The sequence below is a fragment of the Lonchura striata genome, chromosome 30 (assembly GCF_050655825.1).
Source record: "Lonchura striata isolate lonStrDom1 chromosome 30, ASM5065582v1, whole genome shotgun sequence".
Taxonomy (NCBI): Eukaryota; Metazoa; Chordata; class Aves; order Passeriformes; family Estrildidae; genus Lonchura; species Lonchura striata.
The window spans coordinates 1439834-1510876 of NC_140732.1; the positions used below are offsets into that span (position 1 = coordinate 1439834).

Consider the following 71043-nt stretch of genomic DNA (forward strand, 5'->3'; position numbering starts at 1 on the left):
AAACATGTCAGAATAAAGGAAACTCTCTAACAGTATTTTTTCGTATTAGTATTTAGTATTTATTCTCAGCTGTGATGCATAGTGGAGAACTCCAGCCACATGCACACCATTTTCAAAGCTTTTCCAAACAAAGAAATTTTAGCATTTTTAGCAAAAAAACCAATTAATCTTCATTGGTTCTAAATTACATAGTTTCATCAATTAAGTAATATTCTATCTTCTCTTTGGTATTGATGTCTCCCTTCTCATGGTAATTAATTCACATCTTTCAGTCCATTTATCATAGCTTTTTAGATTTTATCTCAGACAATTTTGCCTACAGAATGAAGCAGTTGCATGGTAGTAGTTGTTTTCGTTAAAAAATGAACTTAGGCTGATGAACATTAAAGCGATTTTTAACCTCCCACAGAATGTCAAACATTCTGTATTAAATTATGAGATCAGGCAAGCAATCCAAATTTTGTTATATCTGATTAACCTCGGATAAACTGCTTCCATTTCACAGCTGCAAAAAATTGCATCTAGAGCTGAGGACAAGAGAAAGGGTTTTCATGCCTGTTGAGAGTGAAAATTCACCTTATGCAGATGAAATTCTTCTTGGAGCTGACTCCAAGATGTGCTTCCTTAGTACCAAATAAATCCCAGCATCAGGTTGTGCCCAAAATTCTTTTATTTTTGTGAACCACTCTCACCTGGATTGTTAGCTGAACAGTGGCCAGTTCAGTTGTACTCAGGCGCTTGATTTCAAGGGAAGCCTGTGCCTATAAATTCCAGCAATTGGGAAAGGATGACTTGCTACTTGAATGCTTGGCTGCGTCAGAGGCCAAGTGAGGGTTGCTCTCTCAGGGCAGTTTTGTAGCCGGCTGCTTGCAGAGGGAGAACTGTGTCAAAGCAGCCCTTTCTAGTGATGTGACAGCAAACCTTTGCAAACACAGCTCTTGTTTAAAACAAAAGGCCTAGTTAATCAGCAGTGATGAAGAGAAGGCTGAAGTTTTCACAGAAAATATCTTTTTCCTTTTAGCCAAATGCCAGCGAGGCATCGCACAATGGAAGTGCGCAGAATGTCAACTTGTATAACCCAGCTGGAGGTATGATTACCTTTCACATTTTGCTCAATGTCTGCAAGATTTTCAACTTGGTAATTAATTTTTGCAGCATATTCTTGGGACAGGGGATCTCTTGTGTTCAGAGATCTCGACTGGAGGTGGTATGCCCTCAGGTCAACCTTGCAGTCTCTTGTCACTGCATTTAGCCACTGGTTTGTTTTCCCCTGAGAAAACCTGCTAGTCCTTCCTTGTTTGCATACTGGTTGATGGGATGCATCCTGGAGCATTGAGGGCAAGGTTTGGACTACTCCATGCACCTAAATTCACTGCCTTGGTAGCTAAGGTTTTGCTTTTGGAGTATCTAGGCACTGTCATTATCCTTTAAATTTAATTGGGAAAACTGATGCAACCTTGAGACAGTTGCATAGAGAATTTCATAAGGTCAGCGTGAGAAACTTTGCTTGATTTAATTTTTTCTCTTGGTCGTAAATAAGTGAGTGTTGCCGCAACACTGTGTTGGGTTCTTTTCAAGGAAATTGAAAGAAAGATATTGATGTCATCTTCCCCACGGATTCCATCATTTCCCACAAAGCACAAGGTGCTTAGGTGATGTCATTTGTTATTAATCTGTTCTCAATGCTGTTTCCCCTAGGAGCCTGGCTCCAGGCAGACTCGAGGTGCACATTCCCCTTACAGGCACTCAGTGGTGCTGCCTGCAGCAGTGAGCTGAGCCAGGTACAGCCAGCTGCCCTGAGAAAAGCAGACTCTCACCTGGCTGTGGCTGCAGTCACCTGCCTGCAGGGACTTCCCTGCCACTGCAAGTGCAGCTCTTGCTCTGCCTTAGCCTACTGCAGAGCATTTTAAACTAGTGCCATGGTGGCATTTTGCAGAGACAAAACTAAACTGCACATTTCTCACTGGGGACATTCTGTTTCTCATGTGAATGATGATTTGTGTGATTCTTGGTGGTGGTCTACACAGATCCTAACGGAATATTTAGCATTCAGTAATTGGGGTGTGAGGACTGGCAGAAGTGAGACAATTGTGGAACTTGGTGCCGCTTTGGCTTTAGGCTGGCACAGAGAAACTCAGGTGAGACAGGTCTGGTTGCTGCTAGGGTACAGGGTGCCTTTGCAACATGCTCTATGCTGTACCAGTTAGGGACTGGGCTTTGTCACAGAATCAGAGAATCAGAATCAGACTTGGAAGGGATCTACAAGGATATGCAAGTGCAGCTCTGTCCCCAAGAATCCCACCAGGTGCCTGTGGAACTTGTCCAAATGTCTTCTGAGCTCTAGTGGACTTGGTACCATGAGCAGTCCTCTGGGGAGCCTGTCCCAATGCCTGATCACCCTCTGGGTGAAGAACTCTTACCTAATTTTCATCTTAATGCTTGCTTATGGCTTCAGGTAATTTTCTTTAGAAGTCATTCAGGGGTATGGTTTTAGGAGGTGTTTTGTTTGAATGCTGTGGGAAGTTTCTCTATCCACATTGGATTGAACTTTTCAAAATATTAGCAGTGTCTTCACTCGACAACTGGCATGTTTACAGTGTTCTAAATAATTGAAGTGTGTGATGTTTGTGCAATTAGGTTTGCAGACAAATATCACAGAGGCATGGTCCAAGGAACGGGAAGTGGAGAAAGGCATTAAAAACTTGACCTACATTGAAAGACTGAAGGAGCGTGTCAAGAAAGGTCAGTCTCCGTGTGTGGGATGGAAGAGACAAAGCTCCCGGATTTATCACCAATATGCATCAAGTCTCCATCAGCCACTAAGCACAGCAACAGTGGCTGCTGTGTCATATCCCCTCCCTTGACGTGCTGGCCACGCTTCACCGGATGCAGCCCAGGACACGGTTCCCTTTCTGGGCTGCCAGCACATGTTGCCGGCTCATGCCCAGCCTCTCATCCACCAGCACCCCCAAGTCCTCCCCACCTTCATCCCAGGCTCCTCATCCCACCCCAGCATCCATGCCCAGCTGGGATAGGGCATGTCCCAACCCCAAAGATGCAGCACTTTGCACTTGGCCTTGTTGAATCTGATGAGGTTCCCAGGGCCCTACTTGCCAAGGTTCTCCATGTCCCTCTGGATGGCATCCCAGGCCTCTGCTGTTGTCAAACTTGCCAAAGAAGCATTTAATACCCCTGTCCATATCATTCTTGACATAGCTTAGTGCTTGAGCTTACAAACTGGAGAATTCATTTGAAAACCACCATGCATAGAAAGAGTTTTTCATCAATACCTCCCCTCCAGTATCACTCCTTCACATGGTATTTTTAATGACTGTTTCTTCCTAATGCTTTACTGTCTGGATTCGTACTGATCTATAAATTCTGAACAAATAGAGTTTCAACAGTCTCGGTACATCCTTTTGCATCAACTACCTTGCTTCCTCCCACTCCCCATTTGACAATTCGTTTTCTCTTTTTTCTTTATTGAAGTGAAAATACCGGAGCTCAGGAGAGCCCCACACAGCTCTCCAGATCTTGTGCTTGAGAGGAAGAGAACGATGCCCATGAACCCTGCAAAATACATCCGGAGACTTTTCAGTACTGTTTCTCAGCGACCCATCAGAGACAGGGTGATTCATTTACTGGCTCTGAAGAATTACAAGAAGTCAGAGCTACTAGCCTGCTTAGAGAGAGAGGGACTTGTGGAACAGGACAAGGAGTCCCTTGGAAAGATCCTTCAGGAGGTGAGATCCTGCAGCTGCTGCCAGCAATGCTAACTTTTAGCAGTCTTACTTCAGGGTTTCAATTAGTAACTAATGAGAAGCTTAGGAAATGCTCTTTGTTTGCATTTTTCCATCAACTTTACCCAGTTTCCAACCAACTGCAAGTCCATGTGACAAAAAGAAAGATATCTTCAAAACTTTGGAGGCCTTGTTGTGGTTTTTCTAGAATAGCTGGCAATGATAAATTCTTTGTAATGTTGTTGCCTCTCATGCCTTATTTTAATCCTCCCTCTTTTCCTTGCACTGGTAAATTGCTTCATGAAGTAACTTCACAGGGTGAAACTCTCAGCTGGGTGAAACACTTAGCTGAGGTCCTTAAAATGCCCTGGGACAAGTTTCAGAGGAGAGAATTTTGGTGGCTGCATGGAGTAGTATTTCATTGGAAGGGACTTGGTGGCCTCTCAATGGTATTTGCTTCTACTGGGCTCTGTGGGGATTGCCTTCCCGGGAAGGGTATTCCAGGCAAATCCTACATAATAAAGATGGTGGCCCAACTTGGAACACAGAGTTTCTTTGCTGTTGTGTGGATTGAGCCTTTGACTTCCTTGGCACTTATTTCTCATAGTTTTCCAGTTGTCCTTTTAGTGCCACTGGTATTTCTTTATTACAGCCATTCATACAATTCACATGGACTGAAGGATGCAGTGGCTGTTTCCTTCCTTTTTCAATATTCCACTCAATGTAGGCTGTTGCTGAATTATGAAAGGATTAATATATCAAGTAGCAATATTTCCTATTTTGCTACGGAAAAAGGTAATGATAAGATTTCAAAGATCAGTTCCTTAGGGGGTAAGAGATGAAAAAAATTTCTCCTTTCTGTTTGTTCTTGTTAATGTTTAAGGAGATTTTGAAGGAGTATTTTCTTGTTTGCAGTGTGAACTGCCTGGAGATAGTGGTTTGCATTCTGAAAGGGCTGTGTGAACAGCACTACATCCTGAAAACTGTTATTCACATTTCTCTTAACTTCATAGGGAGGTGGTGTTATTTTTTGCTATACATGAAAAACCAGTAGGGAGAACTTGCTGATTTCTTCTATTCACAACCTTCCTTCTCTTCCAACACAGCCTTAGTTCTGCTTTTAAAAAGTGAATTCCTGATTCTGGGTATCTTTGTTCCTTTTAAGCTGTTGAAGTGTAGCTCTACGTAGGTTATCTCCTGTAAGTGTTCCATAGAAAGCTGTAGTTTCCTCTGAGCAGACACTTGAGAGAGAAAAGCAGTTCTGTTTGCAGAGACAAATGCGAACATCCTGTGGTGCTTCATGGGATGATGAAAACGTGCCCCGTTACAGGTCCAGGTTGTGTTCTGCCATGGCAATGTAGCTGGGTGAAAAAAAGAGGGCAGCAGGTGTCCTCCTGAGGCTGGAAAAATATGGATTTGCTCATGGAGATAATGTTCTTCATGTCCTCCTCAAAAGAAAAGGACAACAGAAAGGAAAAGCCTGGTCTCTCCATATATTTCAAATGGTGAAGACTGAGAGTTCTGGCATAGTGTACCTTGATTCTCAAAGCTGCGTTACAGACCAAAAAACCAGGATCCCTGGTGCAGGGAGAGCTTTTCATAGCGTCCATTTCCTCCATGCTTGCAGCAGTTTGGCATTTACTTACATCCAAATTTCTACAGCCCAAATGGACCACACCTGTTTAATATTGTTGCCTCTTGCATGACAGCTGCTTTGTTCTTCACATCAAACAAGAGTCCTGGAAAACTTGTGCATGACTTTCTTTTCTGCTTTCCTTTTGCTTGGTACTACCAGTTTTACATCTGTAGTCTGCCTTTAGGTGTAATGAATATTGATGTTTTAAATGTCTGCCCATAGGTAGCCAACCTGGATGCAAATGAGAATTCTTTCAGCCTGAAGGAACATTTCTTCAAAGACATTCAGGTTGATTGGCCTGGTTACAGTGTCCGAGATAGAAAGACATTGGAGGTGACCCTTTTTCAGTAAGTTCAACCAGGACAACAACCATTGCAAAAAAACCCTCTGGAAAATGAAGGTCTGTTTTTGCTGTGAGTAAAGAACAGCGACTGTTGATATTTTTGCCTTGTAACCTGAAATGCTGGACCATCCTTACAGAAAAGCAGCTCCATCTCCAAATGCCACCAGCACCAGCCAGTCACTGTTTCTGGGACCTTCTGATAGAAATACACCCACGGAGAACTGCTCAGGTATTTTGTGAATTTTTCAACATTCTCTACCACATATGATGTTTTATCCCACTTGCTCTTGGTGTCCAAGCTGTGATATGAAGCAGTAGTGTTGTCTGTACATCATATAAACCTGAAGTGTGTACTTCTAATGGGATTCCTGTATACTTTTCAAGATGGTTACAATGTCAAAGCCTGCAACAAGCTTGCACCCATGATTTGTTTGTCATGGTGCATAGGAAACTCTGCTGAGGACAAGATGTGGACATGGTTTTGATGTCTAGCTGTGTCTTTGCAGGTTTCTTGATGATAGGGCAGCTCTAGTACATAAATCAAGCATGGTAATGCCAGTGCCACTGTTTGAAGAGAAATCTTAGGGAAGTCTAGCATAAGGATAAATTCCAGTACTGAGGCATTTGTAGGAAACATGTTTTTCTGTCCTAAGCAGCATTTAGGCTCCCATTTGGATTCAGGCTATCCTATGTGTGAGGAGGGGACTCGGAATCATTAGGGAATACCTTGGACTTGTCAGGCTTAAAAGCAAGAGATGGCTGTTCTGGTTTGAAAGCAAAACCAGTGAGACACTCTAAGTCAGAAATACAATTTATTGGGAAAAAGGGAAAAGGACAAAAAATACATGCAATAATACAAAGGGAAAAACTACTGACAAAGTCAGAATACAACCTGGCCAGCGTGCTGGTAGCAGTCCAAATTGGAGTAGCCGCAGTCCTCTTGGGATGGCAGATGTAGTTGCTGTGTCTTCTCGGAGAACCTGTGAAAAGGCTGCCCTTCTGTCTAGAAATCCTCAGTTTTACCCAGGTGGGAATGCCTAGCTCCTCCTCCCTGGGCAGAGCATCTCACAATGGGTCATTATGAGTCACGAGGTGTGTCCTTAATCACCTGCTCCTGGACAGTGTTATCTCTGAGTCATGGGGCAAGGCATTGATGGGGCTATTAACAGCAGATAAGGAAAACTGCCCCAAGGCAACTCCTACTCAGATGGTAAATAGGAAAACGTTTTTTTTTTTTTTTAATCTTGGACAATGGCCAATACAAGAGGGCAAGGAAAAACTTTTGAAAGAATCTTGGAAAACACTGCATGAAAGGTATATTTTCTATACCTTAAAGAATTCTCTTTAAACAGCCCTGGTTTTCCCTAGCTCTTTTCCCAGCCAGAGCAGGAAGTGCTGCAGGGCCCAGCATCCTCTTATGTCCTACCTCCATGCCTACAGCACTTCTGTCAGCAGGCTGGCACTGAGCTGTGTCTGGCAGTCCTGCTCTGAGCTGCTGATGGTGGGAGCAGTGTGTGCTTGCTAGGGAAGAGGCTGTGATCCAGGGTTTCCTCTGGAGAGCAGCAGGAATGAGACCTGCAGCCAGACTGGGGCTTCTCTCTGTTGTTACCATCTCTGCACTGGACACGCTGTGATCAGCACCGCACCGGCCGCTTCTTGGGGCCGCTTTAGTGAATCGTGTGGCTGTGTGACAGCAAGAGTTGAGTGTGTGCCCGGTGTGTCTAAGCAGAAATAGGGAGCAAGATAAAACCAACCTGAGCTCCTCATTTTGGGGAAGCCTTTAATAGAGGTGCTGAAGGGAATGTCTTTCTCCTGAAAAGCCAGGGAATCTCAGGAAAACAGGAAACTGGACAGGACAAATGCAGATCTGAACCAATGTGGTTAATCAAACATTCTCCCCTTATTCGAGATAAGATAGTATTTTATATAAGCTCCTACATAGTTTACAGTTACAAAGACACTCTGATTGGCACACTAACATTGTTTACCTTTTCCTTAAGGTGTCTAAACTTTTCACACTGCAGCTCTACTCTAATTCATGCTCCGATAGCTGATTACTTTGTAGGTACTTTAACATAATTTCTAACTCTGCCACTACTGAATTCTCACTGCATCAAAGGCTTCGAGGCCCCATCAAGGCCGCTTATCAGGCCTAGTCTGACTGGGTTGCTCAGACCTCATAATTCATGTCCTCTTTCTCTCAAAAATGCTGCAAAACTCCCAAAGCCATTTAGCTACAGAATTGGAGAAGGACTTGCTGAATACTCAGGTGAGAAAATAGGAATGAAATCAAGAACATATTGAGCTGCAGCACCTCCTTGTATGACAGGCCGTTTTAGGTAAGAAAGGTGTATGTTCAACCATTGCCAGGTCAGAAACGCTGCTTTTTCAGAGCAAAACTAATTGGAATCAATTAGTCAGCTGTGTCAGTCTTTCCTTGCAGGAGAGGTGCTGCAGCCCTTGCACATCTCGCTGTCCCTCCTCAGCAGCGGCTGCAGCGTGTCCACGTCCTTGCTGTCCGTGCTGGGAAGAGCCGGACGCGGCCCTGCAGGTGCAGTGTCAGGGCGGGGAGGAGACACGGCCCTGCCTGTGGCTCCAGGAGCAGCACTTGGCGAGTGGCTGCCCGCCCTGCAGAGAGCCGGGCCCTTGTGCCTGCCCTTCTCCCCAGGGCGCCTTTCCCTGCTGCTCGCTTCTCCCATGGCTCGGGGAAATGCACCCTGTGCCCCCCTCGGTGCCGCCCCTCGCCGCTGCCCCCGGGGCTGCCCGGCGCCATCTTGAGGGCCCCAGGCCTCGGCCTCACCGTGCTCACCCAAAGGCCGTGAAAAGCAGACAAAGACACACACCCAGAAAGTGCCCTGTGCTACCCAGGTCAATCTTTTGTCTACAGCATGAGCTTGCTTTCAGAGTCTGCATAAGATTGTAAAATCACCAGGAGAAAAGAGCATGAACCAGTTCTGCTTTGGCAGTATCTCAAGGCTTTGAGGGAGAGGGTTGTGAGGGCCTATTAACTCACAGGGATGCACAGAAAGTGTTGAAATGGAAAAATCAGTCAGAACCCCTTAGAACTGGGAAGGAAAATCTGAGACACTGGCAGTTAGCACCTCAGAAACACGTGGCTTTTGCTCCTATCATCTGAGAGCTTCCTGAGCAGGAGCAATTCTTTGAATTGCATCAGCGTGGCCATGGCAGGAAAGGGAAGCGAGCAGATGGATTTAGTTTCTCCTGCCACCCCCTGAAATCCCAGTTCTCATTTGTGTGCGCTGCGGATTCTGCATCAGGGGCCTGTGGCCCTGAGTGGGTGGCCACCGCCTAAAATTTGGAACGGCGCAGGATGTCTCCCAGACCAAGCCTGCCACCAACTCAAATGTCTACTGCCCTGACAGTCCCAAGTGCTCCCTGCAAACTGAAATCAGCAACCTGGGGTGGCGATCTTTGTTTCACAGAGCAAATGGACGCTGTTTGTGTTCAGGGGCCTGTGGCCCTAAGTGGGTGGCCACCTCCAAAAAATCCAAACAGCGCAGGATGTGTCCCAGGTCCCCCAACCTGCCACCACCTTGAACTTGTTCTGCCCTGACAGTCCCAAGCTCACCTGGCAACCTGACACCAGGAACCTGGGGTTGCGAGCTTTGTTTTCCAGGGAAAAGGGCCGGCGTTCTTGGTCAGGGGCCTGTACAGGGCCCTGAGTGGGCTGCCGCCTCCAAAAAATCCGACCGGCACAGGACATGTCCCAGAGCCAACGTTCCACCACGTCAAACTTGCTGCACCTTCCCCTGGCCTTGCTCACTCCTGTGCACCTGCTACTGGGAGAAAGTGACAGCGAAGCCTGGGTCACCTGTTTTCACCTGGGAGAACTACTCCAAATACACAGGAATCTCCAATATGCAGGAATCTCCCAGTATGCAGGAATCTGTGTCACCAGTGAGGAAGAAGACACTATCTAGACAGCACTGCAAGCCAGAGGAAACCTGATTCTAGGCAGCTTCCTTGCAACTGTCTCACTTATAATTGATATTTTATTGTTTCCTTTGCAGGCTTGCACTTATCAATGACACTTTGCTGCACGAAACAGCTGGAAGACTTCTACCTCCTTTGCCAAATCCTGGGGGAAACTGCGGTGATAAATGAGCCCTGAAACAACATGATTGATAGTTCTGTAGCCTCAAGGTGCACTGCAGATCCTTTTGTACAAATTAAATCCTGCTTAAGTCTCCTTAAATTTCTCAGGGTGACCTCTCTTCTTCCCTCTCTCAATTCTTGTTATGAATCACTGAAAGTCTACCTTCCTTTTTAAAATGTTATTTTAATTAAGGGTCATATATTTCCATTTATTTTCCCTTCAAGTAGCATTGGACCTCAACCACTGTCAGCTCAAAGAGGACAGTGAATGTCTGGTCAAAGAAAACACTGCTTGTAAAGACAAGAAGGCTGCTGGGCTCCTGGCAAGTGCATGCGCAGAGACACTGATCCATGTGCTGATGAGCTGCTCTCACTGCTCCTTCATTTGCAGAAGCTGCCAGTTAAAATCACAGCTGGAAACAAATTAAATCTGACTTTCTGACTTGCCAGAATGCACTATCTGTGGTACCTCTGATGCCTTTTTGGCATCTAAGACACCTTTTTGGGCTACCTGAAAACAGAAGCCAGACAAAATTAAGGCAATAAAAAAGCCTTTCTATTTATTGAACGGCCTTCAGGTACATTTAGGGCAGATGAAGCCCCCCCGGGGCTGCACCCAAAAATGAACCACAGCTCACAGGTTTTCACACTTTTATAAAGTTGGGCCATTTGCATATTGAGGGTTCCTCTTCCAATTCCAGCTTCAGGTAATGAAGTCATTTACCCCAAGTTTGCTCCCCCCAGCTCACTTTTGTTTCCATCTCTGGGGGCCTGCGGCAGTGAGGTGTCCTTGACTGCCGGGTCTGGAGAGGAATTGCTGTGTCTGCCCAAAATGGGAAAGCAGCAGCTCACACTCTGTGTGGAGTTTGGAGTTCTACACTAAAGAACTGCAGGATTAGAAATAGATGGAAAATATAAAAGCTGAAATGCTAAGGCATCACCTGTGGTAAGGGAAGGTAACAATGGTACTGCAGAGAGCACCTGCCCAGCTGGGGCTTTACCTGCTGTTAGCAGGGAGTTCACAGCTGGAGCCCTAAATCTGCTCTAAGGCTACTTTGATGCTGCCATTCATTTCCAGGCACTTTGGGAGGACAGCTGAGTGACAAAAGCTTCAGGTTTCCCATCTGAGTGGTGACTCTCTTGTCTGGGCTAAGCAGTACATTAAGTTGCCTTGGAATCTCCATGTGGGAAGTGCCATATAGTGCCAAGTATTTCTATTGGTGCACTAGAATAAAGATTTATTAGCAAAAGCCAAGAAATCTCTGCAGCAGGACAAAGCCTCCTAAGTCAGCCTTGTAGCACCACACCGGGGCTGAGAAGTCCTTCAGACTCTCACAAGTGGGAGTTATCCTGGTGATGGGAAGAGCAGTGTTCAGGGAGAGGAACCCAGTCGGTTCTGCTTTCAGGGACTCTTCACTGAGCCCAGCCACAGCATGGATGTCCATGAAGGCAATGGGTGCCCTGAGTTACATTAGTTTTTAGGAAGATTCATTGCATAAAAACATTGTGAAGCATCCCAATGATGCCTCGGGTTTTAACTTTTCTATTTTTCACATTCCGGGCTGCTTTAGTGTGTGGGTCTGGGCTTCGTATTAGGGGATGGTGAGCCCTCTGTACAGAGCAGAGAGACAAAACAATTCCTTCTCTAGCTGGGGACCAAGGACAAATCATCCAAATCTCAGGCCCAAGGGCACAAACAACGTGGGTTGAAGAGAGAAAAACAAGCAGGATGGGACTTCATGGGCTAAAGCTAGAATTGAACAATTGACTCCAATATGCAAATGGAGCAGAAGTGATCAAAGTGAGAGACCCTGTGAGCAGTTGTGCATTTTGTGACCATCTTGGGTTCACCTGGGCTGTAGACATGGCTGGAGTCTTGTACTGCTCAGGGTGTATCCATTGAGGCCTTTTCATAAATCCCTACTTTATTCATTAACTCAGTCTAGCCTCTGTTCTAGGGCAGCCTTTACAAGGCATCACTTTGGTCAGAATTACATACTAAAACCAGTAAACTTCTAGTTTTTCACCCTGTGTCAATTCACCTATTACACTACTCAAACCCTTTTGGCTTGTAATTCCTCATACAATGTTGGCAGCCTCTCCCAGAAAGTAAAATCGAAGCCACAGGTGTTTTTGACTTCTTGCCAGGGTCTCTGAGCCCCCTGCCAGGGACTCGAGACATCCAGGGCAGCCAGAGGGATGTCCTGGACTCCGACAGTAAGATACTTTGGATCCTAAGTCATATTATTTCTTCCCTAGCTGTGAAATGAATGGTACCTTTAACCCAATGCTGTATATACCTACTAGTAGTCTCTTTTTGTCTTTTTTCCTGAGTAGTATTAGTTTGTTTTAAGCCTTATGTCTGTTAGTTTTGTGTCTATTAAAGAAAGAATTCATTCTCTAACTGACTGAGTCAGCTATTCTTAAAAAACTTGTGAACCAGAGTGGGTTTTGGGGTGCTGGCCACCTCAATAAACTTCCTGCCTGCTGCCAGAGACCTGGGCAAGGGGCAGGGGCTTATCTAAACCCCCACATCCATTTGTAAAAGTGAGTCCCAGCTGGCCCCAGCTCACCAGGCAGCTGGTACCGCTCTGCCCCGCTGGCACCTGCAAGGGCAGCAAAACGCACAGCAGCACTGCCTCAGCCTGGCCAGAAGGCACTTCTCACACCAGTGGCTTTATTGGGGTGCAGGTATTTTGCAGCAGTTCCAGTGCCATTCCCTGCCAGAGAAAACCTTGGCTTCAGAAGAGGGATCCCTCTACAGTGGGCAATGGCTGCAGGTGTCACTGCTGGCTCTGGCTGTGCTGCCAGGGGCGTGGCAAGGACAGCAGGGCAGTGAGGAGAGAACCATGGGCCATTGCATCACAAGGAGCAACCCCAGGAGAGAGCCATGGGCCATTGCATCACAAAGGGCAGCCCCAGGAGAGACCCATGGGCCATTGCATCACAAAGGGCAGCCCCAGGCTGGGGCTGTGAGGGTTGTGGTTGACAGGGCCACAGCGGCAGGAGACGCGTCTGGCTCTGCCTCTCTGTGCCAAGCGCTGGCGATTGGAGTCACCCGACCTTGTTCCAAGGCTGGGTACCAAGCTCCCATCGCTGTCAACTCTGAGAGCATTCCCAAATTCAAGCCCAGATACTTCTGCGAGGCAGAAGCACGGGTTCGAAGATGGACTTTACCAGAAAAGGCATGACCACTGAAGGAAAAGGTGAGGATAGAAAGGAGCTGAAAGGTTGACGCCAAATGGAAAAAAAAAATCCTCCCAGATTATTGGGAAAACTGGTCCATGGTGGTCAGTGCTCACTCTGTGTCAGAGTAGGGGGCTGACAGCTACAGATGATCCTGCAAGGATGCCCATGGCATCACAACATTCTATCATTACTCTACTCTGCTTTCCCCTTTTTGACAGTAGCCAAAGCACTCATATTGTCAGCCAGGACAGGGACTGTGGCCACAGCTGACCACAGATTGGACATGGTCATAGATGCAAGTCCTGTTTCTTTCTTTGCCATCAATGTTGGGTCTCATGACAGATAAATTTCCCCTTCTTCCTCTCCTTGCTGATTGGGTCCAGCATTGAGGGTGGTATTGCAGTGCTATATAAACACCACCAAGGCCTGCTGCTTGCAGAGAGGTCTTTGTGGTTTGCAGAAATAGCAGACACAGCTGTGCTGGTTTTTCCTGGAGATTCACAGAAGGTCAGCCTGAAGAAGGAATCTTTTTTTTCCCCTCTTACCATTGGAGCCTACCACATCTCACTTTAGACTTGCTAACTCAATGCTGCTTAGAGGAATTAAAGAGAGACTAGTTCCATGAAAAATAAAACTAAAACAATTTTCTCAGCAATTAAAAAAATCCTCAAGTACCAATAGCATTAGATGTGTTGATGATAAAGGTGGAGTACACCAAACTCCCTTCTTCCCTTGAGAGCATGGCTCAGTCTCACACAGAGGTGAGGGAGAGCAGAGCTCTCTCTGGTGGGAGGAAGGCTCTTGTGGCAGCCCAGAGAGCCTGTGCACATTGCCAGGGAACAGCTGTGCCCTGCATGTGCCCCTGCAATCAGCTGTGCTCTGCCAGTGCCCCTGGAGCTGTAGGGCTGCTCAGCTGTGGGGCAGGGAGAGGAGCAGGAGGGTGCATGTGCAGCTGAGCCATTCCTGGAAAGCACAGGGCTCTGGGCTCCCTGCTGTCCCAGGACAGCCCAGAGGCCAGGCTGTTCCTGTGGCAGCCCTGTGGAAGCGGGTCAGGGTTTTCCCCGGGCCTGCTTCAAGGGGCTGCCAGCAGCAGCATGCTGCCCTGTGCAGCCATTTAGAAGATTCCAAGGAGTCTGTCCCATGAAAACTGGAGCTCCAGAAGCTTTAGGTTTGCATTGTGGCCTCTGTTATATTTTGTGTCTCCACTTTGCAGGCCTGACTGGCTACCCTCTTGCCAAGAGGTTTTCCGTGGCAAGTCCCTTGATGCTCCTTCCCTCCAAGATTCCCATCCCAAAGAGCTCTCCATCTACTAAGCCAAGCCAGGTTTGCAGCAGAGAACAGGAGAAGGGGAAAAACATCAGCAGCTGTGATGAGGAGAGTAGAAAACAACAGGGACTGATTTCAGATGGAAAAGGACATAAGGTAAGGAGAGCAAGCTAAGTCCTGTGTGGTAAATGTTCAGTTTCTGTGCTGTTGGCAGGGCTCTGAGACCTTTTCCCTGACAGGAACTGACCCTTTTGCTGAGGTTTGGACAGCTCCTGATTTGGCTCTTTAGCTGGGCCAGAAATGATGGGCTGCTAAGGATGGGTGTGAGTCTGTCCCCGCTGCCTCCACCTCCCTTCCTGGCCACGGCATGGGGGCCTGGAAGAACTTGGGCAGGCTGAGACCTTGCAGAGAGCTGCAGGACAGGGAGCTCTGCTGAACTTCCTAAATGCCAGTGAGCCTAAGATGATGGAAGTGTGGGAGCTGGAGAGCAGCAAGCATCCTGAGAGCTAAGCAGCATCTGGGCTCAAAGGCTGTGGAGGAACTGCAGGAGGGAAGGGCAGCAGCAGAAGCAAAGAGGGGCTTGAGAAAAGCAGGGTTTGACATCCTGCAGAATGGCTTTGTGGGGACTGGGCTGGAGATCAGCCCTGCCTGTTAGGTACCTTTAGGAGCAGGGAGAGAACAGTGATCTAAACCCCTTCCTGTGCCATCCAAAAATGCCAGTGGAGCCAGTGGCACCCAGAACTTCTTGATGCCACACATGTGGATGCCACCTGGGAATGTAGCCACACTTGCAGACTCAGTGAGTGTGAGGAGAGAGGCATCAAATGTGTGACATGGTCTCTCCCTCAGCAGTTCCCTTTGCATTCCCCATCCTGGGCCAAGTTGCCCCATCAGTCTGACTTGTCTTTTCCTGCAGGTGCCACCTAAGTGCGTGGCTAAATGTCTTGAGGCATGAATGGGAGCAGGGCTGGATGCTTGATCTGAGCACTGTGTTCTACTCTTTCCAGGCTTCCTTGCTGTATTCTTGTGGGGGAGAAATGAAGAAGCGGTCACTGGGACTACCTTTGATCCCCCCAATACGCAAGGCAGGAAGTCCCCCTGTTGGCAGTGCTGCAGGGTCTGTGCGGAACTCTGTCCAGCTGGATTTCCAGGAGTCCCAGGAGATGAGGTAAGCCAAGGTGTCTGCTGCTCCAGGGTGCTGTTCACATCTCTCTTCTCATTTTATGCAGTGACTTTCCAAAGTGTCCCATGTATTTAGGCAGATCTATGTGCATTCAGCATTTTGCCCATCTATGAAGGGCCAGCACGATGTCAAACCCAGCACCAATGGCCCAAGGGCAGAGGTGGTGGTGGTAAAGAGAAGGCAGGGCTTCAAAGCACTGCAGGACAGCCCCTCTGCTGGGCTTGGCTATTATTTCACCCAGAGCTTGGCCAGTTCTGTGTGATAACAGCAACTGAAAGCTGAAGGACAATTAATCAACTTTGCATCTTGTTGTGCATCTTTATTTGTTGCCTTTCCTCCTTCATCAGTGACCATGCTAAGAAGGTTTGCCTCCTTTCATGGCACACTCATTCCCTCCCTTCTCTTTCTACTTCCTCATTTGTTCCTTTGTTCTCCATTTCCTCCAGGCCAAGACCCAGCAGCAGTAGCCAAGGGAAGAGCTCTGACCATGCAGGTAGGTACAGGGCATGTCTGTCCTAAAATGACCATTGGAGCTTTGACTCAGAGGTTTACATTTGGAAAACTAGGTTCAAACCCATTCTTTTGAAAATTCCTTAAAATTTATTTCAATTCCCTCATGGGTGTGCTCTTTGATGGTGCAGTGAAAATTCCTCCAGTGTGAAGTGTTGAATGGCAGGGGCTGGAATGGTACCTTGGGGCTCTGGAAATGCAGTGCAGGAAAAGGAAATATGAAAAGGAAACATTCCTCTCCGTGCTGCGCATGGATTTAATTTCCCTGTAGCCTTTTTAGGGTGAAAATTCATAGAGTAAAGGAAGACATTTAGCATGAAATGGCAAATGTTCCCACTCCTTCCTCCTGCCCTTGAAGCAGAAAAAATTTCCCTGGGGCAGTTTCCGGGCTGAACCCTTTGAGGAGTGAAGGAGGTTCATGAACATTGCCTGGTTTTGCACTGGCAGAAATAGGGAAACCTGCTAGAACAGAAAGTCCTTTGGAAATCTCTTCCCCAGCTCTCTCTGCCTGTGTCAGGGTTACAGGCTGAGGCTGGGGGAGGAGATGCCTTCTGCCTTGTCCTCCCTCCCTGCCTTGCCTGATCCCTGGCAAGTGGAATTGTGCCAGACAAAATGCCATCTCTGGTGCATCTGGGTCAGCCAATGCTTTCAAGTTGAATACTTCCAGGGCACTCTTCTTGTTCCTTTGCCATCTCTGGGTGTGTAACAATACGAGAGGTGAGACTTGAAGAAATAATTCTGCTAGTGCAGAAAAAGGGATCAGATCCCCTGGTCTCAGGCTTCATTCTGCCAAATCCTGGTACGGCCCCTTTGTAATGACTCCTTTATTGCTGATATGCAGCTGGAATGCCTAATGCAGCTAAGGAGAAGTATTGCTCTCTAAGTAAGGTACCTTTTTTTCAGGAATAATTCTGGACTGGAAATGACTTGTGTCATTAATCCTTACCTGTCTCACTTTTATTACTGACCCAAGCACTCTACTGGGTGAAGGAATCCAGGCTTAAGACAGGCATTCCTCTTGTGCTGCTTGGCTGCCATATGATTTTATCCTCTGTGTAGCCATGTAATTAATTAGTTCTTTTAGTTCTAAAAACTCTGTTGGAGAGTATTTAAGAATGACCTGCTCTCTGCAATTTCCTTTAAGGAAATTTGGAATTGTCAGTATTAGCCAAGATCAGAAATGTTTTGAGGCAGGTCATGTTTATGTTGGGTTTGGCTGTCTCTGTTTAAGAGAACACAGAGAATAAACCCCAGTAATTAGTTAGTAGTGCAAAAGTGGAACTTTTGGATGACCACTTTGTTCCCTACAAATACAGGCTCACAGAATACTGGGCATATCTAATGGAGAAAGCAAAGCTTCTTTTGCATCTAACATATGGTGCCATTGTTTGTGTCCCAGCACTTCCTTTAATGTAAAGAGTAATATAAAAAATCCCAAAACTGCAAAACCCGACCTAGAATGGAGTGATGTACAGATACAAAGGCCTTGAAAACTACTTTTGGAAACAATTACTTCCTTGCCAGTGTCAGATGCTAGAGATCACGGTGAAGTTCCAACTGTTTGGAAGGAAAGGGGGAGGCAGGGGGCAACACATGAAGTAGTAGAACCCTTCTCTCTTGGCTTGCGAGCTCCATATTGTTCAGAGAAATTTAGCTGCTGCTAGATTCATGACTAATAAAAAAACAACCAAGCTTTTCAGTAACTAAAATACACTTTGAATTCCTCACCCATTAGAAGGGCTGACTGTAAAGGTGTGAGTTCAATGAACTCAGTTCTTCTCTTGTACCTGGTCTACAAGTTCTTCTGAGTCTATACCAAAAAGCCAGAGAACGAAGGAAAAGAGCTCTCAGTGTAAGACAGGCGCTGGGATGCCTCTGTTCCCAAGGAAGCTCTGTGGAAGCAGACAGGAGAGGAGCAGGAGGGTGCATGTGCAGCTGAGCCATTCCTGGAAAGCACAGGGCTCTGGGCTCCCAGCATGCTTCCCTGTGCAGCTCTTTAGAAGATTCCAGGAAATCTGTCCCATGAAATCTGGAGCTCCAGATACTTTAGGCTTGCATTGCGGCCTCTGTTATATTTTGTGTCTCCACTTTGCAGGCCTGACTGGACACCCTATTGGCAAGAGGTTTTCCGTGGCAAGTCCCGCTCCACTGCTTGCCTCCAAGCCCTTGCCACCCATCCCAGAGAACTCTTCTTCCATCAAGCCAAGCAAGATGTATAATGAAGAAAAAGAGAAAAGACTGACTAGCACTGGCTACACAGATATCAGAAAAAAGAGCCAGGAGCTGAGCTCAGATGGATTAAGTTGTAAGGTAAGGATACAAGCAAAGTCTTGTATGGTAGATTTTCTGTTAAAGTGCTGTAGGCAGAGACTGGAGACCTTTTCCCGTGGTGTGAGCCCAGGGAAGCAGCTGAGTCAAGGAAGATCTCAGCTGGACACTGCACTTCAGGCTGCTTTTGCAGTGGGTGTGAAGTGCAGGCTTTGTGTCCTCAGCATGTGTCAGTAACAGGAGAGGTCTTGGAATGGCTTCTGGGCTGTGTCGTGGTTCCTCCTCTGTGTTATGGTGGAGAAAACACCAACTAGCAGTCAGAGCTGCTAAAATTGTCCATTCTGGAAGAGAAATCCTTCTCCATTTAGTATCCTACATGTATCTGTGAACTATCTCTATGTCTCAGAACTTCTTGATGTCACATATCTGCATGCCATCTTTAAATGTAGCCACACTTGCAGAGGAATGAGTGTGAGGAGAGAGGTGTCAAATGTGTGACGTGGTCTGTCCCTCAGCAGTTCCCTTTGCATTCCCCATCCTGGGCCAAGCTGCTCCATGAGTTTGACTGTTGTTTCCTGCCATGTGCCAGTTGAAAACATATCTAAATATCTTGGGGCATGAATCAGGGCAAGGCTGGATGCTTGATCTGAGCACTGTGTTCTACTCTTTCCAGGCTTCTTTGGTGAATTCCACAGAAGTGGATTTGAAGAAGAGGTCACTGGGACCACCTTTGATCCCCCCAATACGCAAGGCAGGAAATCTCCCTGTTGGCAATGCTGCAGGGTCAGTGCGAAGCCCTCTCCAGCTGGTTTTCCAGGAGTCCCAGGAGATGAGGTAAGCCAAGGTGTCTGCTGCTCCAGGGTGCTGTTCCCCTCACTCATCTCATGCAGCGATTTTCCAAAATATCCCACGTATTTAGGCAAACCTATGTATATTCAGCATTTTGCCCATCTATGAAGGGCCAGCACAATGTCAAACACCACACCAAGGGCCCAAGAGCAGAGGTGGTGGTGAAGAAGAGGAGGCAGGGCTTCCAAGCACCGCAGGACAGTCCCTCTGCTGGGCTTGCTTACGCATTCCCTCTGTAATGTTTGTGCTGCCTTTTGGTAGTGTTTTGCACGGGTCTAGATCCTGCAGGCTTTTGAATGTTGTGATCTTTGGGTGTTAAATTGTCCTCCCATGAGAATAGGCTTGTGCAAATATTGGCTACTGGAGAGGTGTCTGCAAATTCAGATGCTGCTTCTGTAAACTTCAGGTGCCATTTCTCTGTTTCTCAGCCCCCACTGTGAAATGAAATCCCAGACAAGTTTTAGTCTATAGATTTAAAATCCATTTTATGTTTAATATTCTTTTCTGGGCTTAATGTCAAAGATGGAAAGGTGCTAAAGAAGTGTTATAGGACGTCACCTAATGGAAAGATATTGGCTTGGATATGTTTGAGAATATGTAGCTGTCCAGCTTATCTGAGTAATAATAATAAAGAGGGAATCACAGAATTATCATTCCAATTGAAAATCTTTGGTAGGGCTTTTAAAGTGCAATCTGAGTGTCCTTGCCTAGCAGCTGAGTTGGAAGGAGCCTTTTTGTTCTGGAAAGAGCCAGGAGGTGTAATATCATTCTCAGGAGACAGCAGTGCTCTCACCACGTGTAGCACAAGGCTGTCCCTGGGGTAGCACGAGAAGGCAAAGTCAGGCTCTGGCAGCAGTACAGAAGTTGCTGCCCTGCATGCAGACTCCTGTGTCAGCTCAGCAGCTGTGGCTGCTTCAGAGAGGCTGTAGGAGCCACGTGGCTCCAAAAGGAGAGAAAGCAGAATTGGGCAGTTCTGATGCAAGCTGAAGAATGAGTGTTGTGTTTCAGCCAGAGCTTAACCAGCTCTGAGTGACAAGAGCAACTGAAAGCTTAAGGACAATTAATCAGCTTTCCATCTTGATGTGCATCTTTATATGTTTTCCTCCTTCATCAGTGACCATGCTAAGAAGGTTTGCCTCCTTTCATGGCACACTCATTCCCTCCCTTCTCTTTCTACTTCCTCATTTGTTCCTTTGTCCTCATTTTCTTCCAGGCCAAGACCCAGCAGCAGTAGCCAAGGGAAGAGCTCTGACCATGCAGGTAGGTACAGGGCATGTCTGTCCTAAAATGAGCATTGGAACCTAGACTCAGAGGTGACATTTGGAAAACTAGGTTCAAACCCATTCTTTTGAACATTCCTCAAAATTCATTTCAAGTCCTTGATGGGTTCAGTGGACTCTCCCAAAGCCCAGTCACTGAAAGTGCTCTCTGGAGGTGCAGTGAAAACTCTGCCAGTGTGAAGTGTTGAGTGGCAGGAGCTGGAATGGTAACTTGGGGCCCAGGAAATGCAGTGCAGGAAAAAGGAAACGTTCCTCTCCATGCTGTTTAAAAGATTCCAGGAAAAGTGTGCCATGAAATCTGAAGTGTCAAATGGTTTAGGTTTGCATTGTGGCCTCTGTTATATTTTCTGTCTTCACTTTGCAGGCCTGACTGGCTACCCACTTGCCAAGAGGTTTTCCGCGGCAAGTCCCTTGATGTTCCTTCCCTCCAAGCTTCCCATCCCAAAGAGCTCTCCTTCTACCAAGCCAAGCCAGGTTTGCAGCAGAGAGCAGGAGAAGGGGAAAAACATCAGCAGCTGTGATGAGGAGAGTAGAAAACAACAGGGACTGATTTCAGATGGAAAAGGACATAAGGTAAGGAGAGCAAGCTAAGTCCTGTGTGGTAAATGTTCAGTTTCTGTGCTGTTGGCAGGGCTCTGAGACCTTTTCCCTGACAGGAACTGACCCTTTTGCTGAGGTTTTGACAGCTCCTGATTTGGCTCTTTAGCTGGGCCAGAAATGATGGGCTGCTAAGGATGGGTGTGAGTCTGTCCCCGCTGCCTCCACCTCCCTTCCTGGCCACGGCATGGGGGCCTGGAAGAACTTGGGCAGGCTGAGACCTTGCAGAGAGCTGCAGGACAGGGAGCTCTGCTGAACTTCCTAAATGCCAGTGAGCCTAAGATGATGGAAGTGTGGGAGCTGGAGAGCAGCAAGCATCCTGAGAGCTCAGCAGCATCTGGGCTCAAAGGCTGTGGAGGAACTGCAGGAGGGAAGGGCAGCAGCAGAAGCAAAGAGGGGCTTGAGAAAAGCAGGGTTTGACATCCTGCAGAATGGCTTTGTGGGGACTGGGCTGGAGATCAGCCCTGCCTGTTAGGTACCTTTAGGAGCAGGGAGAGAACAGTGATCTAAACCCCTTCCTGTGCCATCCAAAAATGCCAGTGGAGCCAGTGGCACCCAGAACTTCTTGATGCCACACATGTGGATGCCACCTGGGAATGTAGCCACACTTGCAGACTCAGTGAGTGTGAGGAGAGAGGCATCAAATGTGTGACATGGTCTCTCCCTCAGCAGTTCCCTTTGCATTCCCCATCCTGGGCCAAGTTGCCCCATCAGTCTGACTTGTCTTTTCCTGCAGGTGCCACCTAAGAGCGTGGCTAAATGTCTTGAGGCATGAATGGGGGCAGGGCTGGATGCTTGATCTGAGCATCTCTTCTATTCTTTCCAGGCTTCCTTGCTGTATTCCCGTGGAGGAGAAATGAAGAAGGGGTCACTGGGACTACCTTTGATCCCCCCAATACGCAAGGCAGGAAGTCTCCCTGTTGGCAGTGCTGCAGGGTCTGTGCAATGCTCCTTCCAGCTGGATTTCCAGGAGTCCCAGGAGATGAGGTAAGCCAAGGTGTCTGCTGCTCCAGGGTGCTGTTCACATCTCTCTTCTCATTTTATGCAGTGACTTTCAAATGTATCTCATGTATTTAGACAGATCTATGTGCATTCAGCATTTTGCCCATCTATGAAGGGCCAGCACGATGTCAAACCCAGCACCAATGGCCCAAGAGCAGAGGTGGTGGTGGTAAAGAGGAGGCAGGGCTTCAAAGCCCTGCAGGACAGCCCCTCTGCTGGGCTTGGCTATTATTTCACCCAGAGCTTGGCCAGTTCTGTGTTGAAAGCTGAAGGACAATTAATCACCTTTGCATCTTGTTGTGCATCTTTATTTGTTGCCTTTCCTCTTTCATCAGTGATCATGCTAAGAAGGTTTGCCTCCTTTCATGGCACACTCATTCCTTCCCTTCTCTTTCTATCTCCTCATTTGTTCCTTTTTCCTCCTTTTCCCCAGGCCAAGACCCAGCAGCAGTAGCCAAGGGAAGAGCTCTGACCATGCAGGTAGGTACAGGGCATGTCTGTCCTAAAATGACCATTGGAACTTTGACTCAGAGGTGAACATTTGGAAAACTAGGTTCAAATCCATTCTTTTGAACATTCCTTAAAATTCATTTCAATTCCTTGATGTTCTCAGTGGACTCTCCCAAAGCCCAGTCACTGGGAGTGTTCTCTGGTGGTGCAGTGAAAATTCCTCCAGTATGAAGTGTTGAATGGCAGGAGATGGAATGGTACCTTGGAGCCCAGGAAATGCAGTGCAGGAAAAGGAAACATTCCTCTCATTGCTTCACATAACTTTCATCTCCCTGCAAGCTTTTGAGAGTCAAAATTAGTAGAGCAAAGGAAGGCATTTAGCATGAAATGACAAATGTTCCCAGTCCTTCCTCCTGCCCTTGAAGCAGAAAAAATTTCCCTGGGGCAGTTTCTGAGCTGCACCCTTTGAGGAGTGAAGGAGGTTCATGGGCATTGCCTGGTTTTGCACTGGCAAAAATAGGGAAACATCCCAGGGCAGAAAGTCCTTTGGAAATCTCTTCCCCAGCTCTCTCTGCCTGTGTCAGAGTGGCAGGCTGAGGCTGGGGGAGGAGATGCCTTCTGCCTTGCCTGCTCCCTCCCTGCCTTGCCTGATCTCTGACAAGTGGAATTGTGCCAGACAAAATGCCATCTCTGATGTATCTGGGTCAGCCAATGCTTTCAAGTTGAAAGTTTCCATGGCCCTATTGTTGCTCCTTTGCCATCTCTGGGTGTGCAATGCTAGGGAAGGTGAGATTTGAAGAAATTATTCTGCTGGTGCAGAAATGGGATCCGATACCCTGGTTCCTTTGCTCAGGGTTAGTTGTGCCAAATCCTGGGTTCTGTCAGATTTTCCTTTGGAATGACTCCTTTATTGCTGCTCTGAAGCTGGAATGTCTTGGAGCACCAGCTATTGAGAAGTATTACCGACTAAATAAGGTGATTTTTTTTGTGGATTTATTCTGGCCTTGGAATTAGCTATCTCCTTATTCCTTGCCTGCCCATGTTTTATTAAATTCCTTACCATTTGAGAGAGGGAAGGAAATCCTATTTTATGGCAGGTATTCCTCTCTTCCTGCTAGGATGCCACATGATTTTATCCTCTGTGAAACCATGTAAAGAATTAGTTCTTTTAGTTCTAAACACTCTGTTGGAGAGTATTTCAGAATGACCTGCCCTCTGCTATTTCCAGTAAGGAAATTTGGAATTGTCAGTATTAGCCAGGATCAGAAATGTTTTGAGTCAGTTAATGTTTTATGTTGCTTTTGGTTATCTCTGCAGGAAAGAAAGCATGGGAAAATCCCATGGAGCAATGAAGCAGGGCAAAATTGGCAATTTACAATTTCATGGCCAGTGTTTCTCCTGCAGATACAGACTCCTTGAATGCTGGGGACATGTAATGTGGATTGCAAAGCTTCTTCTAACAAATGAAATGCCATGGTTCATGAGCTGGGACTTCATTTGTTGTGAGGAGAAGTAAAAGAAACCAACCAAAGCCAACCCAGAACTGAGCGGGAGTTAGAGAAACAAAGGCCATGACAAGCAGCTTTGGAAAACAATTACTTCCTAGGTGTAATTGCCAAATTCTGGCGACCATGTGGATTGGCAAAAGTTTAGAAGGAAAGGGATGTGAATGTAGTAGATTTGGCAAGGAGCAGCACATAAGCAAAGTTGTAGAAGCTTTCTTTGCTGGCTCACCAGCTCCATGCAGTCCAGAGGAATTGTAGTGATGCTAGTTTCATGAAAAATAAAAAGAGAGTGATCTCCTGATTAATTAAAAATCCCCTTGGGTGCCCCATCAAGCCTTGGATGGATTGATTGTAAAGGTGGGAGTTCACCCAACACCCTTCTTCCCTTGAGAGCATGGCTCAGCCTCACACAGAGGTGAGGGAGAGCAGGGCTCTCTCTGGTGGGAGGAAGGCTCTTGTGGCAGCCCAGAGAGCCTGTGCACATTGCCAGGGAACAGCTGTGCCCTGCATGTGCCCCTGCAATCAGCTGTGCTCTGCCAGTGCCCCTGGAGCTGTGGGCTGCTCAGCTGTGGGGCAGGGAGAGGAGCAGGAGGCTGCATGTGCAGCTGAGCCATTCCTGGAAAGCACAGGGCTCTGGGCTCCCTGCTGTCCCAGGACAGCCCAGAGGCCAGGCTGTTCCTGTGGCAGCCCTGTGGAAGCGGGTCAGGGTTTTCCCCGGGCCTGCTTCAAGGGGCTGCCAGCAGCAGCATGCTACCCTGTGCAGCTCTTTAGAAGATTCCAGGAAATGTGTGCCATGGAGCTTCAGATCATTTCGATTTACATTGTGGCCTCTGTTATATTTTGTGTCTCCACATTGCAGCCCCAACTGGCTACACTATTACCAAGAACCTTCCCCAGACACATCTGATGTCACTCCTTCCCTCCAAGCCCTTGCCACCCATCCCCGAGAGCTCTTCATCCATCAAGCCAAGCAAGATATATAATGAAGAAAAAGACAAAAGCCAAATTTGCACTGCCTACAATGATATCAGAAGAAAGAGCCTGGAGCTGAGCTCAGATGGAATAATGTGTAAGGTAAGGATGCCAAGATAAGTCGTGTATGGTAGATTTTCTGTTAAAGTGCTGTAGGCAGAGACTGGAGACCTTTTCCTGTGGTGTGAGCCCAGGGAAGCAGCTGAGCCATGGAAGAGCTCTGCTGGACACTGCACTTCAGGCTGCCTTTGCAGTGGGTGTGAAGTGCAGGCTTTGTGTCCTCAGCATGTGTCAGTAACAGGAGAGGTCTTGGAATGGCTTCTGGGCTGTGTCGTGGTTCCTCCTCTGTGTTATGGTGGAGAAAACACCAACTAGCAGTCAGAGCCGCTAAAATTGTCCATTCTGGAAGAGAAATCCTTCTCCATTTAGTATCCTACATATATCTGTGAACCATCTTTATGTCTCAGAACTTCTTGATGTCACACATCTGCATGCCATGTTTAAATGTAGCCACACTTGCAGAGGAATGAGTGTGAGGAGAGAGGTGTCAAATGTGTGACGTGGTCTGTCCCTCAGCAGTTCCCTTTGCATTTCCCATCCTGGGCCAAGCTGCTCCATGAGTTTGACTGTTGTTTCCTGCCGTGTGCCAGTTGAAAACATATCTAAATATCTTAATGCATGAATCAGGGCAAGGCTGGATGCTTGATCTGAGCATCTCTTCTATTCTTTCCAGGCTTCCATGGTGAATTCCACTGAAGGGGATTTGAAGAAGAGGTCACTGGGACCACCTTCGATCCCCCCAATACGCAAGGCAGGAAATCTCCCTGTTGGCAATGCTGCAGGGTCAGTGGGAAGCCCTCTCCAGCTGGTTTTCCAGGAGTCCCAGGAGATGAGGTAAGCCAAGGTGTCTGCTGCTCCAGGGTGTGGTTCACCTCGCCCTTCTATTCTCATGCAGTGACTTTCCAAAGTGTCCCATGTATTTAGGCAGACCCCTCCATATTCAGCATTTTGCCCATTTATGAAGGGCCAGCACAAAATCAAACACAACACTGACGGCCCAAGAGCAGAGGTGGAGGTGGGGAAGAGGAGTCAGGGCCTGGATATTATTTCACCCAGAGCTTAGCCAGCTCTGAGTGACAACAGCAACTGAAAGCTTAAGGACAATTAATCAGCTTTCCATCTTCCTGTGCATCTTTATGTGTTGCATTTCCTCCTTCATCAGTGACCATGCTAAGAAGGTTTGCCTCCTTTCATGGCACACTCATTCCCTCCCTTCTCTTTCTACCTCCTCATTTGTTCCTTTGTCCTCCTTTTCTTCCAGGCCAAAACCCAGCAGCAGCAGCCAAGAGAAGAGCTCTGACCATGCAGGTAGGTACAGGGCATGTCTGTCCTAAAATGACCATTGGAACCTAGACTCAGAGGTGAACATTTGGAAAACTAGGTTCAAACCCATTCTTTTGAACATTCCTTAAAAGTCATTTCAATTCCTTGATGTTCTCAGTGGACTCTCCCAAAGCCCAGTCACTGGGAGCGTTCTCTGGTGGTGCAGTGAAAATTCCTCCAGTATGAAGTGTTGAATGGCAGGAGATGGAATGGTACCTTGGGGCCCAGGAAATGCAGTGCAGGAAAAGGAAACATTCCTCTCAATGCTTCATCTCCCTGCAAGCTTTTGAGAGTCAAAATTAGTAGAGCAAAGGAAGGCATTTAGCATGAAATGACAAATGTTCCCAGTCCTTCCTCCTGCCCTTGAAGCAGAAAAAATTTCCCTGGGGCAGTTTCTGAGCTGCACCCTTTGAGGAGTGAAGGAGGTTCATGAACATTGCCTGGTTTTGCACTGGCAGAAATAGGGAAACCTGCTAGAACAGAAAGTCCTTTGGAAATCTCTTCCCCAGCTCTCTCTGCCTGTGTCAGGGTTACAGGCTGAGGCTGGGGGAGGAGATGCCTTCTGCCCTGTCCTCCCTCCCTGCCTTGCCTGATCCCTGACAAGTGGAATTGTGCCAGACAAAATGCCATCTCTGGTTCATCTGGGTCAGCCAATGCTTTCAAGTTGGTAGCTTCCATCACACTCTAGGCATATGTACCTTGCTGCTCTCAATCCCAATCTCTGTGTTTTATGGAAGCTCTGCAGTCTGCAACCTGACTTGCCTGTTGCCCACAATTATGTTTTTGGGGGCTTGAAGTCTGCCAGAGATTTACATGAACCTTTGCTTCCATTACCAGGCCTTCCACTGAGCCAGGCCAAGGAGTTGATTCATCCCACCAGTCCTGTTTTAATGAGTGACAGTGACCTGAGGGACAGCTCTGGAAAGGTAAGGGGTAAGCACAGGGATTAGCAGACTTCCTTTCCAGTGGCTGTTTAGTGCTTGGCCAAAAATGTCACTGGAAATTATCATCTTCCACCCCTTGGGAGATGGGGATGGAGATTATCTTGGGAATCTATTGGACAGCTACAGAGCAATTGCTTGGCTATTTCCAGTGGTGCCAGACAGGGTCACTGGTTTGGAGATGGTGCTAAGGTCATGCCAGAAGCATTCTTTATGTGCAAAAGCTCTTTTAGAGAAGTTCTGAATGGCAGAGCAAACTACCCATCAGTGAATGTGGGCAAAGTGCATCCTCAGAAGCAGAGAAGCAAAGGTTCTAATGTTGAGTGTAAGCAAGGCTGCAAAATTAAATGGGAGAGTTTGACTTTTCCAGGATACCTTTGTGGCTGCATCTCACAGCCCTCTCCTTCTCAAGTTTTCTGCTCATTAACATCAGTGTTTCTACAACTTGTTTTCATATGACTCCTCCTTTTGGTCTCGTGGTCTCAGAGCCCAAGTCCTTCAGAGCCCTTCAGAGCTGAATCCTTGCGAAGGCAGGAAGTGAGAAACAGCTGCAATTCCTGGCCATGAGTGTTAAGCAGCAGCTCATTACCCCTCCTTGCTGGGTATTGCACACAGTGTTTATTCTCCTGCCATGGCCTGTGGGAACTGAATTGCCTGCTCACTGGCCATGTGAGCTCTTCATCTGTCTTGGGGCACTCCTATGACTTTCATGCTTCAAGTAGGCCTTCCTGACAGAGGTTGCAGTGGCAGCAGTAGAAGGTTATGGCATTGAAGTGTTTCACCTCACTGTGTGTAATAGCCAGGGTGAGGATGGGAGACCTTGCTCTGAAATTATTGGAATGTCTGTGGAGCTGCACTGAAGCCTATAGCACTCTGGACTGTGTGCTCCTGATGAGATGTTGTGTTTGGTTTGTGTGTCTCTGCTTACAGTCTGTGATGTATTTCCATTGCACCTAGATCCGTCCTGCATTGTGCAAGTTGGCTCAAAAGAACTTGGAGCGGAAGAAAATGGAGCTTCTGGAGAAAGAGTTGGAGAGAAGGAGACAAAATCAAGCATCCTTGCAGCTTCCTCCTCAGCCAGTTGAGCCTGGGGATGCAGCTGGAGCAAGTAAGTGTTGGCTACACTTGTGGTCTTTTCTGACCACTTGCTTGCACTTTGCACAGTGTTGCAATCAGGCTGGGATGCTGTTTCGCTTGCATTGGGGCGGAAGCTTGCATAGGATTTATTTCTGTTTGCCAAAGAAAAATACAGAAGCATGAAGTGTCTTGTCCATGGCCTCACTGAGTCAGTACCAGAATATCAGCTTCCCACCTTCACCTCTGCAGTCTTTCAGAGTAGAAAATTCTGTCTTGCAAAGTACACTGGGGCTTCAGACTCTCTCCTGGAGAGCAGCCATCAGGGAAGGCAAGTCCAAAAGAATGCTTTTCAACAAGGCTGCAGCCTGGAAGAAACAAAGTCCAGCTCCTTCTGATTAAAACACCAGAGCTCCTCCTCCTGCCGCTCCCTGCTGAGGAGCTGGCACTGCTGAGCTGTGCTGAAGCCCCAGCCATTGCTTCTGTTGTAGCCCCAGGAGCAAGCAGCGTTCCCAACTGAATCCCGGCCCAGGGGCTCTGACTGCAGGGCTGGGAGCGCTGCCCCGAGGGCGGCAGCAGGGCCCTAAGGAGGCAGCACTCAGCCCGAGGGCATCATGCAAGGTTATCTGCACTTTCTTTTGGAAACTTCCCCTGACAGCCTCTGCAACAGGACAACAAAAGCAAAGCAATACTGGCTCTTCCTTGTTTCTTAGGGCAAGCATCACTGCAGTTTGCTATTAAGCTAGAAGAGGGTAGATTTAGATTATATATTAGGGAGAAATTTTTTTTTTTAAATTAAAGGGGATGAAAAGCTGGAAGGGTTTGACCAGAGAAGCTGTTGTTGGTTCATCCTTGAAGGTGTTCAAGGCCAGTTTACATGAGGCTCTGATCTAGATGAAGATGTCCCTGCTCATAGGAGTTGGTCTAGATGGTGCTTAAAGGTGCCTTCCAACCCAAACTCTTCTAATATTCTGTGATTCTGTGATCACTGTCCCATGTTAGTGTTCCATTGTTATACTTGAAGTTCTTTGGGATAACAGAGATATTACCCACCTCCAGCGAGTTTCCTTGGATTTTCGATTGTCACCCTGCCCAGCACCCTCCACTTACAAGCTCCTCTTTGGTCCCTGCAGGCTTTAGGCTACCACCTGTCGATGGCACAGCTGCTAGTGGGCAGAGAAAACAGCCTGGTAGTGACTTGAAGAAGCAGGTTGTGAGGAAGCAGGACAACATGCCCTTACTGCCCAGTACGTCCACCATCCATGGGGATGGCAGCTTCCCACGCAACTCCACAGGTAAGCCTGCTCCCTGGCAGCTTTTTCCCTGCACTGGTTTTTCCTTGCACAAGGAGCACAAACTGCCTCCTGCCTCAGCCAGCACAGCTGGAACCTCGGGTCCATAGCCCGTCCTGAGATTGAACATCAAATCTACTTTGGAGTTACTCCAGCTTGGTAGTACTGTAGCAGTTGGTTCTAGAAATCCATTGGAAAGTTGAGCTGAATGAAATCGGGGTAAAGGCCTAAGCTCTGCCTTTTGCCCATCCGGATAACTGGTGCCAGGAGGCTGCTGTGACTGCAGGCATGAGCTGCAGGGCAGCCTGCCAGGGTGTGCTCACCGTGCACCTACGAGAACCACCAGGATCAGTTGTGCACTCACCATCTGGGCCCTCTGCCTGGGCTGCTGTCCGGCTCTGCATGCAGCTTTTCTGCTCTCCCAGCAAGGGCTGGCTCTGCACGGCCGTCAGCGGCTCGGTGCAGTCGTGCTGCTGCTCCCAGAAGTGCCTGATGGCTCCTCGCTGCCACCATCCCACGGGCTGCAATGCCAAGAGGAAACAAGCAGTGCCTCCTGTGCCACCCAGCAAATACAGCGGCTGTGTGCAGCAGTGACAGGCACAGGGGGCTGCCTGCTGCTCCCAGGCTGTTGGCTGCCTGCAGGAAACACTCAGCAGATAGTCCCTAGTGGCTCCTGTCTCTCTTTTGTGGGTAGCCTGCCTGTGCTGTGATCCCCAGTAGGGTGAAATAAGAAGAAGGGAGCTCGGAATGATATTTGGAATGCTCTTTTCTAGTGATGCTGCTTCCACGTTCAGAATTGAGCAGAACTAGCCTGACATGGCTCTCCATCCATAGTGGATCTAGATGTGTGTGTCTGCATGCTTCTGCAGGGCCATTGCTGATGTCAGTGGCTGGGGTACATCAGTGACACACAGATTAGCTCCTGTCTGAGTATTTTTGATGTTAGCCTTCCTCCATATTTTGTGAGAACCTGCAAGGTAGCCAAAAACGCTACACAGTCTAGAGCAGTTTGTTGAGATTCTGTGCAATATTTATGCTCCATCATGTCTAAAAAGACAGCTCAAATGTATTCATCTACACATTAGAAAATGAGCTTTTGAGTGCACAACATGAAATTTTTGACTGAGAGTGCTTTTGATGAGAGATGGGTTTCATAAGAAATGCATTTATCATCTGATTTTTCTCAAGCTATGTAATTTTTTTTTCCCTTACCAAAAAACTCAATTAAGGCAAACCCAGGACAACTTTTTATCAAGAGAGTGCATCTGCCAAAAATTTGCATCGGTGTTCGCATTCTTTTTACCCCAGTTTGCATTTGGAAGGCTTTTTTATCAACCATCTAGAATGGAAATTGCAAGAGAAAGCTTAGGCAGTGCACAGTAAACACATCCATTTGATGACAAATAAATTTCACCTCAGCATCTTTGAAATACAGCAAGTGTGTAGCTCTGAAAGAGTAAAGGTTCATGATGCTTGGAAAGAAGCAAATCCATAAATTACTCCCTTCCCAATAGCAGGCTAAATGTATGTACACTCAGCTGGCTGCTGTCTAGGATATTTGAGGTCAGTGGAGGCAGAGGCGCTGTCAGGTGGGAAGGGTCAGGTGTGGCTGTTCCCTGGCAGCTGCTCCGTGGGGATTGAGCCGGGCCCAGCAGGGCTGGGCTGTTCAGCCTTGGCTCGGTGCTGTGGCCAGGCAGCTGCAGGTTTCTCCTCAGGGAGTTGCAGAGTGCCCCATCCCCAGGGCTGGGGGAAATCAGGGCGCTGAGGCAAGAGAGGCACCTGAGGGGCTCCCTCCTGGCTGGCCAGCCCTGCTGCCGGCCCTGTCTGGCAGGGAGCGGGAGCTCTGCGGCCGCAGGAACCTGCCGCTGGCTGTGGCCCCTGTGGCACTGGGGAGCTGGCGCTGCGGGGCCATGGTCAGGTTCAGCCTGGAGCTGTGCCCAGCCGGGGAGGCTGGGGGAAAGCAAGGAGCCCAAGGCGCCAGGCAGCAGGGAAGCCTCTGCCCCAGTGCCCGTGTGTGCCCAGGGAGCCGTGGCTGGGAGATGGGCTGCAGGCCGCTCCATGGCGGGGTGCCCTGCCCGGGGCTGCAGCGCCCATGGCCGACCCTGTCCTTACAGTGACCTCGCAGACGGCCGCTGGTGCCCAGCGCCGAGAGCAGCCGCGCCGTGGGACTGGGCAGAAGGACACGGCCTCTGCAGACCCACAGCAGTCCTTGCAGGAGGCACTGTCCTCGCTCGGCAGCGACGACTGGTAAGAAAGGCCCCGTTCACGCTGCGTCCCTCTCAGCATTAAGGTTGGTTAGAAGTGAGTCTTGCTGCTGCCTCTGAGCCCCGAGAGCCCAGAGGGCCGAAGGGCACTGCTGAAACCACTGCAGAGCACTGAGAGGATCAAGATTTGAGAGCAGCCTTTTCTCAGCCTTGCTCTGCAGCAGTGCTCCAGCTGCAGCAGGTCCGTGCTGCTTCCTCGCTTTGCCTGCTGCTCCACGGGGCTGCAAAGGAAATCTTGAGGGGAGAGAGAAGGCCCTGGAACGACATGATTTGCTGGCTGAAGGGAGAAGCAGGATGGCAGCAGTTTGGAGTGCAGGTTTGGGTGCCTTGGGCCACTAGGCCAGTGGGACTGAGTAAGATTCCTCTCTGCTCCCACTGCTGCCAGCAATGGCAGGTGACAGGGTCTCCCTGTGACCTCCTGCATGGCAGTCCCAGAAGCAGCTTCAGGGAGTTCCTCTTTCTGAGAAACCGACTGAGTTGTGCTTTCAAGTCCCTCAGTCTGTCATTACTTCTGAAGAGCTCATGGCAGAAGAGAAGGAAAAAGAAAGAAAATCCTCTAGGAGCCTTGCATTTTTGGAATTCAACTTTTCCTTCTCACTGCTTCATATGGGCCTGAGATGTTTTGTCAATACTCACAATGTGTCCCAACATTTTACACAGACAGAAGGAGGCCCAGAGGTGATAACTCTACAAATGCCAGGTGATACTGGTTCTCTTTGTGATGTCTGGGTTAGCATCCACTCTCTGGTGGATGCTTCATTCACACAGGGGGATAAGGCCTCCATTCCCACTGGGATAAGCATGAAAAATCTGCCTCCTTGTGCAGTCGCCTTTGCTTTGCCTTTTCTCTTCTGCTTTCTCTTCCCCTTTCTCTTTGGTGCCCTGTGAGGTGCAGAGAGCTCCTGCAGGTGTGGGGGTCAGGAGGACACCCAGGGGTGCCCGTGGGATCGGTCACCAGCCCTGTGCTGCAGCCCTCAGACCTTCCTGTAGCTGAGAGCCTGCGCAAAGCAAGTGCTGAGAGATACAGTTGTTTGCACCTCTTAAATAACATGTTGCTGTTGTGGGGGTTGTTTTAGGTAGGAGTGTTTTGGGAAAAGCCAGGGTTTCAACAGTTCTTGCCCAGGGGTGGAACCGTTCTGGGACACTCTGATGCTTTTTGGGGGAAAGTGTGCAGTGCAGTGGAGTAGGTGACACACAGGCCGAGACTATAGAGTGGAAACTTGGCTCCAGAGTGGCAGCGCAGACTCTCCCTGCTGAACTGCCTGCTGGGGCTGACAAAGAAGGAAAATGTCCCAGGAGCAGCCCCATGGGACTGTGTCTCAGGGACAGGTACAGGGACGTGACAAGAAACAGCAGCATGGCCTGGCCTCACAGCTTCTAGGAAGTAGTGACAGAGAGACTTGGTGTGCCAGAGGTTTTCAGAAAGGCCACAAATGAAGACTCTGACACCCCCCTGTTTGCTTCTTGGAGTTTTGTATGCTTTTGACAGCCACAGCATCCTGAGTCTATGATTTCATTAACTACGCTATGAAAAGCACCTCCCATGGTTTGACTGAGCTGCCAGCCTGGTCATTTCAGAGGGTGCTGCCTAGCTCTTGGCTAGAGAAAAATCCATCTTTTTGGTACTTGCCTTTCAGGGAGATGAAGGAGAAGGGACTCTGCATCATCAAACAGCTGGCTGAGTCCCATTCAGAAGTCCTGCTTTGTCGACTTCGTGAGATTTGCTTGGCAGTTACCAGCGAGGTGAGAACATTGTTCTGAATTGTCCCCCACACTTCATACACAGTGTGTAGAGTAGCTGTGTGCTCGCTCATCTCCATGTGTGCTCAGGGTGTGCCTTCTCTGCCCAAGCTGTAATTCAACACTGCAAATTAGTCTGTAGACCTGAGCCTGTGTTTTGTGTTTCCTGTCTGAGTGCTTCAACTACAGCTGTTGCTCTTTTGAACAGGAGCACCTGAGTCTTTTATCTTTATGACTTGTGCCTTTATGGTTTGAAAGCAGCCCTTGCGTTAATTGCTTCTTTTTCAAACAAAAGGCCCTAAAATCAAAGCAGTTGCTATTACAGAAGGGTCAAGTAGCACACTTTAGTGAAATATATTTTTTAGGCCTGTAGTAAGCAGGTCTGAGGGCAGAAATTGGTGCCAGAGGAGGTACCTTTCTGTGCTTGGGCTCTTCTGCTCTTACTGTGCTTTTTTGCTCCTCTGGACACAGTGGGAGGTGTTGTGATTTCCCGGGAGTTTTGTCTAAGGCAACTGGTTTTCTTTTCAAGGTGATTCTTATGTTTCCTCTCATGACTTCCCCAGGTGACCAGCCTGCGGTCAAAGCTGTCTTGCTCTGCAATCGTCACTCTGGGAGAGCTGTTTGCACTCTTGAGGAAGGACATGGATTCCGAGGTGGATGAGGTTGCTCCGGTCCTTCTCCACATGGTGTGGAACTCCACAGAGTTTGTTCAGAAGGCAGCCTGTCAGGCCCTGGCCATCATGGTAGAGAAGGTGACTCCTGCATGAGCAATGACTGTTCTCATGGACAAGGGAGCCAAGTAGGTTCTTCTTCTTTGAGTGATATTCTTCACCTTCTCCTGTGTGGGTGGGGGAAGGGGTGAGAGAGAGAGAATGGGAATGGTCGCAGGGAAGGGTCCTGTATCCTGGGTCTTCTGTGAACTCAGGGACTTGATTCTCTTTCAACCTCATTTCTTTCCTCTTGTCACCTATTTCTGCCCTGCTGCAGCCTCTTAGTTCTCAGAATCACAGATCTGTAGAATAGGGGCAGTTGGAAGGGGCCCATCAGGACCATTGAGTCCAGCTCCTGGCCTTGCACAGAACAGCCCAAGGCTCACACCAAGTGCCTGAGATTGTTGTCCAAATGCTTCTTGGACTCTGTCAGGCTTGATGCTGTGACCACTGCCCTGGGGAGCCTGTTCCAGTGCCCAACCACCCTCTGGGTGAAAAACCTTTTCCTAATATCCAGTCTAAAGTTCCTCTGACTCAGCTTCCTGCTGCTTCCTGGAGTTCTCCCAGTCTGTCAGCTTTTCCTAGACCTGGTGACCACTGGGGAAATGAAAGTGCCTGCAAAGGCCAAGGAGAAAGCCTTGTGCTTTTTTGGGAAGAGGGAAAACATTTGCAATTACCGCTGTGAGCGCTGTTGGGTATTTTGCAGTGCTGGGAAAAACCACGTATCCTCATGATTCAATTAACGTGAGAAATACGGAGGGTACTTGCTGGGGCGTGCAGCACATGGGGCAGAATGTGCTGGGTGTGGCACTGCCTGCACAGCAGGTGCAGCTCCTGCCGAAAGGAGGCTTGTATGACTGTCCTGGCCTGAGAGCTCTACTTTCCATTCAAACTGATATTTCATCTTAGCCTTGAGATGATGAATCACTTGACAGGCACCTTCACAGGCTGAGTGCAACGGGACAGCTGAAGAAAATGCTGCCTTAAGTGTTGGTGCTGGGCCTGACAGTTCCCAAGAGACAGTCTCTAGATCAGGACAACCTGGCCAAAATGCCTGCCACCCTTTCCTCAGCTTTGGAATAGGGTCAAAACACTCAGATGTATCCCTTGCCAATCTTTACAAAAGACAGAGGCTGCATTGCTGGATATCGGCAACTTCCCGCCCCACAGCGTGTTTTCCCTGCTAACGTTGTGTTTATCTGAGGACAGAACCTTCTACAGGTGTCTGAAGTTGCAGGGAGAGCCCAGGCCTCCTTCCCCCAGCAAGGACAGGGAGCAGGCTCTGGACAAGGCCTGTGCTGCTCTTGCTCCTTCTCCCTGTGCCCAGGGTTTGCTCTCTTCTTCCCAGGAGCCGCTACGTCCAGGTGCGGAAGTGCGCGGCCGAGCTCCTCCTGTCCTTGGTGCAGAGAATTGGAGTCACGAAGCTGGCAGGCACACCCAGGGCTGAGCCACTGGCACACGTGGCAGGGACACTTGCTCAGGACTGTCACCAGGACACAAGGTAATGATCTTCATTTCACCTCCCAAAACGGGAACATGGTTTTGTGTCTGGCTATAAAGGGTAAAACTACAAAGGAGTGGAAACTAAAGGTTACATTAAGTTACCTCACAGTGTGGATAAGGGTCACAGAATCATGGAATATGCTGAGTTTGAAAGGACCCATTGGGGTCATCAAGTCCAGCTCCTGGTTGTGTGCAGGACACCCCAAGAGTTACTCCATGTGCCTGAGAGTATTGTCCAAACACTTCTTGATCTCTGTCAGCCTTGGTGCTGTGACCACTGCTCTGGATGGCCTGGGGAAATGACTGTAGTGGGTAACCTGAGCTTGGCCACCAAGAAAGAGCATTGCCAACTTCCTGTGACTTGAAGGATTCTTTACTGAGATCAAAAGAGCTCTGATTAGCCAGTCAAAAAGTTTTGACTGGCCTTAGGTGCACACGATAAAGGCAAAGTGTTGGCTTCATCACTGAAGGATCCCAAACATCTATTTCACATTAACCTAAGACTTCCCTAGAAATATTTCAGAGGTCTTTAGCCTATGTATTCAGTCTTTCTAAACTACTTCTGCAGGTTTGTAGAATGCTGTTATCTGTGGCTCAGTCACCTCCAAATTTCTTCTTGAAGAAATCTGTGGTTTCCTAGTGGCAAAACCAACCCAAACCACCAAAATCCCCTTACTTTGATGATGAAATTCCCATTAATAGCTGCCAGGGACACCAGAGCAACTATCTGCCCATGCCCCTGATTATTCTATATAGTATAGAATAATCCAAAGCAAGCATGAGGTGTTTTGTTCCGGCTTCCCTGCCAGTGAAAGAAAGGCAAATTATTGTGCAATGGCAGCAGGACATTGCTAATAGGCTCTGACAACAAAGCAGATGTGTTTTGCCTGTTCCCTGGGATCCTTTGATCCCACAGAAGCACACCCACAGTTTCAGAGTGAAATGGTATTTTTTCGTGGCCCCACATTCTCCTCTTGTCCCTTGTGTTCAGCTGACAACACTGTGCAGTGTCCAGTGAAGCAAATGTCCCTCTTTGCTGAGTAGGTAATGCCTTCTCTTGCAAGGATTGCACCTGATCAGTTTAAGGTATCAGCTGCTTCTGTTAACACTCTTCCTTTGTTCACTTTTCATTTCCTGCCTTCCTTCCTTCCTTAGGCATTATGGACAGGAGATGGTGAAGATGCTGCTGAATAATCCAAAATTTAAGAAGTTTTTGGAACAATCTCTTTCCACCCATGACCTGGAAGATATCCTGGCAAGAATTAAGAAGAAAGTAAGTGCTTGGCAGAAGCAGTGTCTCCTTTGTGCAAGTATTGCCACTGCTAATATGAGATCAAACATACTCGATGTGTCTTTACCTCATTCCTCTTCTGCTGCATCATTTTGCTCCTGGAATGAGCTGTTAATCCCCAGCCTGTTCATCTGCAGACCACAGAGGAACTGATATTATTTGGGAAAAAGTGGGGCTTTGAATTCTTTGAATATCACAAAGTGGAAAGGGAAAGAGGAGAAAATGGGTTTACATCCAAGGGCAAGGCCCCACGGGCTCTCCCTACTCTGCCCCCAGTCAAGCAGTTAAGTGAGAATAGTGCTTCTGAGGATAACAGTGTCTTTGCAAAAGACACCAGAAGTAGTGGTGCCAAGGACATTTCCAAATATACAAAAGATGTCCAAGTCAAACCTAATTGCTATAATTACTGTTGGTCTTTTGGGAATATCTTCCCTGCTGTCAAGCCTTGTGGAGCTGGAAGAGGCTTGGTGAATCCATCAGCATCCAGTGGAAAATAGTTTGTTTGTTTGGGGGGGATTTTCTTCTTTTTATCTACATTATAGAAGGGAGTGTGACTTTGTGCAGGAGCAGGGAGAGTAAGTGTTGAACCAAATAGTGGGCCAACCCCCAAGGAGTCCAAATCTGCTGCTTCCATTGAGAACACTCATTGCCTACCAGTTTGCATTATTCCCATTTATGCTCAAGAATAATGAATTTGGGATTTTAGACTGCTGCTCACTGCCGTATGATAGCACCCATAACCTGCCTTGGGCTATTGTAAACAAAGAGTTGGCATCACTGAATCTCTGCTCCATTTATTTCTGTAAGTTAGGAAATGTTTCCTTAAGCCTTGGTAGCAGTGGTCCTGGTTCTAACTTGTGTTTTAATCCAGGAATTCCCTATTTTGAATTCTAAAGATTCATGGAGTTTCTTGATGTCTTTGTAGGGGATGGAAAACCAGAAGGCTGAACGCCCATCTGTGAAGAACCTGGTGAAGAAGAGGAGTGACGGCTCAAAGAAGCCCCAGGCCACATCGCCTTCTAGCAATCGGTACTTTTGTCAGATGGGAGCACTTTTGTTAGATGTGACAAAGTACATGACATGTGCTTTACATGCCTCTTCCTCAGGAAAATCTTTCTGCTGGAGATGACCAGTGCCAGAGATTCTTTCCTTTCCCTACAAATGCTCTAGGATAAAAATTGTCCACTTCTGCATTATGCTGAACACAACTTCTCTGGAAGGCTTCCACAAAAACTGGGCAACAAAAGACACCCATTGGTAACAGCTCAGACCATCCAGTGCAGTGGCAAGGGCAGTGTTGTGGAGGCTCGGAGAGGGCCAGGTTTCTGCTGCCTGACTTGGGACAAGGAAATGCAACCAGGGTGTTCTTTTTAAATCCCAGTGTAGTCTTTTGTCTTTTTGTAGATGGGTGTTTTAATGAGAAGTCCCAGTCTTGAAACAAGATGCCATTCCCCAAAGATACAGTTCTCATCCATGTGGTTTGGCCTGGCTGATTCATGGCTTTTTTACCCTCAAACAGTATGACGTTTGAGTAGTAGTAGCAGTAGTAGTAGTAAGGGAATTCCTGAGCAACTTTGGCCAACAGGTGCCTCAATGTGGACTTTTTGTCTTGATATTCCTGTCCTTCATATAGTTTACTTAATGGACAGCATGTTTGGTTTATTTCCCCCTGTGCTGCAATCAGCGTTTAAGACAGGAATTTGGTTCTTGCTGTCTCTTCATGCTAGTGGCAGAGCTGCTTGTGCCTGTTCTCCTCTGATAACAGAGGGGATTTATTTAGAGCTGTCCCGCTCAGCGGTGGCAGGAAAGTGACCACATGTCTCAGTAGCATGGCTTGCATCTGCCCATGCTCATGGAAGAGACAGGTTGATCCAGGAGAAATGTTCCCAGTGGGTTTGTTAAGCTGTGGATCTGGTCTCTAGGGAAGCAAACAAAATGTGAGCGTAGTTCTGGCATGTCTGGCTTCTGTTTTTATCTCTGTTACTGCTTTTCTGGACCCTTCAGATACGCCCCTGTTCATCTGTTCAAATGCATCTGAGCTACTTTTCCAGATTGTCATGCCTGGTGTAGAGACACTTCTCCAGAATGATGTGTTTCCTTATTATAAGACACACACCTCCCATATGAGGAGGCATTTAAACTTGGAAGTAGCGTCTATCTTTCCCCACAAAGCAATGTGAGCAGTTCGCCTTGGAAGTCATCTGAAGATAGATCAGATGCAGCTCATCCTTGGTGTTTCTGAGTGAGCAGTGTGAGAATGTTACTTGCAGATTGTCTCCTGTAATGACTGGCGTGAGGCTCACGTTGTTCTTCAGAGCCTCATGATATTCTAGCTTGAAATGACATCACTAGGAAAGCTCCTCAAGATGTTTTGGTCACAATTAACTGAAGCTATTATTACCAACAGGTCCTAATTTGGTTTTATTTTCCAGGGTGGAGTCTACCTCTGATGGACGCCTCCTACACCGTGCAAAAGCCCAGGTCACGTTACCTCCAGCTGTGGAAGAGATGAAGCCGCTCCAGAAGCTTTACCTTCTCCTGGAAGCCAAGGAGTTTCAGACACGGATGGAAGGAGTGGCACTCCTCCTAGACCTGTCCAAAACCAAACCCCAGCTCATCTCCACTAACATTGTCCAAGTATGTAGGGTATCTTCATTGTTCCATTCCATCAGCTCCTTTCCCAGGCCTGGGGAAGTAAAGTTAATTCAGTGTGTCTTGGCAGGACATCCTGGCTCTTCGGGACAGGCTGGTCCCTCTTACCCAGAGAAATTGAATTCAGGTCCAGGCTTCAGGACAAGTTTTTTCAGTCCAGCTGTATTTGTCTGGCAGCTTTCTATATTGATGCTGTTGATCAGATGATGACAGAATTTCCTGCTGGTTTAACTGCTGCTGTCTCCTACTGCCAGTTGGGTTATGTGAAGGGAATCCAGCCATTGAAAGCAATAATGGCACTTATTCTCTGGACAAAAAATGGGTTTGAGTGGGGAAGAGATGTTTCAGGCTGGGTTGGTTTCAACTAAATGTTTTTAAAGGATACTTCTGGAAACTCCATCTTGTCTGGCACAGGCACAGCTCTGGCTACTCATTTCCATCCTTGTCCCTATTCCTCTAGGTAAAGATGGTGCTCACCCTTCTTGGGGGGCTTTTTTTTTTCTCTTTGGAAAAGGAGGAAAACAGTTAAGGACAGAGCTATCCTTTCTCCTCCCAGTAGATGCTTTTTCCCCTTCTTCCAGAAACTGGTGCCTGATAATGGGCTTTCAAGGGACTGAGCCTGCTCTAATGAGAGCTGTACAGCACATTGCATTTTAGAAGTCTACCTGTTAGTTAGAGAAATGGTCTGAGTCCTGGAAGAGTTGATCAGAGCCCTGCCCATCTCCAGACACAGGTTCTGAGACAAACAAAATAAAACCTAGATCTCCTCCAGCCATAGTTTTGGCAGAATCATAATTGCCCTCAGTACTTGAGGCAACTGTATAGAAACCCGGGCATTGTAAATATCAGCTTCCACTCTTGTAAAGCAAAGGTAGTCTTATCAGTTAATAAAGGGAATTGATTGAATGATTTATAGCTGGGGAGAAACATCATAGGAACTCTCCTGTCCCCAACTAAACCTCTTTAAAACAGATGAAAATCTTTCAACCAGCATGAGGTTGCAGAACCATTCCAGCGAGAGGCCCACAGGAAAACATTGCAATTGTGCATGCAAGGGCTGACCTGACAGAAAGGATCACTTTCACCTTTGACATTGCTGAGTGCTCATTTCCACACCCCCTCTTCAAACAAGGTCATTTTAATCAAGTTCTCATGTTATTTGTTCTCTTCACAGATTTTTGATTATTTTGACCTGAGACTATGTGACACGCATAAGAGAGTGAGGCAGAAGGCGCTGGACGTGCTGGCAGAAATCATAGGCCTCCTGGAAGATGCCCTGAGCCCCGTGATCATCCGTTTGGTGGAAGGAATAACAAAGAATCTAAACTCAAAGGATCCCGGGGTTCATGCCGCAGCTGTGAGAGCGCTGGAAGGATCCATTGCTCATTTAGGTGAGGCTGAGCCCCAGCATGGACTCTCCTCAACTGCGTCTCTGTCTCTGCGACACAAGAGAACGCTGAGTGCCTTGACAGCTGCTGTTGTCTGTGGAAGGCTCTCGCAGACACCCACAGAAGCTTTGGAGGTGCAGTCCTTAGGAACCAGTCCTCCAACAGGCTTGAATGTGATCAGCAATTCCCAAAAGTCCCAGGAGCCCTTGGCTCTGTGCTGCTGATCTGAAGACAAAGTCCTGGACTACAGCTTTGCTACAATTCAGAGGCAAAGTTTGCTTGGGCCCCATCTGACTTCCCAAATGAACAGCTTTGCTGTTGGCATGAAGGGACACCAGCCCATCAGAGCTTCTGCAGAGCAGCCACCTGGAAGGCTCTACATGATAGGCATTAGCTGCCTATTTTCCACCTTTCTTCTTTGTCTTCTTTTTTCAAAGGGGAACTTAGGATTCACCAAGTTCATTTCCTTCGAACAAACTGGTCTAAATCCAGCTGTCAATCATGCCTTGTTCCACATGTTGTTTTGCATGGGGCAAGGTGGCTCTAGCAAACACCTACATAGACAAGGGCTGCTCTAAATTCCTTTGCCACACAGATTGTTGTCAGCTCTGAAAATGCCTGAAAAATTGAGTGGTGAGGAGGCAGGTCTTCAAGGGGTGTTTCCACCTTCTCCACCTCAGCTGCTCTGTGAATTCATGAACTGCCTGACTCAGTGCCTTTCTGTGTCCCAAGGATGGAGTTCTTCCTTTTTACTGTGGGATGCAAAACCTTTTCAGTGCTTACATGAAACTGAACTCTTGAGGTGCCTGATGTGAAATGTGTTAACTTAGCTCCTGGTACAGAAGACAACTTTGGATTTTCAAATGTGAAAGGAGAGCTTTTCTTTTGGAACTTTTAACCCTGCCAAGTAGGCTGGCAGGAAAGAAGAAAAGGATTCAAAAATCAGCAGAATATGACTTTCTTTTATAAAATGGGATTGCCCCTGCCCTTTCCCTCCCCACTGTCCTTTCTGCTATGACCTCAGAAGAGTAAGCAGAAACGTGTGTTTCACTTGTAGATAAAGTATCACTGATGAAAGAGCTCAGCAACCAATGGAGCCAACTGAATGGCGAAGCTCTGCTGGCTGTCACGGAGTGTATCACAGGTATGGCCTCCCCTTCTAAGCCAAGAGGTCCTCTAGGGGATTATTTACAGGGAATGCCTGGGAATGGACAGTAGAGTAGCTCCGCCACAGCAGGAGGTGCTGAGCTTGTCCCTCCTGCCCAATACCCAGGGCAGGTGTCTCTGGCAGGTTTCCCTGGCTGCTGCAGAGCTGTGCAGCATCTGAGATGGGGGCGGCGCTGGGCCTGGGGGCTGAGCTCTCACGGGGACATCTCAGAACCCACCTCCAGGATAGGAAGGGGCTAAAAATAGCCCAGCTGGCTCCTCTCTTGGAGCCTCAGGGACATCTGTGAGCCTTTAGGAAAAATGGTGGCAAATGCTGTTTCAGGGGATCAGTTTGTTTTGTTCTCACAGAATTCTTGTTTTGCTCTTGGAAAGTTTTGAGGCTGAAGCATGCGGAGCCTTGGGGTCACAGCTTAGGTCAAAACTCACCACACAGAGTGTATCTCACTCTATCAGATACTCTGTTAGAGTCTATCACACTTATCCTTGCATGGATTTAGTGCAAGGCAGCCTTTGGGGGCAGAGGGGCAGAAGCAGAGTGCTGAGGCTGCCTGCCTGTGCTGTGGAAGTGGCACTGCACTGAGCATTTCAGGCTGTGCAAACAGCCTCTTCCTGTGTCAGCACTGTCCACAATGCTACAAATGCAGCTGAGAATTGATTCCTCAGAGGAGCTTGCTGTGTCAGCAGTAGCCAAGGATTGGAAAAATGACAATCTCAACATACAGTAGAGAAGACGACTGATAGCCTTGCTTTAACTGGGGCTAATGGCACTGCTAATTATGCCAGCATCTTTAAATAGAAGGTTTCATAGTCTTTGTGTCTTCCTTATGAATCTGAACAGGGCATGTTCAGCGATTGGGAATGTCAAAGGCTCTTTCAAACCACTATCAAAGAGCATTTGAATCAAGTAGATCCCCAGGAACAGGGAATATAGTTTTGCAGTTATTTTGATCTCTTTTTCAAATAAAGGAATGAACAAAAATGAGGACTACTTTAGAAAGTGCAAATGTCCTCACTCAGGTTTAGTGGGAACAGATAGCTCTTTCTGAAGTTCTGTCGTGACCAATGACTTTATTTGCATTTCAACTCAAATGAAGTCTCATTTTGAAATGTGGACCATTACCCGTTTCCTGCTTAGCAGGATTGGTTTTGGGTACTTTCAGGAGCTGTTTCAGTGTTGATGACTGCTGGTGGATTAACAGCATAGAGAAAATGAAGTCTCTTCCACCACAGAATAATAAGTAGCTACTAGATAACTTTTTGTCTGATCAGAAAATAAGACTGGTCTCCCTAGCATTTCAGGTTTTAACCCCTCAGTCAAATCTGCCATGCAAGGAGCCTGTTGTTAGCAAATTTTTGTCTGTTTTTGATATAGTTCAGTCCAGAAAATGAGCAGAGAGCAGATTTCAGAGACAATGTGAGAAAACACTTGCCTTCTGATTACATTTCAGTCCCCTGTGTAGCATTTTTCTTTCTCTATGCCCCTATTTCAGTGCACATTGTAAGAAAAAATGCCACTAACATTTGGAGGGGAACTGCCATTAAAACATGAAGATGCTCAAATTCCATGGCAGTGGGGTCTGGGTAATTCCCTAAGACATGCTAAGGTTTGAAACAGCTCCGTGTTGAAAGGCACAAAAGCATTCTGCCAAAGACACTGGCTAGTCACCGATGTTTCTAAGGCAGCTGTCAAGCAGCTGCCATCTCTGGTGGGCTGGGGCTTTGAAGTGTGTTCTAATACTGCCCTTTGCTGTGTGCCACTGAGCAAAGGGGAGTCAGATAAGACTTCTGGCACTTTACATGGAAGTTACAAAATGGAATCACCCCCTTTATTAGAAATCACTCAACTGCCTCCTTACAGTGCATTTCCAAATCTTCAGTGTGGGTTTAGACAACTTCTAAATGGAAATAAAAGGCAATTTGATATTTCATTCATTGTTCATGCAGAAACAAATTGTGAAATAATTTAGTAAAAGTACAAAGTCTGCCACAGGGACAAGGCTCTGTTTGGAGAAATTAGTCCTGAGGTATTGGTGGTTCAGTTTCAAGGATGATCAGCGGCTTTGCCCGTTTCTGGATCATGGGGCTCTGTGTGCTATTTTGCTGATGTTAGCCAGAAAGGCTTCCAAGAAGCAAAGGCAGAGGTAGACCCTTGTTTGCATGGAGGCTGGTGGGTAAGAAGCTGTGCCTCTCTCCCGGCAGTGCTTGTGGAGTGGGTTTATGCCAGGAGCCCTGAAGTCGTCGAGCGCTACGCCCTGCCCGTGCTCTGGTCCTTCCTGGAGAACAAGGCGCTGCCTGTCCGAAGCGCCAGCATCCGCACGGTGGCCACCAGGCTTGCCTTGGCCCTCTACGAGGTGATGGGCACCAAGCTGAAGAAGTGTGCAGCCAGCAAGCCTCCACGCGTGCAGGAAAACCTCTCTGACATTTTGGGCTGGTGAAGGTCTCATGTTCTCCGGAAAGATGACAAAGTTCTGACTTGGACACCTCCGGATGTGACTTTATTTACGTCTGCCAAAAATGACAAAACACTAAGGAAGGGTGTGCATCTACCCCCGCTCTCTCCATCGCCCTTCATCGTCATGAAATGGGAGCCCTGAAGCAACTCCAAACAATGAGGACAATGTGAAGACTGAGCATGGCTCAGCCTCACAAAAAGGTGAGGGGGGAGCTGGGCCACTCTCTGGTGGGAGGAAGGCTCTTGTGGCAGCCCAGAGAGCCTGTGCACATTGCCAGGGAACAGCTGTGCCCTGCATGTGCCCCTGCAATCAGCTGTGCTCTGCAAGTGCTCAGCTGTGGGGCAGGGAGAGGAGCAGGAGGCTGCATGTGCAGCTGAGCCATTCCTGGAAAGCACAGGGCTCTGGGCTCCCTGCTGTCCCAGGGCAGCCCAGAGGCCAGGCTGTTCCTGTGGCAGCCCTGTGGAAGCGGGTCAGGGTTTTCCCCGGGCCTGCTTCAAGGGGCTGCCAGCAGCAGCATGCTTCCCTGCAGCTCCTTAGAAGATTCCAAGGAGTCTGTCCCATGAAATCTGGAGCTTTATATGCTTTAGGTTTGCACTGTGGCCTCTGTTACCCTTGGTCTCTCCACTTTGCAGATCTGACTGGTCGTAGCGATACCAAGAAGTTTTCTCTGGACACCTTCTATGTCCCCTTTACCACCAAGTCCTTGCCTGCAGTCCAGAAGAGCTCTCTTTCCTCCAAGCTCAGGAAGAAGCTACCCACCATCACACAAATGTCTCAAGACTAGGCTTTATAGCATTTTTAGAACTATATAGAATTTTATAGAATTCTTCTGGTATAGTTAGAGATGTACTTATGTTCTTCCATAAAGTCCTTGCCTGCAGTCCGGAAGAGATTTGTTTCCTCCAGGCTCAGGAAGAAGCTTCCCAACGTCCGCAGAATGTTTCAAGAATAGGATTTATAGCATTTTTAGAACTATATAGAATTTTATTGAAATTTATAGAATTGAATAGAATTTTATAGATTTTTATAGACTTTTATAGATTTCTTTTAGTATAGTTAGAGATGTACATATGTTCTCATAGTTTTGAATAATGTGTTTTGACTTTATCTTTGAATTTTGATGACATCTTTTTAACTGGATGTGGAAAACCACAGACTGAGGTATTGTTTATTAAGATATATATATAAAGGTTAGGAAACGGACTCGTGAGAAACCACAGACGGAGGATAGGAAACGGAGTGTGAGAAAATACAGACTGCTTACAGACTAAGGTATTGGTTATGAAACGAGGATACACAAATAGCCTGCGGACACAACATTTGCAAGATAAAGAAAAATCACAAACACTTAACACCTGGGGACTGACGATACAAGATAAAGATAACCACAATTACGGCTTACGTAAACAGAAGGAAACTGCAAACAAAGGAGCCTGTCAGGACTTCATGGAAAGAACGGAATAAAAAGAAGACTGTTTAGACGAATCGGGACAGCAGAGAGGGAGCAGAGCCTCTCCGGCCGTCCAGCGCTGTTTTTGCTCATATCCTACTTGCAGTAATTAATAAAATTCTAATTGGATTATGATCCGTTGTGGCGTAAATTTATAACAATTTCTGGTGCCATGACTCGGATAAGGAACGGTGGGCTTTCGTCCTCCGGGGAGGCGCCCCGCGACATTTCGCGGCCCCGCGACCGACAGCTTACCCCACCTTACCGATGAACCTAAAGTCTAGGATAATGAGCAAAGGAGAGACCGGTAAAATCCCATAAAAATTCTGTGCATAGGAGTCCGGACTAAGACGCAGGACGCGTAAGTAGTGAAATTATTCACAGAGCGAAATTGTTCGCGGCGAAATTGTTCATGGGTTTTCCGTTCGGGCGGGATTGGGTTTCCTGGAATATAATGAATGAGAGGTTCGATATACTGAGCCAAGCAAGTGTGGACTCTTAAGTACTGCATTTTCCATCTCCCGCGAGGGACTGGGCCAGGAACAAGAGGAGCGAGTGTGTGTGTGTGTGGAGATATTCCAGAAGATGGGGGCGAAGGGCAGCAAGCCTTCAACTCCCATGGGAAGGGTACCCACTGTACCTAAGAATACCCCTCTGGCATATATCTTAGATAATTGGAGATATTTCCCTGGAACCCTAGGGAAAGATAAGCAAAAAATGATAGAATATTGTACTAAGATATGGGGAGGGAAGAAGATTTCAAAAAAATGTATTTTGGCCAGTCTATGGGTCAGAAAAAGATTGGGTGAGACAGCAGTTAAACCTCTGGGTAAATAATAAAAAACTCCTTAACCCGGAGGAGAGAACAAAGGTGTTGTTTTTACTGTGAAAAGAAGGGACATATAAAGAGGAATTGCAGAGGAAGAATCAGGGATGAGGGAACATTGAAAATAGAATAGGGGAGTCAGGGGCTCTATATCTTAGGGGACTGGAGTCATTATAAGCCCTTGATAAAATTAAAAATAGGTCCCCATAAACAAGAGTTCACCTTTTAGTAGACACTGGGGCTGAGAAATCAACTATTAAACAGATACCTGAGGGATGTAAGGTTTCCCCTGAAAAAGTACAAGTAATTGGGGCAAAAGGGGAACCCTTTAAAGTAAGTAAAATCAAAAATGTGGTATTCGAAACTGAAAATAAATTTGGAATGGGTGAACTCTTGCTCGTCCCTGAAGCAGAATTTAACCTGTTAGGACGAGATTTAATTATTGAATTACAATTAGAAATTAAAGTGAAAAATCAAGAGTTGGCAGTGTCTGCTTATCCTTTGACCGTGGATGATCAAAAACAAATTAACCCAAATGTCTGGTACTCTCCGGACACAATTAGTAGACTGGAAATGCCACTGATTAAAATCCAAATTTCCGAACCCCACATACCTGTGAAGGTAAGGCAATATCCCATATCCTTAGAAGGACGAAGAGGATTGAAGCCAGAAATTGATCGATTATTGGCACAAGGAATCTTAGAGCCCTGTATGTCACCCTTGAACACCCCCATTTTGCCTGTAAAGAAACCTAATGGGAAATATCGGCTCGTACATGATCTAAGGGAAATAAACAAAAGAACTATTACTCGGTTCCCTGTGGTAGCAAACCCATACACATTGCTAAGCAAACTAGGACCCCATAACTCCTGGTATAGTGTGATTGATTTAAAGGATGCTTTTTGGGTCTGTCCATTGGCAGAAGAAGGCCGTAATTATTTTGCCTTTGAATGGGAAGACATAGAGACCGGCCGGAGACAGCAATTAAGATGGACCGTGCTCCCCCAAGGGTTCACTGAGTCCCCTAATCTGTTTGGACAGGCCCTAGAAGAGCTCTTAACAGAATATCAAGTACAAACGGGGAATGTGCTGTTACAATATGTAGATGATCTGCTCATAGCGGGGAATAATAGGGAGAATGTAAGAAAAGAAACCATTCGACTCCTAAACTTTCTTGCACAAAAGGGACTACGGGTATCACAGGAAAAGTTACAATTTGCAGAGGAAAAAGTAAAATATCTGGGACATTATCTGTTTAACGGCCAGAAGATACTAGATCCAGAGCGTATTAAAGGAATTCTGGAATTACCTATGCCTGTCACTAAGAGGCAAATTCGGCAGGCATTAGGGCTATTTGGGTATTGTAGGCAATGGATAGAGAACTACAGCTTTAAAGTTAAATTCCTATATGAACAACTGCTTAAAGACAAAATACCCTAGTGGACTCTTCAGGATCAAGAGCAGTTTGCTAATCTCAAAAGGGAGCTAAGTCAAGCACCGGTTTTAAGTCTCCCGGATTTAAAACGGCCATTCCATTTATTTGTTAACATACATGAAGGAACGGCATTCGGAGTATTAACTCAGGAATGGGCCGGACAAAAGAAACCGGTGGCATACTTATCAAAGCTGTTAGATCCTGTGAGCAGGGGTTGGCCGAGTTGTTTACAGATCATTGTTGCTGCTGCCCTATTGCTTGAGGAAACAAATCGCATTACTTTTAATAGAGAAGTTGTCTTATATGCGCCTCATAACATCAGGGGAGTGTTACAACAAAAAGCAGAAAAATGGCTTACAGATAGCCGATTATTAAAGTATGAGGGAATACTTATAGAATCCCCTAAATTATCTTTAAAAACTACTGGAGCAGTTAACCCCGCTGAATTTTTGTACTCAGGAAAAAGTAATGAACCATTACACAATTGTTTTCAAACAATCGAACAACAAACACGCATTAGGTCAGACTTAGAAGAACTACAATGTAGAGAAGTATTATTCATAGATGGGTCATCACAAATAGTAGAAAGTAAACAATTGTCCAGATATGCCATCGTTAAGTAGGAAAAAAGAAAAATTTAAGACAAAAAAATTGACAGAAAGCTTAAGTATAAAGTGGGAATACCATACACCATGGCATCCACAAAGTTCAGGAAAAGTTGAAAAGATGAATGGAGAAATTAAAACTATTTTGACTAAATTAATTATAGAAACCAAATTATCATGGATTAAATGCCTACCCATGGCACTATTAATTCTCAGAACCAGACCCCAAGCAGATGTAGGAATATCAGCATTTGAAATGGTGTACGGAATGTCCTACAGAATTGAAAGCCCACAAACAAATGTTTTAATTAGAGACCGTGTGATTAATGATAGAGACCGTGTGATTAATGAATATGTTTCACAATTAGCAAAACATCGTAACCAGCTTTGGGAACGTGGACTGATGGTGCAACGTCCCCCATTGGACCTAAAAATACACAACGTTAAACCTGGGAATTGGATATTGATTAAAGTGTGGAAGGAAGAAACCCTAAAGCCCAATTGGGAGGGACCTTATCTTGTTTTGTTGACAACAGAAACAGCCGTCCGGACTGCTGAGCGTGGATGGACTCATGCCAGCCGCCTTAAAGGCCCAGTAACGAGACCTCACTGGAAAGTAATCAATACCCCAGGTGACACCGAGATAACCCTGAAAAGATAACATAATGATAAAGACGTTATTTGATTTTTTTGCTGCATTACCTTTTGGTATAAAGTGTGTATTGCTGTTTATATATGCTATAATTACTTCTTTTTTTTATCTATTATATATAGAAGCGTACAAAGTGTGTTGAAGGAAATTGCTAAACATATGTAGCCACACCATAGTGAATATAGAAGGTATGCTGATGTAAATAATATATATGTACTCTAAATATATGAATTTGTAGTAATGATATAAACTATAATTGTTATCCATTTGCTTGTTTTAGGTACAAGGTATGCCAGGATAAATGGTGGACACACTGTGAAGGTGGATACCTTCAATATCATTATTACCATTCCAACAAACCAGTCCCCCTTTGTGGTTGAAATCTTGGCTATAAAGTGTAGAGGGGAAGTACTAACTGTGTCTTGCTTTGCCCCATTAGTTCAAGATGCAAAGTGGGAAGCCTATATAAAGAGGCAGAAATCCCGAAACAGCTGTTCTCCTGAAGAATTCCCTTGCTGCCGAGAAGATGATACCCCCCGTGACTCGACACAACCGAGTCGACGGGCGAGGCAGAAGAGGAACAAACCGTGGAGAAAAGAACCAGAACAATGGGACGCAGAGGCAGCAACGGCCGAACTTCCCCAGGATTGGTAAAAATATACTTAAATTGGCAAAATGGACAGACACCCTTTTTCCTGGTATACCGTTAGTCTTGATATTGACAATAACCCAAGCAGAAAGGGGAAATTCTCATGAACCATTTAAATGGGAATTAATATCTTGGGAAGGAACGAGAACAATAGCCACTTTTAGCAACCCAGGTCCACCTGAATTCATAGTAAAACTTTGTAATTTAGTACCAATACATTGTGAAAAAGGACCTCCATTTTATATATGCCCGGCCTCTGGACCGTCTTACTGTAATTATCCCAGACATTATTATTGTAGTTATTAGGGATGTGAAACAATAGCCTCGGGCTAGTCAGTAAAGGCTCCTGATAAATATATAAAAGCAACCTAGACTCCTAATGAATGTATACAGGAGTAGTCCAGGATACTATGTCTGAACTCCGGAAAAGGTTAAATCAACGCAAAAAAGATCATGAGGCGGGCAGGTCATGGTATGAAAATTGGTTTAATGTTTCACCTTGGCTAACCACTTTGTTGTCTGCCTTAGCAAGACCACTGATTATATTGATGCTGGGACTTATATTTATGCCTTGTATATTACGCTGTATTTTACACGATGTTAAACAACTATTTAACATAGCTAAACTACTTATTTTAACTACAAAGTCGGGGGCAAAATATAAAAGTGCATCTATTGATGAGGATGAAGATTGTTGTGAATGTGTTGTGCGACGTAGGGGCTACGCCTATTGTAATTGTGAAGTATTACCTTGTGAGTGCTATGATAAATGTTGGGATTGTAGAAAAAGCTTTATTTGCAATGCCGAAAGTGAAAGCAGTTTCTAATAAACAATAATGGGATAAAACAAGAAAATGAGGAAATTTGTGGAAAACTACAGACTGAGGTATTGTTTATTAAGATATATATATAAAGGTTAGGAAACGGACTCGTGAGAAACCACAGACGGAGGATAGGAAACGGAGTGTGAGAAAATACATACTGCTTACAGACTAAGGTATTGGTTAGGAAATGAGGATACGCAAATAGCCTGCGGACACAACATTTGCAAGATAAAGAAAAATCACAAACAACACCTGGGGACTGAAGATACAAGATAAAGATAACCACACTTACGGCTTACTTAAACAGAAAGAAACTGCAAACAAAGGAGCCTGTCAGGACTTCATGGAAAGAACGGAATAAAAAGAAAACTGTTTAGACGAATCGGGATGGCAGAGAGGGAGCAGAGACTCCCCGGCCGTCCAGCGCTGTTTTTGCTCATATCCTACTTGCAGTAATTAATAAAATTCTAATTGGATTATGATCCGTTGTGGCGTAAATTTATAACATGGATAAATTTTATTTTGATGATTTAAAAAACCAAAATAAATTAAACATAAATAAACAAATGGAGAATGTGAGACCAGGACCTGCTAGCCAAGAGGTTATGGGAGTGCAGCTCATTTGATGTGCCAGTGTGTCACCACATCCTTTCCTCGCTGGGCATCTCCTCTTATTCTTTTGCCATAGTTTCTTTGTGTCATTTGTGCTGCTCTCTGCTACTTGGTATTACAATGGGACCACCATTGACAGGTTTGGGGGACAATGGACCCGAAAGATGCTGTACAGCCAAAAGTGCCGGCTCCAGGGGCACAAGGGCGCCGTTGTGCTGCGGGGGACCGCGATGCCCTGAGCAGGGCCGATCCTGCACCGCGCCTTGGGCACCCCTGCTTTCAGAGTCTGCATAAGATTATAAAATCACCAGGAGAAAAGAGCATGAACCAGTTCTGCTATGGCAGTATCTCAAGGCTTTGAGGGAGAGGGTTGTGAGGGCCTATTAACTCACAGGGATGCACAGAAAGTGTTGAAATGGAAAAAATAGTCAAAACCATTTAGAACTGGGAAGGAAAATCTGAGACACTGGCAGCTAGCACCTCAGAAACACGTGGCTTTTGCTCCTATCATCTGAGAGCTTCCTGAGCAGGAGCAATTCTTTGAATTGCATCAGCGTGGCCATGGCAGGAAAGGGAAGCGAGCAGATGGATTTAGTTTCTCCTGCCACCCCCTGAAATCCCAGTTCTCATTTGTGTGCGCTGCGGATTCTGCATCAGGGGCCTGTGGCCCTGAGTGGGTGGCCGCCGCCTAAAATTTGGAACGGCTCAGGATGTCTCCCAGACCAAGCCTGCCACCAACTCAAATGTCTACTGCCCTGACAGTCCCAAGTGCTCCCTGCAAACTGAAATCAGCAACCTGGGGTGGCGATCTTTGTTTCACAGAGCAAATGGCCGCTGTTTGTGTTCAGGGGCCTGTGGCCCTAAGTGGGCGGCCAACTCCAAAAAATCCAAACAGCGCAGGATGTGTCCCAGGCCCCCCAACCTGCCACCACCTCAAACTTGCTCTGCCCTGACAGTCCCAAGCTCACCTGGCAACCTGACACCAGGAACCTGGGGTTGCGAGCTTTGTTTTCCAGGGAAAAGGGCCGGCGTTCTTGGTCAGGGGCCTGTACAGGGCCCTGAGTGGGCTGCCGCCTCCAAAAAATCCGACCGGCACAGGACGTGTCCCAGATCCAATGTTCCACCATGTCAAAATTGCTGCACCTTCCCCTGGCCTTGCTCACTCCTGCGCACCTGCTACTGAGAGTAAGTTACTGTGAAGCCTGGGTCACCTATTTTCACCCGGGAGAACTGCTCCAAATACACAGGAATCTCCAATATGCAGGAATCTCCCAGTATGCAGGAATCTGTGTCACCAGTGAGCAAGAAGACACTATCTAGACAGCACTGCAAGCCAGAGGAAACCTGATTCTAGGCAGCTTCCTTGCAACTGTCTCACTTATAATTGATATTTTATTGTTTACTTTGCAGACTTGCACTTATCAATGACACTTTGCTGCACGAAACAGCTGGAAGACTTCTACCTCCTTTGCCAAATCCTGGGGGAAACTGCGGTGATAAATGAGCCCTGAAACAACATGATTGATAGTTCTGTAGCCTCAAGGTGCACTGCAGATCCTTTTGTACAAATCAAATCTTGCTTAAGTCTCCTTAAATTTCTCAGGGTGACCTCTCTTCTTCCCTCTCTCAATTCTTGCTATGAATCACTGAAAGTCTACTTTCCTTTTTAAAATGTTATTTTAATTAAGGGTCATATATTTCCATTTATTTTCCCTTCAAGTAGCATTGGGCCTCAACCACTGTCAGCTCAAAGGGGACAGTGAATGTCTGGTCAAAGAAAACACTGCTTGTAAAGACAAGAAGGCTGCTGGGCTCCTGGCAAGTGCATGCACAGAGACACTGATCCATGTGCTGATGAGCTGCTCTCACTGCTCCTTCATTTGCAGAAGCTGCCAGTTAAAATCACAGCTGGAAACAAATTAAATCTGACTTTCTGACTTGCCAGAATGCAGTATCTTTGGTACCTCTGATGCCTTTTTGGCATCTAAGACACCTTTTTGGGCTACCTGAAAACAGAAGCCAGACAAAATTAAGGCAATAAAAAAGCATTTATATTTATTGAACGGCCTTCAGGTACATTTAGGGCACATGAAGCCCCCCCGGGGCTGCACCCAAAAATGGACCACGGCTCACAGGTTTTCACACTTTTAGAAGTTTGGGCCATTTGCATATTGAGGGTTCAGCTTCCAATTCCAGCTTCAGGTAATGAAGTCATTTACCCCAAGTTTGCTCCCCCCAGCTCACTTTTGTTTCCATCTCTGGGGGCCTGCGGCAGTGAGGTGTCCTTGACTGCCAGGCCTGGAGAGGAATTGCTGTGTCTGCCCAAAATGGGAAAGCAGCAGCTCACACTCTGTGTGGAGTTTGGAGTTGTACACTAAAGAACTGCAGGGTTAGAAATAGATGGAAAATATAAAAGCAGAAATGCTAAGGCATCACTTGTGGTAATGGAAGGTAACAATGGTACTGCAGAGAGCACCTGCCCAGCTGGGGCTTTACCTGCTGTTAGCAGGGAGTTCACAGCTGGAGCCCTAAATCTGCTCTAAGGCTACTTTGATGCTGCCATTCATTTCCAGGCACTTTGGGAGGACAGCTGAGTGACAAAAGCTTCAGGTTTCCCATCTGAGTGGTGACTCTCTTGTCTTCGCTAAGCAGTACATTAAGTTGCCTTGGAATCTCCATGTGGGAAGTGCCATATAGTGCCAAGTATTTCTATTGGTGCACTAGAATAAAGATTTATTAGCAAAAGCCAAGAAATCTCTGCAGCAGGACAAAGCCTCCTAAGTCAGCCTTGCAGCACCACCCTGGGGCTGAGAAGTCCTTCAGACTCTCACAAGTGGGAGTTATCCTGGTGATGGGAAGAGCAGTGTTCAGTGAGAGGAACCCAGTTGGTTCTGCTTTCAGGGACTCTTCACTGAGCCCAGCCACAGCATGGATGTCCATGAAGGCAATGGGTGCCCTGAGTTACGTTAGTTTTTAGGAAGATTCACTGCATAAAAACATTGTGAAGCATCCCAATGATGCCTCAGGTTTTAACTTTTCTATTTTTCACATTCCGGGCTGCTTTAGTGTGTGGGTCTGGGCTTCGTATTAGGGGATGGTGAGCCCTCTGTACAGAGCAGAGAGACAAAACAATTCCTTCTCTAGCTGGGGACCAAGGACAAATCATCCAAATCTCAGGCCCAAGGGCACAAACAACGTGGGTTGAAGAGAGAAAAACAAGCAGGATGGGACTTCACCGGCTAAAGCTAGAATTGAACAATTGACTCCAATATGCAAATGGAGCAGAAGTGATCAAAGTGAGAGACCCTGTGAGCAGTTGTGCATTTTGTGACCATTTTGGGTTCACCTCGGCTGTAGACATGGCTGGAGTCTTGTACTGCTCAGGGTGTATCCATTGAGGCCTTTTCATAAATCCCTACTGTTATAAGTTGAGGCGAATAATTTGATTCAGCCTGTTAAGATCAATTAATAATTTTATTAATTACAGCAAGCGATAGCAAGCAAAACAGCGCTGGGTTCAGCTGGGAGCCTGGCTCCGCCAAAAGCTGACAACCTTTCCTTCTCTTCAGTCCCTTTTTATCTTGCATGTGTGGGGGTGATGAGTCTCGTTCCACCGTGGTTATCAGTCCCAAAAACAATGGATTTCACAAGTGGGGTGGTGTGTCTCCTTCCACTGCGGTTTATCAGTTTTCAGCAACAATGGGTTTCCACTGCGGTTATCAGTTCCAGCCAGTCCTGCAAAATCTTTCACAATCTTTGTTTGTGGTTACCAGTCAAGCCTGTAAATTCCATGTCCCGACTTCCCCCCCTTTTATCGTAATTTCATACTTTTGATGAACAAACAAGTCAATGCAGTTTCTCACACCTACTTTATTCATTAACTCAGTCTAGCCTCTGTTCTAGGGCAGCCTTTACAAGGCATCAGTTTGGTCAGAATTACATACTAAAAACTCTAAAATTCTACTTTTGCACCCTGTGTCAATTCACCTATTACACTACTCAAACCCTTTTGGCTTGTAATTCCTCATACAGTGTTGGCAGCCTCTCCCAGAAAGTAAAACCAAAGCCATAGGTGCTTTTGACTTCTTGCCAGGGTCTCCGAGCCCCCTGCCAGGGTCTCGAGACATCCAGGGCAGCCAGAGGGATGTCCTGGACTCCAACAGTAAGATCCTTTGGATCCTAAGTCATATTATTTCTTCCCTAGCTGTGAAATGAATGGTACCTTTAACTCAATGCTGTATATACCTACTAGTAGTCTCTTTTTGTCTTTTTTCCTGAGTAGTATTAGTTTGTTTTAAGCCTTATGTCTGTTTTGTGTCTATTAAAGAAAGAATTCATTCTCTAACAGACTGTGTCAGCTATTCTTAAAAAACTTGTGAACCAGAGTGGGTTTTGGGGTGCTGGCCACCTCAATAAACTTCCTGCCTGCTGCCAGAGACCTGGGCAAGGAACAGGGGCTTATCTAAACCCCCACATGCATTTGTAAAAGTGAGTCCCAGCTGGCCCCAGCTCACCAGGCAGCTGGTACCGCTCTGCCCCGCTGACACCTGCAAGGGCAGCAAAACCCACAGCAGCAGTGCCTCAGCCTGGCCAGAAGGCACTTCTCACACCAGTGGCTTTATTGGGGTGCAGGTATTTTGCAGCAGTTCCAATGCCTAGCTCCTCCTCCCTGGGCAGAGCATCTCACAATGGGTCATTATGAGTCACGAGGTGTGTCCTTAATCACCTGCTCCTGGACAGTGTTATCTCTGAGTCATGGGGCAAGGCATTGATGGGGCTATTAACAGCAGATAAGGAAAACTGCCCCAAGGCAACTCCTACTCAGATGGTAAATAGGAAAACGTTTTTTTTTTTTTTTAATCTTGCACAATGGCCAATACAAGAGGGCAAGGAAAAACTTTTGAAAGAATCTTGGAAAACACTGCATGAAAGGTATATTTTCTATACCTTAAAGAATTCTCTTTAAACAGCCCTGGTTTTCCCAAGCTCTTTTCCCAGCCAGAGCAGGAAGTGCTGCAGGGCCCAGCATCCTCTTATGTCCTACCTCCATGCCTACAGCACTTCTGTCAGCAGGCTGGCACTGAGCTGTGTCTGGCAGTCCTGCTCTGAGCTGCTGATGGTGGGAGCAGCGTGTGCTTGGTAGGGAAGAGGCTGTGATCCAGGGTTTCCTCTGGAGAGCAGCAGGAATGAGACCTGCAGCCAGACTGGGGCTTCTCTCTGTTGTTATCATCTCTGCACTGGACACGCTGTGATCAGCACCGCACTGACCGCTTCTTGGGGCTGCTTTAGTGAATCGTGTGGCTGTGTGACAGCAAGAGTTGAGTGTGTGCCTGGTGTGTCTAAGCAGAAATAGGGAGCAAGATAAAACCAACCTGAGCTCCTCATTTTGGGGAAGCCTTTAATAGAGGTGCTGAAGGGAATGTCTTTCTCCCAAAAAGCCAGGGAATCTCAGGAAGTAGGAAACTGGACAGGACAAATGTAGATCTGAACCAATGTGGTTAATCAAACATTCTCCCCTTATTCGAGATAATATAGTATTTTATATAAGCTTCTACATAGTTTACAGTTACAAAGACACTCTGATTGGCACACTAACATTGCTTACCTTTTCCTTAAGGTACTTTTCACACTGCAGCTCTACTCTAATTCATGCTCCGATAGCTGATTACTTTGTAGGTACCTTAACATAATTTCTAACTGTGCCACTACTGAATTCTCACTGCATCAAAGGCTTCGAGGCCCCATCAAGGCTGCTTATCAGGCCTAGTCTGACTGGGTTGCTCAAACCTCATAATTCATGTCCTCTTTCTCTCAAAAATGCTGCAACACTCCCAAAGCCATTTAGCTACAGAATTGGAGGGGGACTTGCTGAATACTCAGGTGAGAAAGTAGGAATGAAATAGAGAACATATTGAGCTGCAGCACCTCCTTGTATGACAGGCCGTTTTAGGTAAGAAAGGTGTGTGTTCAACCATTGCCAGGTCAGAAACACTGCTTTTTCAGAGCAAAACTAATTGGAATCATCTTTGCAGAAACGGCCTCTGGCTTCTGCATTTATCCATCCTGTGATGACCAAGAAGCAGAGGATTGAACAAGAGCCCAGCAGTATCCAGCCAGCAGCTGCTGGCCGCTCTCCTTCTTCCTTGGACCTGCCTTCCACATCCTGCTCAACTTTGAACCTGGCTCCAAGTGTCAGCTCCATTTCCACCTCCACCCATCAGTTACAAGAGATAGATAAAATTCGGACTCTGTCTGGAATCCCAGCGCCTGTCAGGGTGCAGGGGAAGACTCCCAGCTCCAAAGGTGAGAAAACAGACTTAGACAGGGGGAAAGAATCCCATCCTTTGGATTTCGATAAAATGCCTGCCATGAGCAAAGCCAATGAGATGAAAAGAGAGTGCAGGACCCAAGCAGAAAAGGAGTCACACAGTCCAAGTGCAAAGGGTATGAAACTGATGGACCACTTTTAGATATGCTTCCATTTCATTTTTTACTGGAAATTGGTATGTTTTTTTAGTCATATCTAGCCTCCCATCCACCGGCACCTCCAAGTCGTCCTCATCTTCATCCCCAAGACTGTCTTGGTGTCAGGGAATGTCCCAAACCCAAAGATGCAGCCCTTTGCACTTGGCCTTGCTGAATCTGATGAGGTTCCAAAGGCCCCACTTCTTGGTCCTTCCAGATGGCATCCCATGCCTCTGGTTTTGGCAAACTTGCTGAGGATGCACCTAATCCATTCTAGAGGATGCATTTGCTGAGGGTGCACTTAGTGTCATTCTAGAACATAGCTGAATGCTTGAGCTTACAAACTGGGGAAATCATATAAAAGCAAAATGCATAAAAATATTTTTTCATAAAAACTTCCCATCCAGCATCACTCCTTTACCAGCTTTTAATGACTGTTTCTTTTTAATGCTTTACATTTGGATTCTTGGAGATCTGTAAATGACGGACAAATAGAGGCTCAGAAGTCTTGGTACATCCTTTTGTATCAGCTTCCTTGCCTTCTCCAAACCTCCAGTTTGAACTATTTGTTTCTGGTTTTCCCTCTCTTTAGGAGAAAAAGCAGAGGTCAGAGGAGCCCAGCAAAGCAATTCAGGTCCTGTGCCTGAGAAGAAGAGGATGATGTCTGTGAGACTTGCAGACATTGACTGGAGCGGTTGCGCTGCTGTTTACGGCCAACCCTACAGGGACAGGGTGATTCATTTACTTGCTCTGAGGGATTACAAGGAGCCAGAGTTACTTGCTCGGCTGCAGAGAGATGGAGTCAGGCAAAAGGACAAGGATTCCCTTGGAAAAATCCTTCAGGAGGTGAGATCGTGGAGCTTGTGCCACAACTTATTCCATCATGCTATTCTGCCATTCATAATTTTACTACTTCCTCACCTGTTTAAATTAGAGACTTTTCCAATACTCCTTTGAGTTAAGTTCCACTGGGATGTCTTTCTCATAGGCTTTCATAAAATGCACACCCATTGAAAGATGCAGTAAATCCTTCCTTCCTTCTTAAATATTCCCCATCCACATAGGCTTTTGCTGAATAATGCAAGCATTAATATACCGAATAGGACTATTTCCTCTTTAGCTAGGAAAAAGCATCTTGGAACCTAGTCAAAGGACTCCAATTCAACATGGATACACTTTCAGTTGATCCTACAGTGACTTTAAGGAACTGATTCCCTGAACCTGTGAGGTTTGTTGCAGTGTTTGTCCTGGGCAGTGGCAGGGATTTTTCACCCTGAAGACATTCACAATATAATGGGAGCCACGTTTTGCCATCCCAACTCAAGTAGCCCATGTAGGTTTCTGTAGTTTGCATATATAGGTGTAATGAACATTTGTTTTCCAAAATGTCTTCCTGTAGGTTGCTGACCTGAATGCAAAGGATAATTCCTTCAGGCTGAAGGAACATCTGTTTCAAACCCTTTAGACTGATTGGCCTGGCTACAGCAAAACTGAGAGAGCGAATTTGAAGTTAATACTTTCTAGGTAAGTTCAGTCCTTTGGGGAAGGAAAAGAGCCTTTTCAAAAGAAAGCCCTGGGAAATGAAGCCTAGGTTCTTAGAATATGCTGAGGCAGCAGGGACCTGCCAGAATCCTGGCCCAGCACAGGACACCACAAGAATCACACCAGGTGCCCAAGAGTGCTGTCCAAACACTTCCTGAAGCCTTGCTGCAGGGACCACTGGGCTGGGGAGCCTGTTGCAGTGCTCAAGCACCCTCTGGGGCATGAATGTTTTCCTGATATCCTGCCTAAAGCTCCCTCAACTCAGCTTCATGCTGATTCCTGGAGTCCTGGCACTGAAGATCTGCAAGGAAAGGATTATGACAGTTGATATTTTGGCCTTGTAACTTGAAATATTGGACCATCCTTACAGAAAAGCAGCTCCATCTCAGAACCCCACTAGCAGCAGCCAAGCAACATCTCCAGGGCCTTCTGAGAGAGATGCTCCAGCAAGACCTGCTCAGGTATTTTGTGCATTTTTAACATTCTGTACTCTGTATTAGGTTTCAGCAGACTTGCTGGTGGTATAAAAGCTGTGATGTGAATGTGCCGGACCAGTCCTAAGCATGTTTTGCCTCAGACATTCCAAGTGCTGTGACAGGAAGATGTGATGAGAAGAGAGGATCCAGCAGAGGTGGAGCAGCACTGTCCTGAGCCACATTTCTGCTCTGCCTGAAGACTTGAGCTCAGTCCCCACCCTCAACTCATTCCCTGGAGGAATGAGTCATATCACCAGGAATATCACCAGAATGGTGATATTTCCTCAGTCCCTCCTCTGCCTCTGTTTCTCTCCTCCCTCACTCTGCCTGGGCACACATGGCTGTCCTGTTCTACTCCATCCTCAGGTTGGAAGTTTGCTGGGGGTTTGGGGAGCTTGTGGCTCTGTGTTGTGGCTTGTGAGTCAGCAGCTGTGAGAAGGTCCTTGGGAGGAGCTGAGAGATGATTGAAGGGCACTGAGCAACAGCGAGGGCTTGCTGGTAACCACTTGTGACACTCTCTTGTACAAATTCAATGGCTTGTTAGCCAGCAGCTTTTGAGTCTGCGCAGCAGGTAGCCTGCTGGATTTAAGACAGCTGCTCCTAAAAGCACAAGAATTCCTTGACATGTGGCTGCTGTCTTTGTTCATCCTGATGAGAATTCACAACCAACCGTCACACCCTGTACTCCTGAATTCTAAGAGTGAAGCACTAATCTCGTTTTTAACACATAAAACTCTAAAACAGCCAGGTGCCTCTTCAGTAAATCATGTGGATGTTTGACAGCAAAAGCTGAGTCTTTTCCTGGTGTGTGCAAGCAGAAATTGGGACCCAGATAAAACTTACTGGCTCTCCCCTTTGGGGAGGTTTTGCTGGAACTGCTGAAGGGAGTGGCTGCTTCCCAAAGCCTTTTATCAGTAGACTTGGAGAAGGACTGGCTAAGTCCTAAGATGAGAAACTAGGAATGTGAAAGAACAGATATTTACCTGGAGGTCCTCCATGTTTGACAGCTGTTTTAATTTAAAGAACATGTGTTTTCAGCCTTTGCCAGTTCACAAATCCTGCTTTTTTAGAATGGGGGCAAAACCTGACTTTAGTCAGAGATTAATGAACTGTTTTGTTATTGTTGTAGAAACAGCTTTGGGCTTCTGGCTTGACCAGTCCTGCGATGAGCAAGAAGCGGAGGATTGAGCAGTAGCTCAGTTACCTCCAGCCAGCACCTGGTGGCCACTCTTCTTCCTGGGTGCTTGCTGTGACATCCCATTCTACTTTCTACCTGTCTGCAAATGTCGGCTCCATTTCCCCTGCACCCTTCAGGTTCAAGAAAGACACAAATTTTTGAGTTCTACCATGACAGCACTTGTGTGTTGAAGACTACCGTGTCGAGAAAGATGTGTAGAGAATTTGGGAGGCTGAAGCAGTACTGTCCCTTGGATCTCCATGAAAGTATCAATGTGCATCTTTTCCTAACTCCAGTGTGGATAACGGTGGAGTAAAGATTTGATGATTAAGCCTCTGCATGAATTAAGGTGCAAGAAAGACCATATTCCAGAGTCAATAATACAGACATTCTTTAATAGTAAATGTCAGCTAAGGAGGTAGAAAGCTAAAGGAGGATATGGGCCAGGTGGGGAGAAGTGCTGAGATGAACACCGAGGTGGGTCAGGCCCGGATGGGCCCTCCCTTCCTGCAGTGCAGCTGCACAGGCTCAGCTGCAGCAGTGCTGCTGCATCCCCTCATCGTATTTGCAGTGCAGGAGGGGAGGGAGAAATGGGTGTGGGTGTGTGTGGTATAAAACACTGGGAATTGCTCCCAGCTTGTCTCAGAGCAGTGATGTTGGCAAGGGCAGGCAGGCTCCTGCAGCTCTGGGGCTCTGGGGCAGCTGTGGCCTTTGGAGCAGGCAGGGCCCTGGGCCCCGCTGGGTACAGCCAGGGATGCTCTGGGGAAGGCTGAGGGCAAGCCTGGCCCTGCAGGGCAGCAGTGCAGTGAGGCCTGTGCTCGGGCTCTTGCTAGCAAATGTCACTGGGCAGAGGCCAGTAGTCGAAGCTGCTGCTTCTCGGGAACCTCTCAAAATGTAGAAAGGCATCTGGAGTTTTATTTTCAAACTTATCCTGCACACCAGTCAGGCGCATCTGGCCTGGGATGCATAACTGGCATATGTTGTTGTCTGTCCTTGCATTGAATTTTAACTTGTTAAAGATTAATTCCTTGTAAATATTTATCTCAGGATGGTTTGAAGTGTTTATTCCCATGTGGAATGAATTTTTGTCATTGCAAAGAGAACCAGATCTCCAGGCCCAGAGGAGCAGAAGCTTTGGTGTGACAGTGTTGGGATGTGGCATTGATTATTCTCATTGCCACTTCATCTTGGGTTTGTATCATGAGCTTGATAAACCTCACACCTGTTGATTTGAGGGAGAAGGGATTGAAGAAGGTTTGACTCCCTTCAGTGGCTTTAAGCGTTAATGAGTTTTGCCCTCTTTAGGAGCTGCTGTGCTTTGGGTTGTTGTTGTTGTTGTTGTGGTTTCAGACTTGTCTAGAGTTTGTTCTTAGGTGTGTAATACAACAGCCTCAGTTTGCAAATTTCCCAGAAGGATGGTGGCTCACAGAGAAAAATACCTCCAAAGTCAAACTGAGAGTAATTTTATTTTTTTACATGAATAAAACCAGACTGGCCTGGCTTGGTAGCCTCTGAGTCTGCCTCAAGGCTATTTGAAAGAAAAGGTAATGAAATTCTAAACTATGCAGAAATGTTGACATGCCCTAATTTTCTTTTGATTTCTCCATCCTAGGGTAGCTCCAGCTACTCTGAGATGAAGAGCAGATGCCAGCACCTCCACAAAAAGCTGTCCCACATTCAGCAATGAGTATCTGAATTTGGCAAGCAGCAAGTGGAGTCCTGGCACCAGTCGTCTGCTTCAGCAAGGAAACATCTGTGAACTCAGGCTGTTTTATTTTAAAAGAAGATTAAGTTCTTAGGATTCTTCAAGTTAGGATTGAGTAGATGATTATTTGTTAAAAACATAGGATTAGTTAGTCTAAGATGACAGAATTTAGTATTGAATTCATCAATAAAGAAGTTGCATTCTTGTTAACGCCTTCTCTTATTGTCACTTCTCTCCAAAGAAGTATTTTTTCCCATACCGGTTGCGGGATGGGCCAGTTGAATCTGCTTTCTAAAAAAACCACTGCAAAAGTTCTCTCTCAAGTTTACCCTAAACCAGCCATTTTTGGCACCCAATGTGAGGCCCAAGAAAGAAGAAAAACCTGTAATGATTGCATTTTGGTTGTGCTTACTCTGTAGTGGTGCAAAGCCGTCAGTAACCATGTAACTTGAAGTGGTAATGTCTCTCGGGGTGGGGGCCTTCACGCGCTTCTAGTCCCAAGGCTTTTTTGAAGTTGTAAGAGCTTTCTAGTCACTAGGATTATTTTCTTATCTAAAAACAGCTCCACTATTGTTCTAATACATAGCTTTTACAGTAGAGGGGCATGAGTTTGAGTAGCTATTGTGCTAGGCTCAGTAATAATAATTTATAGGGAGTTTATAGGGAGTTTACAAAAGTACTGAAGTTCAAGATATATTTGGTTTATAGTTTCTCCATCCTACCCTATGTCCCAGTTCCAGTAGTATGTTTTTGGGGCTTATTAGAAATTACACCCAGTTCATTAGAGGAAAAACAAGGGATGAAGCTTTCCAGCCTTTCCTTTCCTTCTTATCCTTTGGATCTGTTTCATCCCTTTTTGAAAATGTTCATTTTCTCCTGAATGTTAAAGAGACCACTTTCCTCATACCTAATCTGGTAAACTTCCTCTATATAATCTACAGCTTCTCTAGACTGAGGGCTAAGATGTCCAGAGGGGCTGATGAGTCCCCCAACCCAGAAGTAGACCCAAGCGGGGAGAATTCTGAGTCGTGTAGAAAATAAGAGAGAATGAGTCAAACCCTGAAAGAATTTTCTGATCCCCCAGCCTAGAAATTTTCATATGAACAAATTCAGAAGGCAGATGAGGTATAGAAATATCTAGAGAGAGCTACCATGATGACTTTAATGAGAAAAAGATCATTGCAATAAGCTAGGCCCTAGCCTTTGCTTATCGCAGACTGCTAAATACTGTAGAAGAGTGGACAGAAGCAGGGGGCAGGGAGATAAATCAGCAGCTACCCCAGTAACTCAAGCTGCAGTCAACAGCCCAGCTACTCAGGTTATAGCTAAACCAAACAGTGAACCGAAGTCAGCAGCTAAACAGACAATAACCCTGAACCCAGTCAATACAAGACCAAATGTGAAAAACTTACTCTACTATACAGCTGGGAGACAAAATCTGGCCTAAAACTTTTAAACAAAAACTACCACTAAATAAATCTGCTTTCTAAAAAAAGCCCTTCAAAAATTCTCTTCCAAATTTACCTTAATCAAGACAACTTGTTTTGATCTAGTATTTTCTGCCTTTTTCCTCCTGACATTTCTTCACCCATTGGTTCCTCTCTGTGGCTGTTTCTCTTCAGTCGTTGATGAGCTTCTCTTCTTTTTTCCTGCAATCCCCTACTTAAAAATATAGGTGCCAAAGCAGTGGCCCAAGAAGCCCCTGCCTGTGCATCTGCTGAACAGAAAGTCTGTGCTCAACTTGAATAATCTCATTAGAACCCCAGTGGAAGAAGCAGTTGTATATCTCCATAAATCGTTGCATGTCATGTAAGGTTTTTAACTCCAGCTGCAAATCAACTTTCTGTGGCCAAATATGCATGTCAGAAATCACCCAGCCTAAATATTTCCAGGGAGCAGAGTGCTGTACTCTCTCCGGAGAAACACACAAGTTGTTACTCAGCAACTGCGCAAGAATGAAAGACTCCTGCTGAGCAGTGAACGAGCTTTCTTGTGCCAACAGAATATCATCCATGTAGTGATATATCACCGTGTCAGGAAAAGCAGCTCCAACAGGTAACAGAGCAGCATCCACAAAAGGTTGACACAGCACAGGACTGTTGCGCATTCCCTGAGGAAGGGTCGTCCACTCATATCTGCTTGCTGGTGCTTCATGATTTAAAGAAGGTAAGGTAAATGAAAATCTTTTTGTATCCTTTAGATGAAGGCCAATTGTAAAGAAACAGACTTTTCAATCAATTATAAGGAGATTCCAACCCTCAGGCAGCATAGCTGGATTTGGGAGACCTGGCTGTAAGGTCCCCATTGCTTCCATCTGGGCATTGACTGCACGTAAATCATGCAGCTGACGAAATTTTCCTGATTTTTTCTCAATAACAAATATTGGAGTATCCCAGGGGCTAGTAGAAGGTTTAATGTGACCTTGCTCTAACTGTTCAGTAACAAGGGAATGAGCTTGTTCTAGGATTTCTCTCTTTAGCGGCCACTGCTGGATCCACACTGGATCATCAGATTTCCAGGTCAGGCAGATCAGGAAAGCCCAAGTAGTGACTGCTACTAAAAACGACCTTTTGTCACAAGGCGAGCCCCTGATTGCATGAGAATGTCATGGCCAACTAATGCTTGAACATTGTGTGGTAATGACATAACTAACAAATTGTACACAAGTGGGACCATCCAGTGATAAAGGAATTTTGTCCTTGCTCTTACAAACTGAAGCTGAACCTCCTACTCCCTCTACACCAGAGAGCATTGGGAGCAGAGGCCAGCTGGCAGGCCAACAGTCCTTGCTGGCAATGGTGGTGTCAGCTCCAGTATCCAGCAGTGCAGATAGCTGTAGCCTCTGTTGGCCATTTTCCAAAAGAACAGGAGCTTGTGGCCATTCCTCCATCAGCAAACATAATAAAGCAATACCTCCTGTAAATCCACAACCCTCTGGTCCCCTCTGCCATTGCATAATGGAAGAGGCAGCTTCTGTCAGCTGCAGCGTAGGTACAAGCTGAGCAATTTTGCCGCCATCAGGAATAATCAGAGGTAGATAAAATATCACAGCAACAATAAGGATTTCACCTGTAAAATCAGGATCGATTACTCCAGGTAGTACAAAAAGTACTTTCAAACCTGCTGAAGAACGACCCAAAACAAGTGCACCACAAGGTTTTTCTTTATGCATCACTGGTCCTTGGATCCCGGTAGGGATCTTTACAGGCTTTCTATCAATTAACATAATGTGTATTGTGGTTGCCAGGTCCAGGCCGAGGCTTCCACTTGCTGCTGGCCGGAGGCAGCTGGCTGGCTGTAGCTGTTTGGGACCTGCCACACAGGAGCCACTGTTGGGGTTTTCGTGCCACGGCTCTTCACGCTCCTCATCGTGTTTCCCGATCGTCTGCAGGCTTCAGTGGAGTGGGAGTTCATGGAACATTTGTTACACCACACTGTCCCTTCTCTGCAGTTACAAAGAAAATGTCCTATTTTCCTACACCTGGAGCACTTTGGACAAGGTTGTTGTTGCTTAGAATTATTTATAGGTTGCAATGGAATTCAAGAAGAAAAGGCTTGCATTTGGGCTTGCACCAAATCTTTCCCTACATCCCTAAGTGCCTCAACTAACATTGCCTGTGGACCTGCAAGAACTCTCGACATTCTCTCTAGCATTTCCTCTACTGATGCTTCAATGCTCATTGTATTAAGAACACTTCTGGTAGAAGCATTACAATTTTCTAAAATACACTGTCGTAATAGATTTCCTTTCATAAAGTCTTGTACACAGCCTTGGTTAATAGCTTCAGTTACCCTATCAACAAAGGAGGCAAAAGATTCCTCTCTGCCTTGCTTTATGGACATATAGGATGGAGACACTGGTGTTGTTCTAACCTTGAGGAATGCTTCTTTAGCTAACTGCACAGCAGCTTTTAATTTCTCAGCCCCTACTTGTGCCTGCATCTCAGTTGTGGCAAACTGTCCTGTACCCATCAACTGTTCAACTGCCACCCCTTCTAAAGGAACATTTTGCTGTTGTAGAATTCCAGCAAAACGATCAGTCAATTGAAGTCAGTGAGCTTGCCACATCATCAGCTGAGACTGCATCATAATCATTCTCATGATACCCTTAATGTCTTCTGGAAGAAGCAAAACTGAGCCCCTATGTAACCAAGCATTTGCTTTGCAGGCTCCCCGTGTAACCCACAGTCATTAACTGTTGCTCTTAATTGTGAAAGCAATTTCCAATCTACAGGATGATAATTAGCTGTCATCCCTCCTGCTGGATTTGGTGTACACACAACAGAGAAAGCCTGAAAATCTGTGTCAGTAATAGCAGAACACATGGCATAATCCTTATTACTTATTGCTTTCTTTTGGATACTTAACCAATCCATTCTGTGTATTATTGGTAATTCTTTAAAAGTTTGTTGTTTAGAAAGAGCACCAGTAGGTATCATTAGAGCTCCTTTATGGTGGTTCTGAGCAATTTCATTCTGCAGCTGCTCTGCCTCGCTGTCTGGGAGTCTCTCATTCCTTGTTGCTAATTGTTCACTCCCGGGGAGGGGATCTGTGGGCAACTGAGTAGAACTAGAGGCAGGATTAATAGCAGGAAGAGCAGTAGGTTGTTTCTCATTTGGTTTGCTCCTTATCTCAATAATATTCCCTACTGGAGGAGTGGGATTGTAGTCTACCCCTAAGGAATGCATTCCTGCTTTATTAACTCTTTCCAAGGTTGCAGTAGTGAGAGCAGCAACTTTCTTTTCTGCCTGATACCTCTGCAAACAATTTATGACTGAACACCAAGCCTTCATTAACTTTCTGGCAGCCTAATCATCATCAATCACCTTAAACCAAAGAATGTTCCCTAATTCAAGCCTCTCTTTCTCATCAAAGAGATCCCCTGAGGCTTTAAACAAGCCTTGATCTTGGCCATAGGTGTATAATGCCAGTGGATCTTTATCAAGATCTATATGAGCTCATTCACGTTTCTTTAAGAAACTAGTTAACAATTGAAGAGCTACTTTGCTTTCCATTATAATCTATCCTTTTTTAGTGCAGCCTTTTGTACCTTCTAAGCACTGTAGCTCCTCCTGGATGGAGAGTTTTGCAGACTCAGGCATGAGAGCAACTCCTTATGCCAGCATTGGTCTTCTTTTAGCCTGCCAAATGCTGCTTTTCGGCGCTGTACTGGTCTCACCATCCTCGTGACAGAGCCACCAGGCAGAGACCAGGTCCCTGGGGCAGAGACCAAGTCCCTGAGTTCAGGTGCCAGTATGATGTGGGCAGTGGGGAAACAAGCACACAATAAATATGATTGATAGCAAGCTAGCCTTTAATCAAAAAGTCACTTATCTTATATAGGTATTTTACAAGCAAAATCATCAGTAAGCCCTCATTGGTTAATTTACACAGGTCTTTGTTTTCTTTATCCTACTTGATGTTACAGCTGTAGCTAAGATTTTCAAGCCAAGTTCTCATCTCTAAGTCATGTCTTCCAAGGACAGTTCATCTTTGTTGAGCATATCTTCAAGGCTATGCCTGTCCTTATTGTCTCATTCCCAGACCTTGTACAACAATGCAGCTCCCCAGGCCTAGACACAGAGCTGGGTTTCCAAGCTCTGTTCCCAGGCCAGATATAGCCTGATTCTGGGGTCTCAAACAGAGGTTTTTAGGAACAGATATTCTATAGAATCATGGCCTTGTTCCAACAATTGTTCTCCAACAACCCAGCTGCAACCACACTTGATTTCCAGGGCAAAACACTTGGCGTTGCTGGCCTGGGCTTCCCCATAAGGCACATGGGGGCTTTGGAGACCCCATAAGGTGCACGAGAAGCTCGGGTCCCTTGTGAGACACACAGGGATATTTTAGGATCCCTCTGAGGCATGGAGGGCACTGGGGTCCACTTGAAGGCATGCATGAGATTTGGAATCCTATGTGAGGCATGCAGGGGGGTTGGGATCTCTGCCAAGGTGTGCAGGGTGCTGGGGGTCTCTGCTGAGCACAGGACGGGGTTTTGGGGCCTCGTTTCAGGTGTGGAGAGGGCTGTGGACTCTCCTAAGCGTGCCGGTGCTTTGCGTCCCTCCTGCTGCAGGCAGTGGGGCTGGAGTCTCTTGTGAGGCTCGCAGGGGACGGAGCCCTCCCGGGTTCCTGCCGGGCCCGTCCGGCTCGGGGCTGCCGCGGCCCAGGGGCAGCCGCCGTGCCGGGACGGCTGTGGCGAGGGGCCGAGGCGGAGCTGCCCCGCCGGGTCGCGCTGCACGGGCACGGCACGGGCGGTGCTGAGCGCCGGGCAGGCGGCACCCCGAGCCCAGGGGCCACAGCCGTGGCCCTGCCTCCATTTGGGCCAGGCACAGACAGCCCCGCAGGCAGAGCGGCGGCACCGGCACCGCTCAGCGCCCGAGGGGACGGAACCGATGCCAGAGGAGCCCGGGGGGCCCTGAGCGGGGCCCTGGCGCTGCCCGCCCGGCTCTCCCGGGCCTGTGGCCATCCCGGGCGCCAAGGGCTCGCTCTGTGCCGCGCTCTCCCTGCCCAACGGGGCTCCGGGTCGGCACCCAGCTCCTGCCACTGCCTTGAGAACACCGAGGGCCATTCGGGGGCAGAACTGAACTTGCCAGGGAGACAATTCATAAGGGACCTGTTTAGGCCTTTTACAGACTTGTTTAGGCTCTCTTCAAGTTGAGAAACAACTCAAAATCCCAGACTAAATCATGTGGTTCAACGTCTGGGGATTCCTTGAAGATGCTTTGTAACTCCCTGTGGTGCCGGGCCACGTCCCAGTGAGCACCAAGGCCCAGGAGCTCTGATGCATGCAGCAGGGCTGGCACCAGGGAAGAGAGTCAACATCCCTGCAGCTGCCCGCTCTGCCTGCAGGGGTGTCACACAACAGCAACGTTCAAGCAAGGACAGGCATTTTTACATCCTCAGGACAATGTGCTCTTGTGGTCCTGGTGGTGTGTTGTATTGTGCTATTGAGTTTGTTCCATTTGTTCAGTGGCTTAGTCCTGTACCGCCTTGTAAGTGGTCCTGCCCTCCCTTGCCTCCTCCCATCCCTAGGTCAATCCTCCTTTCCCTCCTCCCCTGAAATTTAGCCCTTCTGAGGACCGGCCCTGGACCCATCCATCACTCGGCAGCCCTTCCTTTCTTTCTAGAAGGTTCTACCCAGAACGTCGAGTGATGGACAAGCAGAAGCTCTTCTGAGCTGCCAAATAAATTTGGAATACAAACCCCTGCAAGAGACGACTCCTTGCCTTTGTCATTGTAGCCAAGGTCTCCTTGGGGCTCAGGAATTCCAAACCCAAAGCCGCTGACCTTACCTCCCGAGGATTGGGAAGGTGGCCAGTGCTGACCTCGGTATCCAGCTGAGCCGGGTAAGCATTTTCCAGGACAGACACCATGGCAGTGGTGGATCAGAAAGAAAAGCCAAATGTGACAGACTAAACTTGACTGTAGGAGACGGATGGCTCAGCAGAGAACCTGGGGACCTGTGGTGCCAGCCCGTGACCGGCCACTCAGACACAGCAGGAAGGCCCCAGACTATCATACTTCAGCTGGGAGGGTATAAAAGCCCAGAGGTTCTTTGTTCAGGATCCCCCAGAGGCACCAGCTCAAACTGCCACTGTTCCAGCACAATAAAATTGTATTAAGGATCCAGAGGTCCAACACTCTGCTATGGAGGGCATTCACATTGCCAATCTTTCAGGGACTTAGAACCTTCCAATTTTGCTTTGCACTCAAGACAAATAAATCCCCAAATGTGCACAAATCACTCCTTTAGCATTTCCTCATTTTATTTTCAGCTAATTTTTACTTTGTTCTCTGCTATTGTGTCCTCATCTTTCCAAAATTCCTGTGCCTATTTAAATCCAGCCTGGGATGGTGC

General features: G+C 46.8%; 1 protein-coding gene across 1 annotated transcript; it reads left to right on the forward strand.

Moving 5' to 3' along the window:
• Nucleotides 1-36984: 36984 nt before the first annotated feature.
• LOC146764945 (TOG array regulator of axonemal microtubules protein 2-like) lies at nt 36985-44746 on the forward strand. Its single transcript, XM_085563390.1, has 6 exons — nt 36985-37086; nt 38030-38133; nt 39537-39741; nt 40931-41147; nt 42202-42288; nt 44511-44746. Exons 1-6 carry the CDS (start codon nt 36985-36987, stop codon nt 44744-44746), a joined length of 951 nt encoding a protein of 316 aa, XP_085419516.1.
• Nucleotides 44747-71043: the final 26297 nt, after the last annotated feature.

Bases quoted from the DNA above. Each gene is read 5' to 3' on its own strand.
- LOC146764945 (XM_085563390.1), top strand. From the start codon at position 36,985: ATGGTGAAGATGCTGCTGAATAATCCAAAATTTAAGAAGTTTTTGGAA. The intron at 38,134-39,536 runs GTACTTTTGTCA...TTTATTTTCCAG, and splicing joins ACATCGCCTTCTAGCAATCG to GGTGGAGTCTACCTCTGATG. The intron at 42,289-44,510 runs GTATGGCCTCCC...CTCTCCCGGCAG, and splicing joins TGTCACGGAGTGTATCACAG to TGCTTGTGGAGTGGGTTTAT.